Source organism: Arachis ipaensis, chromosome B6 (assembly GCF_059453495.1).
Source record: "Arachis ipaensis isolate K30076 ecotype BB chromosome B6, ASM5945349v1, whole genome shotgun sequence".
Lineage (NCBI taxonomy): Eukaryota > Viridiplantae > Streptophyta > Magnoliopsida > Fabales > Fabaceae > Arachis > Arachis ipaensis.
The window spans coordinates 49,831,941-49,904,029 of NC_142441.1; the positions used below are offsets into that span (position 1 = coordinate 49,831,941).

Sequence of the window (72,089 nt, forward strand, 5' to 3'; positions counted from 1 at the left end):
AAAAATCAAGCTATTCACAATATATATAATAGCCAATAACATAGCACCATTGCAATTCCTCGGAAACGGCACCATTTTGATGAATGAAATTTCTTGACGGTTTAGAATTTATCTAATGGGGTCTCGTTGTAAAGTATAGTTTCCAAACCAATCAATAATCTTTTCATACAAAAATTTTGGGTGTCACAAAGAACAAATCCCATTGAATTAACCGGAGTATTTAGACTCCGAGTCGTCTCACGAGGAATTGCAATGAAGTGAATGATTATTGGCTATGAATGATATTTTGGGGGTTTTTGGGATAAGAGGCATAAAATGTAAATGGCAATGAAAATAAACTAAAAATAAGCTAACAACTAAAAAGGTCTTGGCAAAGGTTGGTGGTCAAGGATCTCTATCCTTATCACTAACCACAACATGAGAATTGGCATGGATAAACCCCATTAAGTCATCCTCTAACTAATAAAGGAAATTCAAATGAGCTATGTCAATCCAAGTCCATGAGTCCTAGTTCTCTACCAAATTAATTAGTGAGATCTAGAATTAATGGCTCCCAATCGTCAATTACTTGGACATTAGTAACTCAAGAGTTCCTAAGTTACCTTCCCAAGCCAAGAGCATAAAATTCTACTCTAAAATCCTTCCAAGCATTTCATCAAACACTTGGAAGGCGAAAAAGGAAAACATAGTAAAATTGCAAGGAAAGTAAATCTATACTACTCAATTGCAAGGAATTAAACAATAACATATCAAATTAACAATAAAAGAAACATCAAATCTCAAATTGCATTAATTGTAAATCAAATCCAACAAGTGTGCATTAACATAAAAGAGAGCATAAAAGTAAAATTAACGTCACAAACTAAGAGAATGAAAGTATAGAAGCAAGAATCCATAAATAAATAAGATGAAAACATGAAATCAAAACTTGATCTAAGAGAGATTAACCTAGGAACCCTAATTCTGGAGAGAGGAGGGAGCTTCTCTCTCTAGAAACTAAACTACATGATGCTAACACTTCAAACAATTGCTCCCCATTTGCTAGGACTTCAATTCTGCATTAAATACACTCAGAAACAAGTTGGATTTGGGCCTGGGCAACTCAGAAATCACCCCCAGCGTTTTGCCTTTAAGTGGGCCATGTGAGAGTATTGGCACGTGCGCGCCATGTGCGCGTGCGCGTCAATTGACAAAATCTTTACCCGCGCGGACGCGGCATGTACGCGTGCGCGTCAATGGGCGAGATCACTTTTGCGCGTGCGCGCCTTGTGCGCGTGCGCGTCCTTTGATGCATTCCCAATCTTTGTTTCTTCATGAGTTCTCCCACTTTGCATGCTTTTCTACTCATTTCTTCCATCCAATACTTGCCTTATAAACCTGAAATCACTCAACAAATACATCAAGGCATCGAATGGAATTAAAATGAATCAAAATTACCAATTTAAGGCCTAACAAGCATGTTTTTATACTTAAGCAAAATTCAAGGGAGAATTACAAAACCATGCTATTTCATTGAATAAATGTGAGAAAAAGTGGTAAAATCCCCCAAAATAAGCACAAGATAAACCACGAAATCGATGGTTATTGATGAGGGGATAATTTATACGCTATTTGGCATTGTTTTTACATAGTTTTTAGTATAATTTAGTTATTTTTTAATATATTTTTATTAGTTTTTAAATGAAAATCACATTTCTGGACTTTACTATGATTTTGTGTGTTTTTCTGTGATTTCAGGTAATTTCTGGCTGAAATTGAGGGACCTGAGCAAAAATCTGATTCAGAGGCTGATGAAAGACTGCAGATGCTGTTGGATTCTGACCTCCCTGCATTCAAAGTTGATTTTCTGGAGCTACAAAAGTCCAAATGGTGTGCTCTCAATTGCGTTGGAAAGTAGACATCCATAGCTTTCCAGAAATATATAATAGTCCATACTTCGCTCGAGTTTAGATGACCCAAACTGGTGTTCAACGCCGGTTCTCTACCCTATTCTGGCGTTAAACGCCAGAAACAGGTTACAAGTTGGAGTTAAACACCCAAAACAGGTTACAACCTGGCGTTTAACTACAACCTGGCGTTTAACTCCAGAAACAGCCTAGGCACGTGTAAAGCTCAAGTCTCAGCCCCAACACACACCAAGTGGGCCTTGGAAGTGGATTTCTGCACTATCTATCTTAGTTTACTCATTTTCTGTAAACCTAGGTTACTATTTTAGTATTTAAACAACTTTTAGAGATTTATTTTGTACCTCATTACATTTTAAATCTGAACTTTGTACTCTTTGACGGCATGAGTCTCTAAACTCCATTGTTGGGGGTAAGGAGCTCTACTGTGTCTCGATGAATTAATGCAATTATTTCTGTTTTCTATTCAAACATGCTTGTTTCTATCTAAGATGTTCATTCGCACTTCAATATGATGGATGTGATGATCCATGACATTCATCACCATTCTCAACCTATGAACGCGTGACTGACAACCACCTCCGTTCTACCTTCGATTGAATGAGTATCCTTTGGATTCCTTAATCAGAATCTTCGTGGTATAAGCTAGAATCCATTGGCAGCATTCTTAAGAATCCAGAAAGTCTAAACTTTGTCTGTGGTATTCCGAGTAGGATTCAGGGATTGAATGACTGTGACGAGCTTCAAACTCACAAGGGTTGGGCATAGTGACAGACGCAAAAGGATCATTGGATCCTATTCCAGCATGAGTGAGAACCGATAGATGATTAGCCGTGCGGTGACAGTACACCTGGACTATTTTCACTGAGAGGACGGATGGTAGCCATTGACAACGGTGATCCACCAACACACAACTTTCCATAGGAGGAACCTTGTGTGCGTGAAGAAGAAGACAGGGGGAAAGCAGAGATTCAGAAGACAAAGCATCTCCAAAACTCCAACATATTCTCCATTACTGCATAACAAGTATTTATTTCATGCTTTTTTATTTTTCGCAATTCAAACTGATAATCATAATTAATCTCCTGACTAAGATTTACAAAATAACCATAGATTGCTTCAAGCCAACAATCTCCGTGGGATCGACCCTTACTCACGTAAGGTATTACTTGGACGACCTAGTGCACTTGCTGGTTAGTTGTGCGGAGTTGTGAAAAGTGTGAATCACAATTTCGTGCACCAAGTTCTTGGCGCCGTTACCGGGGATTGTTCGAGTTTGGACAACTGACGGTTTATTTTGTTGCTTAGATTAGGAAAAAAATTTCTTTTTGATTTAGAGCCTTCTATTATTGTTTTTGGTTGAAATTTTCTTTTTAAAATCCTTATTTTCTCTTTTTAAATTTTTTGAAAATTTTTATAAACTAATAATTGAGTTTTTCTGTTTGAGTTTAGTCTCATATTTTAAGTTTGGTGTCAATTGCATGTTTTTATTTTCTTTTAAATTTTCGAATTTGTGTTCATTGTTCTTTCTTAATCTTCAAGTTGTTCTTGTTTATTTTCCTTGTTTGATCTTTAGTTTTTCTTGTTTTGTGATTTTTCTTGTTTTTTCTGGTGCATTTTCGAATTATTAGTATAAAAAAAATAAATATAAAATAAAAATAAAATATTTTATACATTAAATATAAAACACGTTAAATTTATAGCTGTTATTCAGGAATTTCGTGCACCAAGTTTTTGGCGCCATTACAGGGAAATATAAAACACGTTAAATTTATAGCTCAATTGGCTAGAGCGTTGTGCTTATGTTCTTGGTAATTAGCTATCTTCTTTTTAAAACTTTTTTTAAAAAAAAATAATTTTTCTTTGATTAAATCTTGTGCCAAACTTTAAGTTTGGTGTTCTCTTGTTAAATCTTTCTTTAGTTTTCGAAAATTTTATTTTGATTTTCTAGAAATTTTAAGTTTGGTGTTTTGTTTTTATGTTCTTGAGTCCTTTGAGTCTTTGAATTTCTGTTCTTCGTGTTTTTGTGAATCTTCAAGGTGTTCTTGAGTCTTTCTTGTGTTTTGATCTTAAAATTTTTATGTTTGGTGTTCCTTGGTATTTCTCCTCAAAATTTTCGAAAATAAGGAGCATTAGATCTAAAAAATTTAAGTTCTGTATCTTTTTATTATTTTTCTCTTTCCTCATTGAATTCAAAAACATCTTTTTCCTTTATTTTAATTGATTTTTCGAAAATCACCTTTAAAAATTCAGATTTTTATTTTAAAAATCAAATCTTTTCAAAATTCAAAATCTTTTTCAAAAATCATATCCAAAGTTTGTTCAAATCTTCTCAACTAAGTAATTATTTTCACTTTCAAATTTTTTTTTCTCTAAGTTTTCGAAATTTACATCCTAATTTCTAATTATTTTATTTTATCTTATTATTTTTAATTATCCTAATAATTTGGGTTATTTTACTTAATTAAAAAAAATAAAAATATATTTTTTCTTTGCAATTCATATCAATTCCATTTTATTCATCATGGATCTAAGTGGAAATGAACAGTCCAGAAGGACTTTGGGATCATATGCTAATTCCACTGCTGCTGCATATGGGAGTAGTATCTGTATACCTCCCATCAAAGCAGGCAGTTTTGAGCTAAATCCTCAGCTCATTGTCATGGTGCAGCAAAAATGCCAGTATTCTGGTCTTCCACAGGAAGAACCTACTGAGTTTCTGGCACAATTCTTGCAAATTGCTGACACAGTACGTGACAAAGAGGTAGATCAGGATGTATACAGACTGTTACTGTTTTTGTTTTCTATAAAAGATCAAGCTAAAAGGTGGTTAAATAACCAACCCACAGCAAGCATAAGGACATGAAAACAGTTATCAGACAAATTCCTGAATCAATATTTCCCTCCAAAAAGGATGACACAGTTAAGGCTGGACATCCAAGGCTTTAAACAAGAGGATGATGAATCCCTTTATAATGCCTGGGAGAGATACAGAGGGATGTTAAGGAAATGCCCCTCTGAAATGTTTTCAGAATGGGTGCAATTAGACATCTTTTACTATGGGCTTACAGAAGGAGCTCATATGTCCCTAGAAGCCAAAAAGGAAAACTATACACATGAGGAAAACTATTGAAGAGGCTCAAGAGCTTATTGATATAGTTGCTAGAAATCAGCATCTGTACATAAGTAGTGGGTCCTTCATAAAAGAAGAAGCCAAAGCAGTATCTACTGAGCTTGGTCCTCCAGAACAAGTTGCTGAACTCAATTAACAATTGTGTTTTCTAACAAAACAGCTGGCAGAATTCAAAGAGATGCTACAAGACACTAAAAATGCTAATAAAAACATGGAAGCACAGTTGAATCAGACAAAACAGCAGTTATCAAAGCAGATAACAGACGAGTGCCAAGAAGTTCAATTAAGAAGTGGGAAAACATTAAATACCTCACTTCATAGCAGCAGAAAGCCAAGAAAAGAACAACTGACAGAGGATGAGCAAAATATTATCCAAAATCCCTCTGAGGACAGTAAGAGCCCAGAGAGGAATAACTCTGGCGTTCAAACGCCAGAAAAGGATGCAAAGCTGGCGTTAAACGCCCAACCCACGCACAGTTCTGGCGTTCAAACTCCAGGAACAGGCAAGGAGATGGCGTCAAATGCCCAATGGAAGCTCAGTTCTGGCATTCAAACGCTAGAAACAGGTAGGAAGTTGGCGTCCAACGCCAATCAAGCTTCCAACCCTGGCATTCAAATGCCAGTGAGGGATCAGACACACATAAATGCTGATAACAACCCCTCTAAAAAGGCTTCTCAAACCACTTCTGTAGGAAATAAACCTGCAGCAACCAAGGTTGAGGAATACAAAGCCAAGATGCCTTATAAAAACTCCGCCAAGAGGAGCAGGATAAGCAATTTGCTCGCTTTGCAGACTACCTCAGGACTCTTGAAATAAAGATTCCGTTTGCAGAGGCACTTGAGCAAATACCTTCTTATGCCAAGTTCATGAAAGAGATCTTGAGTCATAAGAAGGATTGGAGAGAAACTGAAAGAGTTCTCCTCACTGAGGAATGTAGTGCAGTCATTCTGAAAAGCTTCCCAGAAAAGCTTAAAGATCCCGGGAGCTTTATGATACCATTCATATTAGAGGGTGATTGCACCAAGATAGCTTTATGTGATCTTGGGGAAAGCATCAACCTAATACATGCATCCACTATCAGAAAGCTTGGTTTAACTGAAGAAGTCAAACCAACCAGGATATGTCTCCAACTTGCTGATGGCTCCATTAAATACCCATCAGGCGTGATTGAAGACATGATTGTCAGGGTTAGGCCATTCGCCTTTCCCACTGACTTTGTAGTGTTGGAAATGGAGGAGCACAAGAGTGCTACTCTCATTCTAAGAAGACCTTTCCTAGCAACTGGACGAACTCTCATTGATGTCCAAAAGGGGGAAGTAACCCTGAGGGTCAATGAGGATGAGTTCAAGTTAAATGCTGTCAAAGCCATACAGCATCCAGACACACCAAAAGACTGCATGAAAGTTGATCTTATTGACTCTTTGGTAGAGGAGATCAACATGGCTGAGAGTCTCGAATCAGAGCTAGAAGACATCTTTAAAGATGCTCAGTGATGAGCGGATATTTTATACGCTTTTTGGGGATAATTTCATATAGTTTAGAGTATGTTTTAGTTAGTTTTTAGTCTATTTCTAGTAGTTTTTAGGAAAAATTCATATTTCTGGACTTTACTATGAGTTGTGTGTTTTTCTGTAATTTCAGGTATTTTTCTGGCTGAAATTGAAGGAGCTGAGCAAAAATCTGATTCAGGCTGAAAAAGGACTGCTAATGCTGTTGGATTCTGAAAAATTTTCTCATCTGTTTTCGAAAAAAAAAATTGTTTTCAAAAATATATTTTTCTTCAGAATTTTTTAAGAATGAATTCCAGTGTTTCATGAAGCATGTGAAGCATGGCTGGCTGTAAAGCCATGTCTAATTCTTTTGGATAGAGCATGTTAGGCTTGTCATGTCTGAATTACACTCATATTTTGATTAAAGCTTGGCTGGCTATTAAGCCATGCCTGACCTTTTGATTAGAGCTACAGAACTCGAAATGGCGCGCTTCCAATTGCGTTGGAAAGTAGACATCCAGGGCTTTCCAGCAATATATAATAGTCCATACTTTGGCCAAGAATTGACGACGTAAACTGGCGTTCAACGCCAGCTTTCTACCCAAATCTGGCGTCCAGCGCCAGAAAAGGATCCAAAACCAGAGTTGAACGCCCAAACTGGCACAAAAACTGGCGTTCAACTCCACAATTGGCCTCTGCACGTGCAACACTTAAGCTCAGCCCAAACACACACCAAGTGGGCCCCGGAAGTGGATTTATACATCAAATACTTACTCATGTAAACCCTAGTAGCTAGTTTATTATAAATAGGACCTCTTACTATTGTATTAGGCATCTTTGGATTACCTTATGATCCTTTGATCACGTTTTAGGGGGCTGGCCATCTCGGCCATGCCTGGACCTTCACTTATGTATTTTTAACGGTAGAGTTTCTACACTCCATAGCTTAAGGTGTGGAGCTCTGCTGTTCCTCAAAGATTAATGCAAAGTACTACTGTTTTCTATTCAATTCTTCTTATTTCGCTTCTAAGATATCCATTCGCACCCAAGAACGTGATGAAGGTGATGATTATGTGTGACGCTCATCATCCTTCTCCCTTATGAACGCGTGCCTGACAAACACTTCCGTTCTACATGAAATAAGCTAGAATGAATATCTCTTAGATCTCCTAACCAGAATCTTCGTGGCGTAAACTAGAATGATGGCGGCATTCAAAAAAAAGGGAAGTAATACAATTTCTTACAATTGTTACTTGGTGCACAAAATTGTTACTCTCTTACAATTTCGCACACATGACCAGCAAGTGCACTGGGTCGTCCAAGTAATACCTTACGTGAGTAAGGGTTGAATCCCACGGAGATTGTTGGTTTGAAGCAATCTATGGTTATCTTGTAAATCTTAGTCAGGAAGTCAATTATGTTTATCAATTGAATTGTGAGTAACCAGTAGAGCATAAATTAAAAGTTACTTGTGGTGCAGTAATGGAGAATATGTTGGAGTTTTGGAAATGCTTTGTCTTCTGAATCTCTGCTTTCCTCTGTCTTCTTGTTCACGCACGCACGTCCCCCTATGGCAAGCTGTGTGTTGGTGGATCACCGTTGTCAATGGCTACCTTCCATCCTTCCAGTGAAAACTACGCTCACGTGCTCTGTCACAGCACGACTAATCACCGGTTGGTTCTCGATCCGGTTGGAATAGGATTTACTATCCTTTTGCATCTGTCACTAACGCCCAGCCTTCAGGAGTTTGAAGCTCGTCACAGTCATTCAATCCTTGAATCCTACTCGGAATACCACAGACAAGGTTTAGACTTTCCGGATTCTCATGAATGCTGCCATCAGTTCTAGCTTATACCACGGAGATTCTGATTAAGGAATCTAAGAGATACTCATTCAATCGTATATAGAACGGAGGTGGTTGTCAGGCACACGTTCATAATTTGAGGAAGGTGATGAGTGTCATAGCTCATCACCTCCATCACAGTTAAGCGCGAATGAACATCTTAGATAGGAACAAGCGTGTTTGAATCGAAAACAGAAATACTTGCATTAATTCATCGAGACATAGCAGAGCTCCTCACCCCCAACAATGGGGTTTAGAGACTCATGCCGTCAGAGAATATAAAGTTTAGATCTGAAATGTCATGAGATACAAAATAAGACTCTAAAAGTTGTTTAAATACTAAACTAGTAGCCTAGGGTTACAAAATATGAGTGGACTATGATGGATGATGCAGAGGTCCACTTCTGGGGCCCACTTGGTGTGTGCTGGGGCTGAGATTTAAGTGAGTCACGTGCAGAGGCCATTTGTGGAGTTGAACGCCAGTTTTTATGCCAGTTTGGGCGTTCAACTCCAGTTTTTGATCCTTTTCTGGCGCTGGACGCCAGAATTGGGCAGAGAACTGGTGTTGAACGCCAGTTTAGGTCGTCTATCCTTGTGAAAAGTATGGACTATTATATATTGATGGAAAGCCCTGGATGTCTACTTTCCAATGCAATTGGAAGCATGCCATTTCGAGTTCTGTAGCTCCAGAAAATCCAATTTGAGTGCAGGGAGGTCAGAATCCAACAGCATTAGCAGTCCTTTTTCAGCCTGAATCAGATTTTTGCTCAGCTCCTTCAATTTCAGCCAGAAAAATACCTGAAATTACAGAAAAACACACAACTCATAGTAAAGTCCAGAAATATGAATTTTTCCTAAAAACTACTAGAAATAGACTAAAAACTAACTAAAACATACTCTAAACTATATGAAATTATCCCCAAAAAGCGTATAAAATATCCGCTCATCACAACACCAAACTTAAACTGTTGCTTGTCCTCAAGCAACTAGACAAATAAAATAGAAGACTAATAGGTTGAGAAGCAATAATATCTCAGAGTTGTTGATTGAAGCTCAGATCCTAATTAGATGAGCGGGACTAGTAGCTTTTTGCTTCTGAACAGTTTTGGCATCTCACTTTATCCATTGAAGCTCAGAGTGATTGGCATCTATATGAACTCAGAATTCAGATAGTGTTATTGATTCTCTTAGTTCAGTGTGATGATTCTTGAACACAGCTTCTCTATGAGTCTTGGCCGTGGCCCTAAGCACTTTGTTTTCCAGTATTACTACCGGATACATAAATGCCACAGACACATAACTGGGTGAACCTTTTCAGATTGTGACTCAGCTTTGCTAAAGTCCCCAATTAGAGGTGTCCAGAGTTCTTAAGCACACTCTTCTTTTTGCTTTGGACCTTGACTTTAACCGCTCAGTCTCAAGTTTTCACTTGACACCTGCACGCCACAAGCACATGGTTAGGGACAGCTTGGTTTAGCCGCTTAGACCAGGATTTTAGTCCTTTAGGCCCTCCTATCCACTGATGCTCAAAGCCTTGGGATCCCTTTTATTTGCCCTTGCCTTTTGGTTTTAAGAGCTTTTGGCTTTTTCTGCTTGCTTCTCTTTTTTTTTTTTCTGCAAGCTTTGTTCTTTGCTGCTTTTTCTTGCTTCAAGAATCATTTTTATGATTTTCAGATTATCAATAACATGTCTCATGTTCATCATTCTTTCAAGAGCCAACATATTTAACAGTCTTAAACAACAAATTCAAAAGACATATGCACTGTTCAAGCATTCATTCAGAAGACAGAAAGTATTGCCACCACATTTAACCAATTAGAATTTCTTTTATTAAACTCGAAATTTTATTGCTTCTTATTCAAAAGATCTACTATTTTATTCATGTTTAATGATGATGAGAAAAATAAACTACAGCTTAATTGGAGATAAAATCAAATAGATACTAATTACTATTATATGACTTCTAAGGTAAACTTTTTATAAGGACACTGTCACAGAGTTAAGGCAGAAATTGGAAATTAACAACCTTTATTCTGGGGTATGGGGGTTCCTCTGATCCTTGGGAGGCTTGGTATTACAGAAGACTTTTGGCGCTTCAGTTCCCTTAAGTCACGTCCCTGCTCCTCTTGTTCTTTAAACATCTGGGTCAGCATTTGACTGTGTTCCTTCTGTTGTTTTATTATTTGCTCCATAGCTTCCTGTATCTTGGTGACAGACGTCTCAAGATATTCCCAATATTCCGCTTGAGGAATCTCTGGGAGGAATTCCTGTGCTCTCTTCTTGATAAGATCCTCCTGTGCTTGTTGTCTCTCCATTGATGCTTTGGTGATTGACTTTTCAATTAGGATATATTCAGTTATTTCCATCTTGACTCCAGCGTCCTTGCAGAGCAGAGAAATCACGCTTGGATAAGCCAACCTGGCCTCTTTTGAATTTTTGTTAGCAATCTTATAGAGCTCAGTTGAAATCAGCTGATGAACCTCCACTTCTTTTCCCATCATGATGCAATGAATCATCACTGCTCTTTTAACTGTGACTTCAGAACGGTTGCTAGTGGACAACAGAGAACGCCCAATGAAGTCCAGCCATCCTCTGGCAACTGGTTTGAGATCCTCTCTCTTGAGTTGATTTGGGACGCCCTTTGTGTTGGTGGTCCACCTGGCTCCAGGGATACATATGTCCTTTAGAATCTTATCCAGGCCAATGTCTACTCTCATCATCCTCCTGTTGAAGGAGTCTGGATCATCCTTTAGCTGAGGTAGCTTTAATATCTCTCTGATCTTGTCAGGGGTGGTATGAACAATCTTTCCCCTGACCATGGTCCGAAATTCGTAGCAGGCTGTTCCAGATAATCTTTGCTTGTCAGTCTGCCACATATTAGCATAGAACTCCTGGACCATGTTCCTTCCTACTTTCGTTTCAGGATTAGCTAAGACTTCCCAGTTCCTGGTTCGAATTTGCTCCTGGATCTCCAGATATTCATCTTCTTTCAGATCGAATCTCACTTCCGGGATCACTGATCTCAGACCCATTACTTTAAGATAATGGTCTGAATGTTCTTTAGATAAGAACTTCCCTTGATTCCAAAGTGATTTTGGAACGCTCTCTTTCTTGCCTCTTGGAGTGGGTTGTTTTCCTTTGAGAGCCATAATCTTAGTAGTGATCTCGGATAAACACACCAAACTTAGAGGTTTGCTTGTCCTCAAGCAAAAGAAAAGAAAGGAGAGGGATAGAAGGAGATTGAGTAGCACTTGTTGATGAAGGAGGGGGGAGGCCGAACCCAATTTAAAGGGGTGGGGGGGTGGATTTTCGAAAAATTGGAAGAGATAAGATAAAAAGATTGAGTTGAAGAAGATAAGATAGAAGATATAGTTTGATTTTGAAAAGATAGGATAGATTTTTGAAAAAGATAATATGAAAAAGATATTGAAAAGATTTTAGAGTGAAAAAGATAAGATAGAAGATATAGTTTGATTTTGAAAAGATGGGATAGATTTTTGAAAAAGATAAATCTGGGTTTTTGAAAAAGATAATATGAAAAAGATATTGAAAAGATTTTAGAGTGAAAAAGATAGATTTGTTTTTGGAAAAGATTTGAAAAGAGTTGGATTGATTTTGCAAAGAGGGTGTGTGCTTATGAATTAAGATACATTTGATATTTTGAGGGTAGGATTTTTAGAAATCAGGGTTCTTGACATGTTTATGTAAATAAAATCATGTATTTAATCATAAAATTTTAAATTAAAATGGAAATACGTGTGGGATAACTGGATTTGGCTCCTCCCTGTCCTCCTGGCGTTTGAACGCCCAAACACTGCCTGTTTTGGATTCCGTTTTCAATTTTTCTATTTCTTTTGTGACTCCACATGATCATGAACCTAAGAAAACATGAAAAACAATAAAAATAAGAATTAGATAAACATTGGGTTGCCTCCCAACAAGCGCTTCTTTAATGTCAATAGCTTGACAGTGGGCTCTCATGGAGCCTCACAGATGTGCAGAGCTTTGTTGAAACTCTCCAACACCAAACTTAGAGTTTGGATATGGGAGTTCAACACCAAACTTAGAGTTTGGTTGTGGCCTCCCAACACCAAACTTAGAGTTTGACTGTGGGGGCTCTGGTTGGCTCTGCTTTGAGAGAAGCTTTTCAAGCTTCCTCTCTATGGTTGCAGAGGGAGATCCTTGAGTTTTAAACACAAGGGAGTTCTCATTCCATTGAAGAACTATTTCACCTCTGTCAACATCAATCACAGCTCTTGCTGTGGCCAGAAAAGGTCTTCCTAGGATGATGGATTCATCCTCTTCCTTTCCAGTATCCAGGACTATGAAATCAGCAGGGATGTAAAGGCCCTCAACCTTTACTAATACATCCTCTACTTGTCCATAAGCCTGTTTTCTTGAGCTGTCTGCCATCTCTAGTGAGATTTTAGCAGCTTGCACCCCATAGATTCCCAGTTTCTCTATTACAGAGAGGGGCATGAGGTTTATACCTGAACCAAGGTCACACAGAGCTTTAAAGATCATGGTGCCTATGGTACAAGGTATTATGAACTTTTCAGGATCCTGTCTCTTCTGAGGCAATGTCAGTTGATCCAGATCACTTAGTTCATTGATGAACAAGGGAGGTTCAACTTCCCAAGCATCAATGCCAAATAATTTGGCATTCAGCTTCATGATTGCACCAAGAAACTTGGCAGTTTGCTCTTCAGTAACATCCTCATTCTCTTCAGAAGAGGAATACTCATCAGAGCTCATGAAGGGTATAAGGAGGTTTAATGGAATCTTTATGGCCTCTAGATGAGCCTCAGAGTCCTTTGGTTCCTCAGAGGGAAGCTCCTTATTGATCACTGGACGTCCTAGGAGGTCTTCCTCCTTGGGATTCACGTCCTCTCCTCTCCTCAGAGGTTCGGCCATGGCGCTTATGTCAATGGCCTTGCACTCTCCTTTTGGGTTCTCTTCTGTATTGCTTGGGAGAGTACTAGGAGGGATTTCAGTGATCCTTTTACTCAGCTGGCCCACTTGTGCTTCCAGATATCTAATGGAAGACCTTGTTTCATTCATGAAACTTACAGTGGCCTTAGATAGATCAGAGACTAGATTTGCTAAATTAGAAGCATTTTGTTCAGAGTTCTCTGTCTGTTGCTGAGTTGATGATGGAAAAGGTTTGCTATTGCTAAACCTGTTTCTTCCACCATTATTAAAGCCTTGTTGGGGCTTTTGATCCTTCCATGAGAAATTTGGATGATTTCTCCATGTTGAGTTATAGGTGTTTCCATAAGGTTCACCTAAGTAATTCACCGCTGCTATTGCAGGGTTCTCAGGATCATAGGCTTCTTCTTCATATTGACTCTGAGTCAATATTTTGTTTTGAGAAATCATATTGACTTGCTGAGTCAATATTTTGTTCTGAGCCAATATGGCATTCAGAGTATCAACCTCAAGAACTCCGTTCTTCATAGGCGTCCCATTACTCACAGGATTCCTTTCAGAAGTGTACATGAACTGGTTATTAGCAACCATGTCAATGAGTTCTTGAGCTTCTGCAGGCGTTTTCTTTAGGTGAATGGATCCACCTGCAGAGGTGTCCAATGACATCTTTGATGGCTCAGATAAACCATCATAGAATATATCCAGGATGGTCCATTCTGAAAGCATGTCAGAAGGACACTTTTTGGTCAACTGTTTGTATCTTTCCCAAGCTTCATAGAGGGATTCACCTTCTTTCTGTCTGAAGGTTTGAACATCAGCTCTAAGCTTGCTCAGCTTTTGAGGAGGAAAGTACTTGGCTAAGAAAGCCGTGACCAGCTTATCCCAAGAGTTCAGGCTGTCTTTGGGTTGAGAATCCAACCATAATCTAGCTCTGTCTCTTATAGCAAAAGGGAAAAGCATGAGCCTGTAGACTTCAGGATCTACTCCATTAGTCTTAACAGTATCACATATCTGCAAGAATTCAGTTAAGAACTGAAAAGGATCTTCAGATGGAAGTCCATGAAACTTGTAGTTCTGCTGCATCAGAGAAACTAATTGAGGTTTCAGCTCAAAGTTGTTTGCTCCAATGGCAGGAATGGAGATGCTTCTTCCATGTAAATTGGAATTAGGTGCAGTAAAGTCACCAAGCATCTTCCTTACATTATTATTATTTTCGGCTGCCATCTCCTCTGCCTGTTCGAAAATTTCTGAAAGGTTATCTCTAGATTGTTGTATTTTAGCTTCTCTTAATTTTCTCTTCAGAGTCCTTTCAGGTTCTGGATCTGCTTCCACAAGAATGTTCTTATCCTTGCTCCTGCTCATATGACAAACAAGAAGGCACAGAAAAATAATAATAATAATAGAGATCCTTTATACCACAGTATAGAGATCCCTGTGTGAGTAGAAGAAGAGAAGAAAAGAAAATCTGAACTCAGAGAGAGAGGGGGTTCGGATTTTTGGTGAGTTGAAGGAAAGATGTTAGTATATCAATAAACAAATAGAAGAAGATGAGAGGGGGAAGTGAATTTTCGAAAACAATTTTTGAAAATGAGTTAGTGATTTTCGAAAATAGTTTTTGAAAAAGGTTAGTATTTTTTTTCGAATTTTTTTTTTAAATAAAAAATAAAAATAATTAGTCAATAAAAAAGAAATTTTTGAAAAAGAGGGAAGATATTTTCGAAAATTAGAGAGAGAGAGTTAGTTAGGTAGTTTTGAAAAAGTTAAGAAACAAACAAAAAGTTAGTTAGTTAGTTGAAACAAATTTTGAAAAGATAAGAAGTTAGGAAGTTAGAAAAGATATTTTGAAATCAATTTTTTGAAGAAGCTCAAGAGCTCATTGATACAGTTGCCAGGAATCAGCATCTGTATCTAAGCAGCAACCCTTCCATGAATGAAGAGGTTAAAACAGTAACTGCTGAATTCAGTACTGTAAAACAAGCTGCTGAATTCAATCAGCAATTAGATTTTCTAACAAAACAGCTAGCTGAATTCAAAGACAGGTTACAGGAGACAAGGATAGCTAATATACATATGGACGAACAGTTTAAGCAAACAAAGCAGCAGCTATCAAAGCAAATAGCAGAAGAATGCCAAGCAGTTCAATTAAGAAGTGGGAAAACATTAAATACCCCACCTCAAGGCATCAAAAATTCAAGAAATGAGCGACCCACCAAAGATTCCCCTGAGGACAGTAAGAGCCCAGGGAAAAATACTTCTGGCACTAAAACGCCAGAAAATGGGTGGAAGGCTGGCGCTGAACGCCCAGACCATGCCCAAAACTGGCGTTCAGCGCCAGAAACAAGGCAGGATTGGCGTTCAACGCCAGAAATGGGCAAGAATCTGGCGTTGAACGCCCAAAGGGGGCATAATCCAGCGTTGAACGCCCAAAACGGGCACATTTCTGGCGTTCAGGCGCCAGGAACAGACAGTGAGTTGGCGTCTAACGTCACTCCAGCTTCTGACTCTGGTACTCAATTGCCAGTGAGGGATCAGACACACACAAGTGCTGATAACAACCCCTCTAAAAAGACTTCTTTAACCACTAAGGTTGAGGAATATAAAGCCAAGATACCTTATCCTCAAAAACTCCGGAAAGAGGAGCAGGATAAGCAATTTGCTCGCTTTGCAGATTATCTAAGGACTCTTGAAATAAAGATTCCTTTTGCAGAGGCACTTGAGCAAATACCTTCTTCTGCCAAGTTCATGAAAGAGATCTTGAGTCATAAAAAGGAGTGGAGAGAAACAGAAAGAGTTCTCCTCACTGAAGAATGCAGTGCAGTCATTCTGAAAAGCTTTCCTGAAAAGCTTAAAGACCCTGGGAGTTTTCTGATACCATGCATATTGGAAGGTGATTGCACCAAGACAGCCTTGTGCGATCTTGGGTCAAGCATCAACCTAATACCTGCATCCACTATCAGGAAGCTTGGCTTAACTGAAGAAGTTAAACCAACCCGGATATGTCTCCAACTTGCTGATGGTTCCACTAAATACCCATCAGGCGTGATTGAGGACATGATTGTCAGAGTTGGGCCATTCGCCTTTCCCACTGACTTTGTTGTGCTGGAAATGGAGGAGCACAAGAGTGCCACTCTCATTCTAGGAAGACCCTTAGCAACTGGACGATCCCTCATTGACGTCCAACAGGGGGAAATAACCCTGAGAGTCAACGATGACGAGTTCAAGTTGAACGCTGTCAAAGCCATGCAGCATCCAGACACATCAACAGACTGCATGAAAGTTGACCTTATTGACTCTTTGGTAGAAGAGATCAACATGGCTGAGAGTCTCGAATCAGAGTTGGAAGACATCTTTAAAGATGTTCAGCCTGATTTGGAGGATTCAGGGGACATGAAAGAGCCTCTGAACTTTCTTCTGAAAGAGGAAAAACCTCCTAAACCAGAGCTCAAGCCACTGCCACCATCCTTGAAATATGCATTTCTAGGAGAAGGTGACACCTTTCCAGTGATCATAAGCTCTGCTTTAAATTCACAGGAAGAGGAAGCACTTATTCAAGTGCTAAGGACACACAAGACAGCTCTTGGGTGGTCCATAGGTGACCTTAAGGGCATAAGCCCAGCTAGATGCATGCACAAATCCTACTGGAGGATAATGCCAAACCAGTGGTTCAACCACAGAGGCGGCTAAATCCAGCCATGAAGGAAGTGGTGCAGAAAGAGGTCACCAAATTACTAGAGGCTGGGATTATTTATCCCATTTCTGATAGCCCCTGGGTGAGCCCTGTTCAAGTCGTCCCAAAAAAGGGAGGCATGACAGTGATTCATAATGAAAAAAATTAACTGGTTCCTACAAGAACAGTTACAGGGTGGCGCATGTGTATTGACTACAGAAGACTCAATACAGCCACCAGAAAGGATCATTTTCCTTTACCATTCATAGACCAGATGCTAGAGAGACTAGCAGGTCATGATTATTACTGCTATTTGGATGGCTATTCAGGCTATAACCAGATTGCGGTAGATCCCCAGGATCAAGAGAAAACAGCATTCACATGTCCATCCGGAGTGTTTTCTTATAGAAGGATGCCATTTGGGCTATGTAATGCACCTGCAACCTTCCAGAGATGCATGCTCTCTATTTTCTCTGACATGGTGGAAAAATTTCTGGAAGTCTTCATGGATGACTTCTCAGTATATGGAGACTCATTCAGCTCCTGTCTTGATCACCTGAAACTTGTTTTGAAAAGATGCCAAGAAACCAACCTAGTTTTAAACTGGGAAAAGTGTCACTTCATGGTGACTGAAGGAATTGTTCTTAGGCATAAAATCTCAAACAAGGGAATAGAGGTGGATCAAGCAAAAATAGAGGTAATTGAAAAATTACCACCACCTGCCAATGTTAAGGCAATCAGAAGCTTTCTGGGGCATGCAGGATTCTATAGGAGGTTTATAAAGGATTTTTCAAAAATCGCAAAACCTCTAAGCAATCTGCTAGCTGCTGACACGCCATTTGTGTTTGACACAGAGTGCCTGCAGGCGTTTGAAACGCTGAAAGCTAAGCTGGTCACAGCACCAGTCATTTCTGCACCAGACTGGACATTACCATTTGAGCTAATGTGTGATGCCAGTGATCATGCCATTGGTGCAGTATTGGGACAGAGGCATGACAAGCTTCTGCATGTCATTTATTATGCCAGTCGCATTTTAAATGATGCCCAGAAAAATTACACAACCACAGAAAAGGAATTACTTGCAGTGGTTTACGCCATTGACAAGTTCAGATCCTACTTAGTAGGATCAAAGGTGATTGTGTACACTGACCATGCTGCTCTTAAGTATCTACTCACAAAGCAGGATTCAAAACCCAGGCTCATCAGATGGGTATTGCTTCTGCAAGAGTTTGATATAGAAATAAGAGACTGAAAAGGGACAGAGAACCAAGTAGCTGATCATCTGTCCCGGATAGAGCCAGTGGAAGGGACGTCCCTCCCCTTCCTTGAGATCTCTGAGACGTTCCCTGATGAGCATCTATTTGCCATTCAGGAAGCACCATGGTTTGCCGATATTGCAAACTATAAAGCTGCAAGGTTCATACCCAAGGAGTACAATAGAATACAAAAAAAGAAACTAATTACTGATGCAAAGTACTACTTGTGGGATGAGCCCTATCTCTTTAAGAGATGTGCAGACGGAATTATCCGTAGGTGTGTCCCCAGAGAGGAAGCACAGAGAATCCTATGGCATTGCCATGGATCTCAATATGGAGGCCATTTCGGAGGTGAGCGAACAGCCACCAAGGTCCTCCAATGTGGCTTCTATTGGCCCACACTCTATAAAGATTCCCGAGAGTTTGTACATAATTGTGACAGTTGCCAAAGAGCTGGTAATCTGCCTCATGGTTACGCCATGCCTCAACAAGGAATCTTGGAAATAGAGTTGTTTGATGTATGGGGAATTGACTTCATGGGACCTTTCCCACCATCATACTCAAACACTTATATTCTGGTGGCAGTTGACTATGTATCAAAATGGGTTGAGGCTATTGCCACACCCACCAATGATACTAAAACAGTGCTGAAGTTCCTCTAGAAACATATCTTTAGCAGGTTTGGTGTCCCTAGAGTGTTAATCAGTGATGGGGGCACTCACTTCTGCAATAAACAGCTTAACTCTGCCATGGTTCGGTATGGAATTCGCCATAAAGTGGCCACTCCATACCATCCACAAACCAACGGGCAAGCTGAAGTCTCTAACAGAGAATTAAAGAGAATCCTGGAACGGACAGTAAATACCCGTAGAAAGGATTGGGCAAGGAGCTTGGATGATGCTCTGTGGGCTTACAGAACAGCATTCAAGACCCCTATAGGGACCTCTCCATACTAACTCGTGTATGGTAAGGCATGCCACTTGCCCGTGGAACTGGAACATAAGGCCTACTGGGCAACCAGATTCCTAAACTTAGATGCCAAATTAGCAGGAGAAAAACGATTGCTCCAGCTAAATGAGCTAGAGGAATTCAAATTCACAGCTTTTGAAAATGCCAAGCTTTATAAAGAAAAATCAAAAAAATGGCATGACAGAAAGCTGTCATCTAGAATCTTTGAACCAGGACAGAAGGTCCTGTTATTTAACTCTAGACTCAGGCTATTCCCCGGGAAACTGAAATCCCGGTGGAGGGGACCATACGTGATTACAAGTGTGTCACCATATGGTTACGTGGAGCTTCAAGATATTGATTCTGATAAGAAGTTCATTGTCAATGGACAAAGAATCAAGCATTATCTTGAAGGCAACATTGAGCAAGAATGCTGAAGGCTGAAGCTAGATTAAAAGCTCAGCAAGGTCCAGCTAAAGACAATAAAGAAGCGCTTTCTGGGAGGCAACCCAGCCATGGGGCATTAATCCTCTAAGCATTTTGCCCTATTTTTCTTTTTTTTTTATTTGTTTATATAAAGTTTACTGACACTAAGGTAAAGGATCAATTGCATAAGTTTACAGGGTTACAGAAGGAATTTGCACACAAAACAGAGATTGGAAGCTCAATGGCAAGAAAACGCCAGTAAAGGGGCATTTTGGGCGTTCAGCGCCCAAAATGGGCATCCACTGGGCGCTGAACGCCAGTAATGGCAGCATTTGGGCGTTCAACGCTAGAAATGGCCACCCACTGGGCGTTGAATGCCAGGAATGGCAGCAACTGGGCGCTGAACGCCCAAGAGATCAGCATTTGGGCGCTGAACGCCCAAAACAGGCAGTGTTTGGGCGTTCAAACGCCAGGAGGACAGGGAGGAGCCAAATCCAGTTATCCCACACGTATTTCCATTTTAATTTAAAATTTTATGATTAAATACATGATTTTATTTACATAAACATGTCAAGAACCCTGATTTCTAAAAATCCTACCCTCAAAATATCAAATGTATCTTAATTCATAAGCACACACCCTCTTTGCAAAATCAATCCAACTCTTTTCAAATCTTTTCCAAAAACAAATCTATCTTTTTCACTCTAAAATCTTTTCAATATCTTTTTCATATTATCTTTTTCAAAAACCCAGATTTATCTTTTTCAAAAATCTATCCCGTCTTTTCAAAATCAAACTATATCTTCTATCTTATCTTTTTCACTCTAAAATCTTTTCAATATCTTTTTCATATTATCTTTTTCAAAAACCCAGATTTATCTTTTTCAAAAATCTATCCTATCTTTTCAAAATCAAACTATATCTTCTATCTTATCTTCTTCAACTCAATCTTTTTATCTTATCTCTTCCAATTTTTCGAAAATCCACCCCCACCCCTTTAAATTGGGTTTGGCCTCCCCCCTCCTTCATCAACAAGTGCTACTCAATCTCCTTCTATCCCTCTCCTTTCTTTTCTTTTGCTTGAGGACAAGCAAACCTCTAAGTTTGGTGTGTTTATCCGAGATCACTACTAAGATTATGGCTCTCAAAGGAAAACAATCCACTCCAAGAGGCAAGAAAGAGAGCGTTCCAAAATCACTTTGGAATCAAGGGAAGTTCTTATCTAAAGAACATTCAGACCATTATCTAAAAGTAATGGGTCTGAGATCAGTGATCCCGGAAGTGAGATTCGATCTGAAAGAAGATGAATATCCGGAGATCCAGGAGCAAATTCGAACCAGGAACTGGGAAGTCTTAGCTAATCCTGAAACGAAAGTAGGAAGGAACATGGTCCAGGAGTTCTATGCTAATATGTGGCAGACTGACAAGCAAAGATTATCTGGAACAGCCTGCTACGAATTTCGGACCATGGTCAGGGGAAAGATTGTTCATACCACCCCTGACAAGATCAGAGAGATATTAAAGCTACCTCAGCTAAAGGATGATCCAGACTCCTTCAACAGGAGGATGATGAGAGTAGACATTGGCCTGGATAAGATTCTAGAGGACATATGTATCCCTGGAGCCTGGTGGACCACCAACACAAAGGGTGTCCCAAATCAACTCAAGAGAGAGGATCTCAAACCAGTTGCCAGAGGATGGCTGGACTTCATTGGGCGTTCTCTGTTGCCCACTAGCAACCGTTCTAAAGTCACAGTTAAAAGAGCAGTGATGATTCATTGCATCATGATGGGAAAAGAAGTGGAGGTTCATCAGCTGATTTCAACTGAGCTCTATAAGATTGCTAACAAAAATTCAAAAGAGGCCAGGTTGGCTTATCCAAGCGTGATTTCTCTGCTCTGCAAGGACGCTGGAGTCAAGATGGGAATAACTGAATATATCCTAATTGAAAAGTCAATCACCAAAGCATCAATGGAGAGACAACAAGCACAGGAGGATCTTATCAAGAAGAGAGCACAGGAATTCCTCCAGAGATTCCTCAAGCAGAATATTGGGAATATCTTGAGACGTCTGTCACCAAGATACAGGAAGCTATGGAGCAAATAATAAAACAACAGAAGGAACACAGTCAAATGCTGACCCAGATGTTTAAAGAACAAGAGGAGCAGGGACGTGACTTAAGGGAACTGAAGCGCCAAAAGTCTTCTGTAATACCAAGCCTCCCAAGGATCAGAGGAACCCCCATACCCCCAGAATAAAGGTTGTTAATTTCCAATTTCTGCCTTAACTCTGTGACAGTGTCCTTATAAAAAGTTTACCTTAGAAGTCATATAATAGTAATTAGTATCTATTTGATTTTATCTCCAATTAAACTGTATTTTATTTTTCTCATCATCATTAAACATGAATAAAATAGTAGATCTTTTGAATAAGAAGCAATAAAATTTCGAGTTTAATAAAAGAAATTCTAATTGGTTAAATGTGGTGGCAATGCTTTCTGTCTTCTGAATGAATGCTTGAACAGTGCATATGTCTTTTGAATTTGTTGTTTAAGACTGTTAAATATGTTGGCTCTTGAAAGAATGATGAACATGAGACATGTTATTGATAATCTGAAAATCATAAAAATGATTCTTGAAGCAAGAAAAAGCAGCAAAGAACAAAGCTTGCAGAAAAAAAAAAAAAAAAAAAAAAAGAGAGAAGCAAGCAGAAAAAGCCAAAAGCTCTTAAAACCAAAAGGCAAGGGCAAATAAAAAGGATCCCAAGGCTTTGAGCATCAGTGGATAGGAGGGCCTAAAGGACTAAAATCCTGGTCTAAGCGGCTAAACCAAGCTGTCCCTAACCATGTGCTTGTGGCGTGCAGGTGTCAAGTGAAAACTTGAGACTGAGCGGTTAAAGTCAAGGTCCAAAGCAAAAAGAAAAGTGTGCTTAAGAACTCTGGACACCTCTAATTGGGGACTTTAGCAAAGCTGAGTCACAATCTGAAAAGGTTCACCCAGTTATGTGTCTGTGGCATTTATGTATCCGGTAGTAATACTGGAAAACAAAGTGCTTAGGGCCACGGCCAAGACTCATAAAGAAGCTGTGTTCAAGAATCATCACACTGAACTAAGAGAATCAATAACACTATCTGAATTCTGAGTTCCTATAGATGCCAATCACTCTGAGCTTCAATGGATAAAGTGAGATGCCAAAACTGTTCAGAAGCAAAAAGCTACTAGTCCCGCTCATCTAATTAGGATCTGAGCTTCAATCAACAACTCTGAGATATTATTGCTTCTCAACCTATTAGTCTTCTATTTTATTTGTCTAGTTGCTTGAGGACAAGCAACAGTTTAAGTTTGGTGTTGTGATGAGCGGATATTTTATACGCTTTTTGGGGATAATTTCATATAGTTTAGAGTATGTTTTAGTTAGTTTTTAGTCTATTTTTAGTAGTTTTTAGGAAAAATTCATATTTCTGGACTTTACTATGAGTTGTGTGTTTTTCCGTAATTTCAAGTATTTTTCTGGCTGAAATTGAAGGAGCTGAGCAAAAATCTGATTCAGGCTGAAAAAGGACTGCTAATGCTGTTGGATTCTGACCTCCCTGCACTCAAATTGGATTTTCTGGAGCTACAGAACTCGAAATGGCATGCTTCCAATTGCATTGGAAAGTAGACATCCAGGGCATTCCAGAAATATATAATAGTCCATACTTTGCACAAGGATAGAGGACGTAAACTGGCGTTCAACGCCAGTTCTCTGCCCAATTCTGGCGTCCAGCGCCAGAAAAGGATCAAAAACTGGAGTTGAACGCCCAAACTGGCATAAAAACTGGCGTTCAACTCCACAAATGGCCTCTGCACGTGACTCACTTAAATCTCAGCCCCAGCACACACCAAGTGGGCACCAGAAGTGGACCTCTGCATCATCCATCATAGTCCACTCATATTTTGTAACCCTAGGCTACTAGTTTAGTATTTAAACAACTTTTAGAGACTTATTTTGTATCTCATGACATTTCAGATCTAAACTTTATATTCTCTGACGGCATGAGTCTCTAAACCCCATTGTTGGGGGTGAGGAGCTCTTCTGTGTCTCGATGAATTAATGCAAGTATTTCTGTTTTCCATTCAAACACGCTTGTTCCTATCTAAGATGTTCATTCGCGCTTAACTGTGATGGAGGTGATGAGCTGTGACACTCATCACCTTCCTCAAATCATGAACGTGTGCCTGACAACCACCTCCATTCTATATACGATTGAATGAGTATCTCTTAGATTCCTTAATCAGAATCTCCGTGGTATAAGCTAGAACTGATGGCAGCATTCATGAGAATCCGGAAAGTCTAAACCTTGTCTGTGGTATTCCGAGTAGGATTCAAGGATTGAATGACTGTGACGAGCTTCAAACTCCTGAAGGCTGGGCGTTAGTGACAGATGCAAAAGGATAATAAATCCTATTCCAACCGGATCGAGAACCAACCGGTGATTAGCCGTGCTGTGACAGAGCACGTGAGCGTAGTTTTCACTGGAAGGATGGAAGGTAGCCATTGACAACGGTGATCCACCAACACACAGCTTGCCATAGGGGGACGTGCGTGCGTGAACAAGAAGACAGAGGAAAGCAGAGATTCAGAAGACAAAGCATCTCCAAAACTCCAACATATTCTCCATTACTGCACCACAAGTAACTTTTAATTTATGCTCTACTGGTTACTCACAATTCAATTGATAAACATAATTGACTTCCTGACTAAGATTTACAAGATAACCATAGATTGCTTCAAACCAACAATCTCCGTGGGATTCGACCCTTACTCACGTAAGGTATTACTTGGACGACCCAGTGCACTTGCTGGTCATGTGTGCGAAATTGTAAGAGAGTAACAATTTTGTGCACCACTCAGCCTGATTTGGAGGATTCAGAGGAGATAAAAGAGCCTCTGGAAATTCCTCAGGAAGAGGCAAAACCTTCGAAACCCGAGCTCAAACCATTACTACCATCCCTGAAATATGCATTTCTGGGAGAAGGTGACACTTTTTCGGTGATCATAAGCTCTACTTTAAATCCACAGGAAGAGGAAGCACTACTCCAAGTGCTAAGGACACACAAGACAGCTCTTGGGTGGTCCATAAGTGATCTTAAGGGCATCATCCCAGCAAGATGCATGCATAAGATCCTATTGGAGGACGATGCTAAACCAGTGGTTCAACCACAGAGGCGGCTAAATCCAGCCATGAAGGAGGTGGTGCAGAAAGAAGTCACCAAGTTACTGGAGGCTGGGATTATTTATCCTATTTCTGATAGCCCCTGGGTGAGCCCTGTCCAAGTTGTCCCCAAAAAGGGAGGCATGACAGTGGTTCATAATAAAAAAATGAACTGGTTCCTACAAGAATAGTTACAGGGTGGCGCATGTGTATTGACTACAGAAGGCTCAATACAGCCACCAGAAAGGATCATTTTCCTTTACCATTCATAGACCAGATGCTAGAAAGACTAGCAGGTCATGATTATTACTGCTTTTTGGATGGCTATTCAGGCTACAACCAAATTGCGATAGATCCCCAAGATCAAGAGAAAACAGCATTCACATGCCCATCTGGAGTATTTGCCTACAGAAGGATGCCATTTGGGCTGTGTAATGCACCTGCAACCTTTCAGAGATGCATGCTCTCTATTTTCTCTGATATGGTGGAAAAGTTTTGGAAGTCTTCATGGATGACTTCTCAGTATATGGAGACTCCTTCAGCTCCTGTCTTGATCACCTGACACTGATTCTGAAAAGATGCCAAGAAACTAACCTGATTTTAAACTGGGAAAAAAGTCACTTTATGGTGACTGAAGGGATTGTCCTTGGGCACAAGATTTCGAACAAGGGAATAGAGGTGGATCGAGCTAAGGTAGAGGTAATTGAAAAATTACCACCACCTGCCAATGTTAAGGCAATCAGAAGCTTTTTGGGGCATGCAGGATTCTATAGGAGGTTTATAAAGGATTTTTCAAAAATTGCAAAATTTCTGAGCAACCTACTAGCTACTGACATGCCATTTGTGTTTGACATAGAGTGCCTACATGCATTTGAAACCCTAAAAGCTAAGCTAGTCACAGCACCAGTTATTTCTGCACCAGACTGGACATTACCATTTGAACTAATGTGTGATGCCAGTGATCATGCCATTGGTGCAGTACTGGGAAAGCGGCATAACAAGCTTCTGCATGTCATTTATTATGCTAGCCGTGTTTTAAATAATGCCCAGAAAAATTACACAACCACAGAAAAATAATTACTTGCAGTTGTTTATGCCATTGACAAGTTCAGATCATACTTAGTAGGATCAAAAGTGATTGTGTACACTGACCATGCTGCTCTTAAATATCTACTCACAAAGCAGGATTCAAAACACAGGCTCATAAGATGGGTGTTGCTTCTGCAAGAGTTTGATATAGAAATAAGAGACAGAAAAGGGACAGAGAACCAAGAGACTGATCATCTGTCCCGGATAGAGCCAGTAGAAGGGACGTCCTTTCCCTCTATTGAGATCTCTGAAACCTTTCCGGATAAGCAACTATTTGCCATTCAGGAAACACCATGGTTTGCAGACATTGCTAACTATAAAGCTGTAAGATTCATACCCAAGGAGTACAGCAGGCAACAAAAGAAAAAATTAATTACTGATGCAAAGTACTACTTGTGGGATGAACCCTATCTCTTTAAGAGATGTGCAGACGAAATAATCCATAGGTGTGTGCCTAGAGAAGAAGCACAGAAGATCTTATGGCATTGCCATGGGTCACAATATGGAGGCCATTTCGGAGGTGAGCGAACAGCCACCAAGGTCCTCCAATGTGGCTTCTACTGGCCTACCCTCTATAGAGATTCCCGAGAGTTTGTACATAACTGTGACAGTTGCCAGAGGGCTGGTAATCTGCCTCATGGTTACGCCATGCCTTAACAGGGAATCTTGGAGATTGAGTTATTTGATGTATGGGGTATTGACTTCATGGAGCCTTTCCCACCATCATACTCAAACACATATATTCTGGTGGCAGTAGAATATGTATCAAAATAGGTAGAGGCAATTGCAACACCCACTAATGATACTAAGACAGTGCTGAAGTTCCTCCAGAAACATATCTTCAGCAGGTTTGGTGTCCCTAGAGCACTAATCAGTGATGGGGCACTCACTTCTGCAATAAATAGCTCTACTCTGCTATGGTCCGATATGGAATTAGCCACAAGGTGGCAACTCCATATCATCCACAGACAAATGGGCAAGCTGAAGTCTCTAATAGAGAACTAAAAAGAATCCTGGAACGGACTGTAAGTACTCGTAGAAAGGATTGGGCAAGAAGCTTGGATGATGCTCTGTGGGCTTATAGAATAGCATTCAAGACTCCTATAGAGACCTCTCCATACCAGCTTGTGTATGGTAAGGCCTGTCATCTGCCCATGGAACCGGAGCATAAGGCCTACTGGGCAACCAGATTCCTAAACTTTGATGCCAAATTAGCTGGAGAAAAAAGATTGCTCCAGCTGAATGAGCTAGAGGAATTCAGACTCACTGCTTTCGAAAATGCCAAGCTTTACAAAGATGTTCTGAGGGTTACCTGAAACTGTAGGTCGATCTCGGATGAGATCTTCTGTACTGGTCGGAGTTGACGTGTCCAGTTGGCGGATGGCGGCCGGAGCGGGTGCGTCCGACTTGTTGGACTGATAGCTCTACTGATCCTCTGTCACCGAAGGGTGGGGGTACCTGCAAGGGACTCCGATGCTTAAGTTAGCAAGGGTATTAAGCAGGTTTTTAGTAGAATCAGAGTATGAGTTATACCTGGGTGCTCGAGTGTATTTATAATGATGTGGGCTGACCTTTCTGATAAGATAAGTTAGTTATCTTATCTTATCTTATCTTATTTTGGGTGAAGTCAGCTTATCTTCAAGGGAACCGCCTTTATCTCTATAGGCTTGGACTGCCTTTGGATTTGGGTCGTGTTCCTCTATTTGGGCCGTTTATTGGGCTTTTCTGTCGATTTGGCCGACCTCTTTGAGAAGAGGTCGGGTAGCCTGACCTGAAGAGGTCGGTCGCTTTGTCGCCAATCATCCCAGGTCGGATAGCTCGACCCAGGATATGAACAGTGCCCCTGCTTGAGCTCGGTCTTTTTGTTGAGGTCGAGTCCTTGACTTCGGTCCTTCTCTAGTGAAGCCGAACTCAAGCATTTTGTCGATTCCTTTCTTTGTAGAGCCTTTTTGAATGTGGAATGTTTTTCTTTAAAAGCACGCGCTTTTATATCGGTGCTTTGGGAACGAGGGAGGGTTTAATACCCTCATTAACTGGCTTCAAATGCCCCCTTTCCCTTGGTTTTTATTTTGAACTTTGCCAATAGAAACGGTTTCTCTTCTTCGTTCCTTTTCGTAACTTCTCCCTTTACTCTCTCGTTTTCTGTTTTTCCCTAGAGTTTCACAGTTTCTTCCTGTGACGCCTGCTCTACTACCGCTTTTTGTGGAAAAGGAGTGATTCTGGATTTCTCCCTCCATTTTTTTCCGGCGAATTATTTTCGTTCGAGGGGTGGCTCTGTCGCTTCTTGCTCTTCAGCTTTCTTTCGAGGTTTCCTTCTATTTTCCAGGTTCGATTTTTCCTCCTCTATCATTTTTTATGTCTGAGTTTGATTTTTCTTGGAGAAAGTTTGGATCTTTCTGCTTTTACTGCGCCTGATTGTTGCGTGATCTGGAGTTTCTTCATCTTTTGTATGAATTTTTTTGTCTTTCTTGTTGCTTGATGCTTTTAGGGCTTTTGCATGTTATCACCGTTTCTGCTTGTGCTTTCGATGATGGTTTTTGTTTGATTCTGGAGAAAAGGCTGTGTCTTTGATGATTCTCTGCTTGGCATGTTTGGTGTTGTCGAAGCTTTTTGTAAAAAGATAGTGGCTTTGATGACTTTTTGTACTTTTTTGTGTTTTTACTTCCTTTTTTCAAAATGTTTGTCTACTTGAAATCTTCTTTTCTTGTTTGGGAGATGCCGGGATGTAAGCTGTAGATTTTTCCTGAAACCTTGCTTTGCCACTGCCTCAAAAGGATGCCCCAGGACTTTGGTTTGAGTCTTGGGGGGTTTTCCTTTTCTGTCTGTATCATATTAGTTAAGTTGCTTTGCCCTTCCTCTGAGATATTTTTTAGTGATCCAATCTTATTTTCTTTTTGTAGGATTAGTTGGCCTCATGTCTTCTTGTAATAACGTTGTAGAGATGTCTTCCAAAGTTCCCGAGGGGATGTCTGATTGGCTGGACTCCCTTGTCCTAATGTGTGTCTCTTTTGTGGATGCTGAATTTTGTGTAGAGCTGAGGAAACGTCATAGGATTTGTGGTAACAGTGCTCGGGAGAGGGATTATGAGCTTGTAGCTCCTGACTCTGATGAGAGGGCTTGTTTTCCTACTTCGGTCAAGGGGGAGCGTCCCTTCTTCTATGTCTATGAATATTTCTTCAGCCAGTTGAATGTTACTTTTCCTTTTACTGCTTTCGAGACCGACTTGTTGTGGTCATGTAACATTGCTCCATCCCAGATTCATCCGAATTCCTGGGGTTTTATCAAGATATTTTAACTGCTTTGCCAAGAGTTAGGTATAACACCTTCTCAAACTCTTTTCCTCTATCTTTTTGTATCTGCCAAGCCTGGAGGTTCCTCCAAAAAGAAAGCTTCCTGGGTTTCGTTCAGGTCGGCCCAGGGGCATAAAGTTTTTGCCATGTATGATGAGTCTTTTAAAGATTTTAAGAATTATTTCTTCCGAGTCCGTGCTGTTGAGGGGGTCCGCCCCTTTTTTCTTAATGTGAATGACGAGCCTGCTTTCCCTCTAGAGTGGCAAAAGAATGTGAGAGTGTCTCACTATACACGGGAGATACTTGATGAGGTTGAGCGGGCCTTTGTAGTTGTTCTTGAAGATTTGTGGGGGGAACCACCCCATCTAGATACAAAAAGATTTTTGAGTGATCCATCTTTGGTTCGAACTGCTTTGGGTACTGTCTGACTTGTTTCTTAGTTTTTCTTCTCCTATGTTGTAACTCGTCATTATGGTTGATTCTGTATTTTTAGAGATGTCGAAAAACAATGATTCCATGAAGGCCTACAAGAAGGCAAAGAAGGCTGCTTGGTACGCGGAATCGTGATTACACTTTAATTATGTAAAATTTATTGCTCTTTCTTTCCCTGGAAATGGCGCCAAAAACATGATGCCAAGACCATGGTTCACAACTCCGTGTAACTGACCAGCAACTGCACTGGGTCGTCCAAGTAATACCTTACGTGAGTAAGGGTCGAATCCCACGGAGATTGTTGGTATGAAGCAAGCTATGGTCACCTTGCAAATCTTAGTCAGGCAGATATAAATTGATAATGGTGTTTTCGAATAATAATTAATAGAATAGGGATAGAGGTACTTATGTAAATCATTGGTAGGAATTTCAGATAAGCGAATGGAGATGCTTTTCGTTCCTCTGAACCTCTGCTTTCCTGCTATCTTCATCCAATCAGTCTTACTCCTTTCCATGGCTGGCTTTATGCAAGGGCATCACCGTTGTTAGTGGCTACATCCCCTCCTCTCAGTGAAAAATATGCTCACATGCTCTGTCACAACACGGCTAATCATCTGTCGGTTCTCGATCATGCTGGAATAGGATTCACCCTCCTTTTGCGTCTGTCACTAACGCCCAGCACTCGCGAGTTTGAAGCTCGTCACAGTCATTCAATCATTGAATCCTACTCGGAATACCACAGACAAGGTTTAGACTTTCCGGATTCTCTTGAATGCCGCCATCATTCTAGCTTACGCCACGAAGATTCCGGTTAAGAGATCTAAGAGATATTCATTCTAGCTTATTTCATGTAGAACGGAAGTGTTTGTCAGGCACGTGTTCATAGGGGAGAATGGTGATGAGCGTCACACATAATCATCACCTTCATCACGTTCTTGGGTGCGAATGGATATCTTAAAAGCGAAATAAGATGAATTGAATAGAAAACAGAAGTACTTTGCATTAATTTTTGAGGAACAGCAGAGCTCCACACCTTAATCTATGGAGTATAGAAACTCTACTGTTAAAAATACATAAGTGAAAGGTCCAGGCATGGCCGAATGGCCAGCCCCTCTGATCTAAGAACCAGGCATCCAAAGATGATCAAAAGATTCAAAGATGGTTCCAAAGATTAGTAAAATGTCCTATTTATAATAAACTAGCTACTAGGGTTTACATGAGTAAGTAATTGATGCATAAATCCACTTCCGGGGCCCACTTGGTGTGTGCTTGGGCTGGACTTGAGTGTTGCACGTGTAGAGGTCCTTCTTGGAGTTGAACGCCAGTTTTTGTGCCAGTTTGGGCGTTCAACTCTGGTTTTGGCTCCTTTTCTGGCGCTGGGCGCCAGATTTGGGCAGAAAGCTGGCGTTGAACGCCAGTTTACGTCGTCTATTCTTGGCCAAAGTATAGACTATTATATATTGCTGGAAAGCCCTGGATGTCTACTTTCCAACGCAATTAGAAGCGCGCCATTTCAAGTTCTGTAGCTCCAGAAAATCCACTTTGAGTGCAGGGAGGTCAGAATCCAACAGCATCAGCAGTCCTTCTTCAACCTCTGAATCTGATTTCTGCTCAAGTCCCTCAATTTCAGCCAGAAAATACCTGAAATCACAGAAAAACACACAAACTCATAGTAAAGTCCAGAAATGTGAATTTAACATAAAAACTAATGAAAACATCCCTAAAACTAACTAGATCCTACTAAAAACATACTAAAAACAATGCCAAAAAGCGTATAAATTATCCGCTCATCACAACACCAAACTTAAATTGTTGCTTGTCCCCAAGCAACTGAAAATCATATAGGATAAAAAGAAGAGAATATACTATAAATTCCAAACTATCAATAAAACATAGCTTCAATCATATGAGCGGGACTTATAGCTTTTTGCCTCTTGAATAGTTTTGGCATCTTACTTTATCCATTGAGGTTCAGAATGATTGGTATCTATAGGAACTCAGAGTTCAGATAGTGTTATTGATTCTCCTAATTCAGTATGATGATTCTTGAACACAGCTTTTTTATGAGTCTTGGCCGTGGCCCTAAGCACTTTGTTTTCCAGTATTACCACCGGATACATAAATGCCACAGACACATAATTGGGTGAACCTTTTCAGATTGTGACTCAGCTTTGCTAAAGTCCCCAATTAGAGGTGTCCAGGGTTCTTAAGCACACTCTTTTTTTGCTTTGGACCTTGACTTTAACCGCTCAGTCTCAAGTTTTCACTTAACACCTACACGCCACAAGCACATGGTTAGGGATAGCCTGGTTTAGTCGCTTAGACCAGGATTTTATTCCTTTAGGCCCTCCTATCCACTGATGCTCAAAGCCTTGGGATCCTTTTTATTTCCCTTGCCTTTTGGTTTTAAGGGTTATTGGCTTTTTCTGCTTGCTTTTTCTTTCTCTTTCTATTTTTTTTATTTTTTTCGCCTTTTTTTTTTCTGCAAGCTTTGTTCTTTGCTGCTTTTTCTTGCTTCAAGAATCATTTTTATGATTTTTCAGATTATCAAATAACATGTCTCCTAGTCATCATTCTTTCAAGAGCCAACATATTTAACATTCTTAAACAACAACTTCAAAAGACATATGCACTGTTCAAGCATACATTCAGAAAACAAGAAGCATTGTCACCACATCAATATAATTAAGCTAAGTTCAAGGATAAATTTGAAACTCATGTACTTCTTGTTCTTTTGAATTAAAACATTTTTCATTTAAGAGAGGTGATGGATTCATAGGACATTTATAACTTTAAGACACAGTTACTAACTACTAATGATCATGTAATGAAGACACAAACATAGATAAGCACATAACATAGAAACGAAAAACAGAAGAAACAAGAACAAGGAATGAATCCACCTTAGTGATGGTGGCGTTTCCTTCTTGAGGAACCAATGATGTCCTTGAGCTCTTCTATGTCTCTTCCTTGTCTTTGTTGCTCCTCCCTCATTGCTTTTTGATCTTCTCTTATTTCATGAAGCATGATGGAGTGCTCTTGATGTTCCACCCTTAGTTGTCCCATATTGGAACTCAATTCTCCTAGGGAGGTGTTGATTTGCTCCCAATAGTTTTGTGGAGGAAAGTGCATTTGAGGCATTTTCGGGATCTCATGGTGATGAGCTTCATACGCCTCTTGAGCTCCATGAGTGGGCTCTCTTGCTTGCTCCATCTTTTTCTTAGTGATGGGCTTGTCCTTTTTGATGAGGATATCTCCCTCTATGTCAATCCCAGCCGAATTGCATAGGTGGCAAATGAGGTGAGGAAAGGCTAACCTTGCCATGGTGGAGGACTTGTCAGCCACCTTGTAGAGTTCTTGAGGTATAATCTCATGAACTTCCACCTCTTCTCCAATTATGATGCTATGGATCATGATGGCCCGGTCTATAGTAACTTCAGACCAGTTGCTAGTGGGAATGATTGAGCATTGAATGAACTCCAACCATCCTCTAGCTATAGGCTTGAGGTCCAATCTTATTAGTTGAACCGGCTTGCCTTTGGAGTCAATCTTCCATTGAGCTCCTTCTACACATATGTCCATAAGGACTTGGTCCAACCTTTGATCAAAGTTGACTCTCCTTGTGTAGGGGCGTGCGTTCTCTTCCATGTTTGGCAAGTTGAACGCCAACCTCACATTTTCCAGACTAAAATCTAAGTATTTCCCCCGAACCATTGTAACATAGTTCTTTGGATCCGGGTTCTTACTTTGATCATGGTTCTTGGTGATCCATGCATTGGCATAGAACTCTTGAACCATTAGGATGCCGACTTGTTGGATGGGATTTGTTAGAACTTCCCAACCTCTTCTTTGAATTTCATGTCGGATCTCCGGATACTCATTTCTTTTGAGTTTGAAAGGGACCTCAGGGATCACCTTCTTCTTGGCCACAACATCATAGAAGTGGTCTTGATGGGCTTTGGAGATGAACCTTTCCATCTCCCATGACTCGGATGTGGAAGCTTTTGTCTTCCCTTTCCCCTTTCTAGAGGATTCTCCGGTCTTAGGTGCCATCAATGGTAATAGAAAAACAAAAAGCTTATGCTTTTACCACACCAAACTTAGAATTTTGCTCGCCCTCGAGCAATAAACACTACAAGAAAAACACCCATTCAGGTACACTTGAAAAGTGTAGCCAAAAGTGAAAAAAAATGATGCCTTAGGCTACGGCTACGCTTTTTGGTCTACGGCTACGCTTTTTGGGGTGATTCCTATTCGGCCGTTGCCTATTCTCAAAGGCTACGCTTTTCTGCACCAAGGGCTACGCTTTTGGCATTTGGGAATAGGCTACGCTTTTCAAGTGATGTTGTCCAGGATCAAAGGCTATGCTTTTCAGCTTTCATTTTTCCAGAATAGGCTACGCTTTTCAACACTACTGCATCACTTGTAAAGCGTAGCGACATTGTATACCATAGCTACTTTTTATAAGCGTAGCCTTAGATCCCTCTTTTTTTTTTGTATACTATAGCTACTGTATATAAGTGTAGCCTTAGGTCCCTCATTGTTTTTTTTTTTATTTTCTATATATATATTCTAATAATTTTTTTTCTAAAACCTAATATTTAGTAATATGATTATATAATCCTATTTTTTTTAATTAAATTAGTCAAAAATTATAAAATAAAAATAAATACATAATAATACCATACAATATTCTTTAAATAATAAAAATTATCTTTTAACAAAATATATTTATAATGAACTAAAAATATTGGGATGATCATAAATGAGTATTCATACATCTCACACTAAATTAAACATACCCATATCAAAATATACATTAGACCACTTAGAATTTACTACTAATAAACTATAAAAAACCAAAATATTGTATCCTACATAAGTATCTTCTAATAAAAATTATTAACCTTCTGATAGAAGAGAAAAAAATCTTGTTCTTTAAATATCTTGTTCAACGGAAGATCGTATTTGGGAGATTTCTGGTTCTTCATCTGCCTCAAATCCCACATACCTGGGAATTCCATTTCATCGTCTTTGGAAATGATATTTTAGAAATAGTAGCAGGCAAATCTTCAGACAGAACCTAACAAGAGTATAATTAATAATCAGCAATGACATTTTCTTACAAAGTGTAATAAAGTAATAAACACAAATAAATCATAGATGAATACATGAGCCAATGGTCTGAACATATCCTTGTGTATATCTCAAGGGAATTATAGCCTGAAATTTTCCTTTTTTGAGTTTTTTAGTCCTCGCTCATTCTATGAATAATGATACTTCTTTATAAACCTTATACAAATCTAATGCTCCCCCTAACATCAAGTCTTTTATTTAAACTGCAGTACACAATTGTATTAACACTTAACAATAAAGACAAGTTCCCTAATAAACTACACAAGATTATTTCCCCTCACATATGTGTAATGTCTAGTGCTTACTCAGAAATTGTATGACACTTGTTCTTCCCTTGTTCTGATGCATTTCCTTATGTAAATGAGGAAACACATTTTTTGGTATTTTATGTTGTGTGTCCTGGCTCTGTGGTCCGGATCTTAAGGGTTGAATTTCTTGGGCATTTTGCTTCAATTTGTTTGAAAAGTTCAGTTGACTCTAAATCATTTTGAAATTATTTTGTTAAATATGTGTTACTATATGGAATTATATATGTGGTCTAGAATCAAAGCTACCTGTAGGTTTAAGGAAAAAGCCACATAAATATTTGATATATTATATTAACCATGGAACTTGCATCCTCGGAAAAAAAAAACATTAAACAAACATAGACGGCAAGATTTTTTAAGGATAATGAATAGAAAAACCTCTAAAGAATATCTTGAAAGCTTCACACGAGCATAAACATATTCTGTTTTTCCTGCAATGTCAAGAAGCAAAAGTAGCATATTAGCAGGAAAACTGACTGGAAATTTAAATTGGGAGAGAAAGCATAATCTAATAGCATAAAGTTTCCTTTCCATAAAAGCAGCAAATGATGATGCATCAAGCCAATTAATTTTTCTGCATTATGAACTAGTGGCTATGCAAATGTATCGTCACGAAACCACTTATCACAAAGCGTGAATTACCATAAGTCTATTTTTTGCCTTGTGCTGAAATTCTATCCCGTTTTTTGGAAGAATGGGGGCAACAAGAATCAAACAAGAATCTAAAAATATTTATAAAATATATTACCCAACTACACCCAGGTCTGCATGTTACAACTAAAAAAAGAAACCAAAACAAAACAAAACAGCATAAATTCTCACCAGAAGTGTTATTGGTAAAGAGCACATTTACAGATTGCTGAAGTTCCACCCACCTGGCTAAAACCATCGAGGGATCCTTCTTGTTTAGATGGGCATCCCCTAATCTTATGTTAGACTGCAGAATCTTACTCAACAAAACAGTATGAGCATGCTCTGATACCTACAAACACAATTGCCCAAGTCCAAGTCAATAAGGTGAATGTAGAATAAAAAAGATAGTCAAGTATTCACAAAACAATGAAAGGACTAAAAAGGAGTAGTTATACTTTGAATGCCAGCAATTTACAAGCTTTATCCCATTAAATGAGATTAGCTAAATTGAAAGGGTAAGTGTGTTCTTGTGATAAACCAAGAAAGAAACTGGATTTGCATTTCATCCTTATATCCTCCCTTCACATTACCTTTACATCCTGCTGGCTTGCTTTCCTAAGAATGGCCCGCGTGAGTCATGATAGAATTTTCTAACAAAAATCCTTCATTTTCCAATTTATATATATCTGCTAACAATTTCATAAGTACATTTTTCCTACATTTATATCCCACAACAATTTCAAATTCAGAGTACTTCCCTAAACCTATACCTTGCATTGACAAACTTTGGAAATATTCCACACTCCATAGTAGAAGCAAGAACATGGAGTACAAACAAAGAAGATAGAGAAATAGTACAACTCGTTAACAGTCTTTATTTATTATTCACACTTACCATATCACCTCCTTTAGTGGGAGGGCAGAATTTGATTGGTGGAACAAAAATATTCTCAAGAAAGAACATTGAGTGACCTGCTTTCTTTCCATATCCCTGACCTTGAATATCATTAATATAGGAACAGAGTCGAACCTCATTTTTTCACAGAAGTTCTAACGTCATTTTAACCTGTAATTTGAATAGAATTAATATATGATTCTAAATTTTCCAACAGCATGTGAAACTTTTCAGTGTCCGGCTGACACTTTACATTGAGGTTAATTCAATATTTGGAAGAAACTAACTTGATATAGAAAGGACCAGAAAATCGATTTTGCTCAGCAAGCTTGTAAGACAACTTGTACCTTTTTGAATCACTTTTCTTGGTCCCAGTAGAGTTGATATCCTCTTCATATGTTGTATCCCTGTCATCGGTTATAGTCTCACTTGCCAAACCTGCTGGTACTTAGTTTCCAATGAGAGAATAACACTAATAACAACTACAAACCCTAACAAAGCAAGATGCAAAATAATAAAGCAAAATGCAAAATAAAAAAGCAAACTCTAACATAGTAAGAAGCAGAAATTACACAAGATTGTAAAACCCCAAATATCAGAACAACAAATCCTAAAAAAAAATTACAAAACCAGATAAACCAGGCTGCAAAAAAAATTGGAAGTTGCTACTGTTTCTCTATTAATGGTGGCATGAGAATGTCAAGATAAACCAGGCTGCAAAACAAGGAAAGAAGAGAAAATAGACAAGATGTATATTAAATCACAGTGCACAAACCCTAAAATACTACACATCTTCATCAACAACAGCATGCATGTTATCAAATTACAGTTCACAAACCCATATTTCACAGATTAAAACTCCCAAATTAAAACCCCTAAAATCGGAACCCTAAGTCTCTGAAATTTCAGAACCAAATAGAAATCAATACATACCTATTCAATGACGTGAGCACGGAGAAGACGATGATGAGAAGCACGGAGATGACGATGGTGAGAGCGGCGCAGCGACGATGGTAAGGGCAGCGCAGCGACGATCAGTGCAAGATGGCGAAGAGGAGCGACGGTCAGTAGTGCAGCAATGTGGACAGTGGTGAGTGCGGGTGAGTGGTGAGTGGGGGGCGATGACGGTCAATGGCGAGACTGAGAGGGTTTCTTCTTGTAGTGAGAGGGTCAGTGGCGAGAGCGAGAGTGAGAGGGTCAATGCCGAGAGCGAAGAGAGTGAGTGGGGGGCAACGATGGTGAGCAGGGCTTTCAGGAAAAAGTGAGACTGATGGTGAGCAGGGCAACGATGGTGAGCAGGGCAACGATGGCCAGGGCTTCTACTTCGCGATGAAGGTGATGAGTGAGCTTTCAGGAAAAAGTGAGACTGAGGGTTTACGAAAGGGGATGAAGGTGATTGAGTGACATTTGGAGGGAATTGAATCACAAAAATTTTACTAAGTGTGATGAGTTTGCTTTAAGGAAAAAGAGGAAAAAATTTCACTAAGTGTCAAATTTTTTACTCTAGATACATTAGGCATCGCTTTTAAAATGCACCCAAAATTTAACAAATAGGCTACCCTCTAAAAGCGTCCTCTTTGATATGAAAAGTGAACCTATAGATATTAACCTATGGCTACGCTTTATAAGTGATTTCTATAATACCTAAGGCTACACTTTTTAAATGATGCTGCAATTGTGTATTCTTTTCTCTTATAAAAAGGCAACACGGAGAAAAGCGTAGCCTATTCATAGAATAGGCTACGCTTTTCAAATGTAGTTTAAAAAAAGTGTGGCTGAATGGGTATTTTTCTTGTAGTGAAAAGAAAGAATAGATGAAGAAGAAGAAGAAATAGAGGAGAGGGAGAAGGAGATGTGGTTTCGGCCAAGGGGAGTGTGGAGGGATGTGTTGTGTGAATTTGATGAAGAATGGAGGTCTTTATATAGGGAAGGGAGAGGGGAAGGTTTCGGCCATATGGGTGGGTTTGGGTGGGGAATTGGTTTTGAATTTTTGAAGGTAGGTGGAGTTTATAAGGTAGGTTTATGGGGAAGAGTGGATGGATGTGAGTGGTGAAGAGGTGATGGGGAAGAGAGTTTGAGGTGATTGGTGAAGGGTTTTTGGGGAAGAGTGTTTATGGGATTGTGTGAAAGAAAGTGGTGAGAAAAAGTGAATGGAGGTAGGTGGGGATCCTGTGGGGTCCACAGATCCTGAGGTGTTCAAGGATTTACATCCCTGCACCCATTAGGCATGTAAAAATGCCTTTGCACCCAACTCTGGGCGTTCAGCGCCAGGTTGGTGGCCATTTTGGGCGTTCAACGCCCATTTGTGTGCCAATTCTGGCGTTGAACGCCAGAACCATGCCTGTTCTGGCATTCAGCACCCAGAAGCTGCCCATTTTGGGCGTTAAGCGCCAGAACCATGCTCTGTTCTGGCGCTGAACGCCAGACAGATGCTCCTCCAAGGTGTGATTTTTCTTCTGCTGTTTTTGATTCCGTTTTCAATTTTTATATTTATTTTGTGACTCCACATGATCATGAACCTACAAAGACATATAACTAAGGAAAATATAGTTAGATAAATAAAAATTGGGTTGCCTCCCAACAAGCGCTTCTTTAATGTCAATAGCTTGACAGTGAGCTCTCATGGAGCCTCACAGATGTGCAGAGCTTTATTGAGACTCTCCAACACCAAACTTAGAGTTTGGATATGGGAGTTCAACACCAAACTTAGAGTTTGGTTGTGGCCTCCCAACACCAAACTTAGAGTTTGACTGTGGGGGCTCTGGTTGACTCTGCTTTGAGAGAAGCTTTTTCTGCTTCCTCTCCATGGTTGCAGAGGGAGATCCTTGAGTTTTAAACACAAGGGAGTTCTCATTCCATTGAAGGACTATTTCACCTCTGTCAACATCAATCACAGCTCTTGCTGTGGCCAGGAAAGGTCTTCCTAGGATGATGGATTCATCCTCTTCCTTTCCAGTATCCAGGACTATGAAATCAGCAGGGATGTGAAGGCCTTCAACCTTTACTAACACGTCCTCTACTTGTCCATAAGCCTGTTTTATTGAACTGTCTGCCATCTCTAATGAGATTTTAGCTGCTTGCACCCCATAGATTCCCAGTTTCTCTATTACAGAGAGGGGCATGAGGTTTATTCCTGAACCAAGGTCACATAGAGCCTTAAAGATCATGGTGCCTATGGTACAGGGTATTATGAACTTTTGAGGATCCTGTCTCTTCTGAGGCAATGTCAGTTGATCCAGATCACTTAGTTCATTGATGAACAAGGGAGGTTCAACTTCCCAAGTATCAATGCCAAATAATTTGGCATTCAGTTTCATGATTGCACCAAGAAACTTGGCAGTTTGCTCTTCAGTAACATCCTCATTCTCTTCAGAAGAGGAATACTCATCAGAGCTCATGAAGGATATAAGGAGGTTCAATGGAATCTCTATGGTCTCTAGATGAGCCTCAGAGTCCTTTGGTTCCTCAGAGGGAAGCTCCTTATTGATCACTGGACGTCCCAGGAGGTCTTCCTCCTTGGGATTCACGTCCTCCTCTCCCTCATTGGGTTCGGCCATTTCGCTTATGTTAATGGCCTTACACTCTCCTTTTGGATTCTCTTCTGTATTGCTTGGGAGAGTACTGGGAGGGATTTCAGTGATCTTTTTACTCAGCTGGCCCACTTGTGCTTCCAAATTTCTAATGGAAGACCTTGTTTCATTCATGAAGCTCATAGTGGCCTTGGATAGATCAGAGACTAGATTTGCTAAATTAGAAGCATTTTGTTCAGAGTTCTCTGTCTGTTGCTGAGTGGATGATGGAAAAGATTTATTATTGTTAAACCTATTTCTTCCACCATTATTAAAGCCTTGTTGAGGCTTTTGATCCTTCCATGAGAAATTTGGATGATTTCTCCATGATGAGTTATAGGTGTTTCCATAAGGTTCACCTAAGTAATTCACCTCTGCTATTGCAGGGTTCTCAGGATCATAAGCTTCTTCTTCATAAGAAGCCTCTTGAGTACTGTTGGATGCAGTTTGCATTCCATTCAGACTCTGAGAGATCATATTGACCCGCTGAGTCAATATTTTGTTCTGAGCCAATATGGCATTCAGAGTATCAACTTCAAGAACTCCCTTCTTCATAGGCGTCCCATTACTCACAAGATTCCTTTCAGAAGTGTACATGAACTGGTTATTAGCAACCATGTCAATGAGTTCTTGAGCTTCTGCAAGCGTTTTCTTTAGGTGAATGGATCCACCTGCAGAAGTGTCCAGTGACATCTTTGATAGCTCAGATAAACCATCATAGAATATATCCAGGATGGTCCATTCTGAAAGCATGTCAGAAGGACACTTTTTGGTCAACTGTTTGTATCTTTCCCAAGCTTCATAGAGGGATTCACCTTCTTTCTGTCTGAAGGTTTGAACATCAGCTCTAAGCTTGCTCAGCTTTTGAGGAGGAAAGTACTTGGCTAAGAAAGCCGTGACCAGCTTATCCCAAGAGTTCAGGCTGTCTTTGGGTTGAGAATCCAACCATAATCTAGCTCTGTCTCTTACAGCAAAAGGGAAAAGCATGAGCCTGTAGACTTCAGGATCTTCTCCATTAGTCTTAACAGTATCACATATCTGCAAGAATTCAGTTAAGAACTGAAAAGGATCTTCAGATGGAAGTCCATGAAACTTGCAGTTCTGCTGCATCAGAGAAACTAATTGAGGTTTCAGCTCAAAGTTGTTTGCTCCAATGGCAGGAATGGAGATGCTTCTTCCATGTAAATTGGAATTAGGTGCAGTAAAGTCACCAAGCATCTTCCTTACATTATTATTATTTTCGGCTGCCATCTCCTCTTCCTGTTCGAAAATTTCTGAAAGGTTATCTCTGGATTGTTGTATTTTAGCTTCTCTTAGTTTCCTTTTCAGAGTCCTTTCAGGTTCTGGATCTGCTTCCACAAGAATGTTCTTATCCTTGCTCTTGCTCATATGACAAAGAAGAGGGCACAGAAAAATAATAATAATAATAGAGATCCTTTATACCACAGTATAGGGATCCCTGTGTGAGTAGAAGAAGAGGGGGAGACAAATAATGTAATGTAATGGAAGAAACACAACTGTGAGGATGGTTGAGATATGATGTGAGATTTTAGTAAATGAATGAATAAATAGAATAAGATGGGAGAGGAAGAATTTTCGAAAAATATTTTTGAAAAAGAGTTAGTGATTTTCGAAAATGGTTTTTGAAAAATGTTAGTATTTTTTCGAAAATTTGTTAAGATCAAAAATAAAAATAAGAATAATTAGTTAATTAAAAAGAAATTTTTGAAAAAGAGGGAAGATATTTTCGAAAATTAGAGAGAGAGAGTTAGTTAGGTGATTTTGAAAAAGTTAAGAAACAAACAAAAAGTTAGTTAGTTAGTTGAAACAAATTTTGAAAAGATAAGAAGTTAGGAAGTTAGAAAAGATAATTTGAAATCAAATTTTTGAAAAAGGTAAGATAAGAAGATATTTTTGAAAAGATATGATAGAAATTAGTTTTTGAAAAAGATTTGATTTTTAAAATCTCAATTAATGACTTGATTCATAAGAAATCACAAGATATGATTCTAGAACTTAAAGTTTGAATCTTTCTTAACAAGCAAGTAACAAACTTCAAATTTTTGAATCAAAACATTAATTGATTATGTTATTTTCGAAAATTATGATATAAAAATAAGGAAAAGATTTTTGAAAAATATTTTTGGAATTTTTGAAAATAACTAAGAATTTTGAAAAAGATTTGATTTTTGAAAAAGATTTTGAAAAAGATAAGATTTTCAAATTGAAAATTTGATTTGACTCATAAGAAACAACTTGATTTTAAAAATTTTTGAAAAAGTCAATCCAAATTTTCGAATTTGATGAGAGAAAATGGGAAAGATATTTTTTTGATTTTTGAAATTTTTATGATGAGAGAGAAAAACACTAAAAAGATGCAATGCATGAAATTTTTAGATCAAAACATGTGATGCATGCAAGAATGCTATGAATGTCAAGATGAACACCAAGAACACTATGAATGTCAAGATGAACATCATAGACACAATTTTGAAAAATTTTTAATGCAAAGAAAACATGCAAGACACCAAACTTAGAATTCTTTAATGCTTAGACACTAAGAATTCAAGAATGCATATGATAAACATGAAAAGACACAAAACAAAAAATCATCAAGATCAAACAAGAAGACTTACCAAGAACAACTTGAAGATCATGAAGAACACTATGAATGCATGAATTTTCGAAAAAAATGCTAGATGCATATGCAATTGACACCAAACTTATAACATGACTCAAGACTCAAACAAGAAACACAAAAATATTTTTGCTTTTTATGATTTTCTAATTTTTTTGGATTTTTTTCGAAAATTATATGAAAAAGAAAAAATAAGGATTCCAAAATTTTTAACATGAATTCCAGGAATCTTGCATTCTTAATCTAAAGCTTCAGTCCAGGAATTAGACATGGCTCACTAGCCAGCCAAGCTTTCAATGAAAGCTCCGGTCCAAAACACTAGACATGGCCAATGGCCAGCCAAGCTTCAGCATGTAATTCAGACATGACACGCCTGACATACTCATTCCCAAAGGAATTAGACATGGCTTTACAGCCAGCCAGGCTTCAACATGCTTCATGAAACACTAGAATTCATTCTTAAAAATTTTGAATAAAATTTTTGAAAACATTTTTATTTTTTTTCGAAAACAGATGAGAAAATTTTAGAAATATTTTTGAAAAATTTTTTTTTTGAAAATAAAATAAAAAGAAAATTACCTAATCTAAGCAACAAGATGAACCGTCAGTTGTCCAAACTCGAACAATCCCCGGCAACGGCGCCAAAAACATGGTGCACGAAATTGTGATGTCCAGGCTCAAACAATCCCCGGCAACGGTGCCAAAAACTTGGTACGCGGAATCGTGATTGCACTTTAATTATGTAAAATTCATTGCTCTTTCTTTCCCTGGAAATGGCGCCAAAAACATGATGCCAAGACCATGGTTCACAACTCCGTGTAACTGACCAGCAAGTGCACTGGGTCGTCCAAGTAATACCTTACGTGAGTAAGGGTCGAATCCCACGGAGATTGTTGGTATGAAGCAAGCTATGGTCACCTTGCAAATCTCAGTCAGGCAGATATAAATTGATAATGGTATTTTCGAATAATAATTAATAGAATAGGGATAGAGGTACTTATGTAAATCATTGGTAGGAATTTCAGATAAGCGAATGGAGATGCTTTTCGTTCCTCTGAACCTCTGCTTTCCTGCTATCTTCATCCAATCAGTCTTACTCTTTTCCATGGCTGGCTTTATGCAAGGGAATCACCGTTGTCAGTGGCTACATCCCCTCCTCTTAGTGAAAAATATGCTCACATGCTCTGTCACAGCACGGCTAATCATCTGTCGGTTCTCGATCATGCTGGAATAGGATTCACCCTCCTTTTGCGTCTGTCACTAACGCCCAGCACTCGCGAGTTTGGAGCTCGTCACAGTCATTCAATCATTGAATCCTACTCGGAATACCACAGACAAGGTTTAGACTTTCCAGATTCTCTTGAATGCCGCCATCATTCTAGCTTACGCCACGAAGATTCCGGTTAAGAGATCTAAGAGATATTCATTCTAGCTTATTTCATGTAGAACGGAAGTGTTTGTCAAGCACGTGTTCATAGGGGAGAATGGTGATGAGCGTCACACATAATCATCACCTTCATCACGTTCTTGGGTGCGAATGGATATCTTAAAAGCGAAATAAGATGAATTGAATATAAAACAGAAGTACTTTGAATTAATCTTTGAGGAACAGCAGAGCTCCACACCTTAATCTATGGAGTGTAGAAACTCTACTGTTAAAAATACATAAGTGAAAGGTCCAGGCATGGCCGAATGGCCAGCCCCTCTGATCTAAGAACCAGGCATCCAAAGATGATCAAAATATTCAAAGATGGTTCCAAAGATTAGTAAAATGTCCTATTTATAATAAACTAGCTACTAGGGTTTACATGAGTAAGTAATTGATGCATAAATCCACTTCCGGGGCCCACTTGGTGTGTGCTTGGGCTGGGCTTGAGTGTTGCACGTGTAGAGGTCCTTCTTGGAGTTGAACGCCAGTTTTTGTGCCAGTTTGGGCGTTCAACTCTGGTTTTATAGTAAAGTCCAGAAATGTGAATTTAACATAAAAACTAATGAAAATATCCCTAAAAGTAACTAGATCCTACTAAAAACATACTAAAAACAATGCCAAAAAGCGTATAAATTATCCGCTCATCACTGCTGCTGCTCAAAACATCTCGGCCAAGGCGGCCGGAGAGGGATCTTCTCAAGTTCCAGTGAAGCCGCTCGTGCCGAGTTCTCCTGTGCCAAGGAAGGTGATCCCCACTCCTCGAGTTTGTCTGACTGATCCTCCACAGATTTCTGCCACTACTTCTGGTGCTCCTCCCAACAAGAAACAAAAAACAATTGAGGACTTTAATCTTGACGCCCCTGATTTTAATGCAATCGAGTTCGTAGATCAGCAAATCAGTCCCTACGGTGCCCTCCCCATGGATGATGTATCAATCCTTCGCCATCTGGATTTTATGACCCAAAACAGTGTTAAAATGGCATATATGGGGGCTGCTCTGTACCGAACTGCTCAGAATCTTCTTCTCCATGCCACCAAAGAATTTATGGAGGAGGCTAAATAGGAGTTCGACTGGATGAAGGGCCTGAAGGAAGAGCTTGAGGTAAAGGTAGCCAAGTTGGAGAAGGATCTGGAGAACGAAAAGGCGAGTTCCCTTGCTCTGGCGGCTTCTGTGCGGTTGGCTGAGGACACGACATTGAGGCATAAGGACAGTTACGTTACATCTTATCGGGAGGTGGTGCGTCTGAGGGAGGAGTTGGAGAATGCCCGAGCTGATTATTCCGAGCTCCAAGGTCACCTCGTCGGCAGCGTGAATGCTGCCTATGATAATTTAAAAGAGCAAGTTCAAGTTCTTGCTCCTGAAGTTGACCTTATTCTCTTTAGCTTGGACAATGTTGTGAGGGATGGTAAGATTGTCCCCGACGACCAAGATGATGATGATTTTGATCCACCCCCTGCCAAGGTGTCCGCTTCTACAGTTCCTCCGGTTGAGGTTGGTCATTCTGTTTCTGATCCGGACTGTCAGATCTTGAACTGGGATGATGGTACCGTGGATGCTGTTCCTCTCCAGGCTCGCCCTCCTTTACCCCAGACTGATGCTGTTAAAAAGTCTTCAAATCTTTAGCTGAGTTTTCTTTGGATATTTGCGTAGTTGTCCCGGCTTGTGGGATTTAAAACTCTTTATTTTGTATAGTTGAATACTTTGCTGACTGCTGGTACTCCCTTTGGTTGCTTGTTTAGCAACTTTTGTTTTTTAAAAAACAAGTAGCTTTCAAGCTTTTGGGCTTGACCCTGAAGCTTTATAATATTGTATTCTATGGCATGCTTGTTTACACTTGTCTTGGCACCTTTCTGGGTTTTTAAAATACTGCAGTCTTGCTGCTCGGCCTCTTTGAACTGCTTTGTACTTGGAGGTCGTAGATGCGTGGATCCAATTCGTATTTATCCATAACAGATTTCTTTACGTCGTCCTTTTCCAAGTTATTTTTGTAGTCCTCTTTTTTGGACCTTTGTCAGGTCTCTTTCAGGGACTACTTATATAACTTGTTTGTAGGAGGTCGACTTCTTCATGTTGTCCTCTTCCAAGTTATTTTTGTAATCCTCTTTCTTGGACCTTTGTCAGGTCTCTTTCAGGGACTACTTATATAACTTGTTTGTAGGAGGTCAACTTCTTCATGTTGTCCTCTTCCAAGTTATTTTTGTAATCCCCTTTCTTGGACCTTTGTTGGGTCTCTTTCAGGGATTACTTATATAACTTGTTTGTAGGAGGTCAACTTCTTCATGTCGTCCTCTTCTAATTTATTTTTGTAATCCTCTTTCTTGGACCTTTGTCAGGTCTCTTTCAGGGATTACTTTTATAACTTGTCTGTTGTAGGAGACCGACTTCTTTATGTCGATCTCTTCTAAGTTATTTTGTAATCCTCTTTCTTGGACCAGACTTATTTTTGTAGGAGACCGACTTTGTTAGGTCGATCTCTTCTAAGTTATTTTGTAATCCTCTTTCTTGGACCTTCGTCAGGTCTCTTTCAGGGTTTACTTTTATAACTTATTTTTGTAGGAGACCGATTTCGTTAGGTCGATCTCTTCTAAGTTATTTTGTAATCCTCTTTCTTGGACCTTCGTCAGGTCTCTTTCAGGGATTACTTATATAACTTATTTTTGTAGGAGACCGACTTCGTTAGGTCGATCTCTTCTAAGTTATTTTGTAATCCTCTTTCTTGGACCTTTGTCAGGTCTCTTTCAGGGATTACTTATATAACTTATTTTTTGTAGGAGACCCACTTCGTTAGGTCGATCTCTTCTAAGTTATAGCAATTTCTCTTTTATAGGGTTGGCCAGACCTCTTTCCAGGGATTTGCTGATAACTTGGGTTGACTCGGTCCGACTTCTTAACGTCGGCCAGTCTTTAAGTTATTATTTAGCAATCCATAAGACCTCGTCAGGTTCTTTTTCCGAATCACTTTCGATAACTTCTTGCATTATTCTGTGTTCATCTTTGCCGATTTGTAGAAGGTGGTTTCTATCTTTGTTTGTTCGACCTTTAGATGAATCGCATTTTCATCTCTATTGGTCTTTATCGTGATCGTGCAGTGAATCTGTTTTTCACTTTCTGCCGATCTGTTGCTTTATAATCGGACGATGAATGCTTCAGATTAATGCGTCTTGAGAATTTGTAGAATATCTAAAAATATATTTTATTTAAAAGCAAGTGAAAATATATACAAGCGGGAGTTTTTCATCCCTTTAAATTGGATAATTTCTGAATCTCGACATGGTGCCTCATTAAAAAACCTTTTTAGGAAAAAGAGTGCATCCGAGATCTTTTACCTTCTCTAGCTGTAGTACCTTCTTAGGTTGCAGGCGTGCCATGATCTAGGAAGCTTTCGTCTATCGAGTTCGGACAGTCTGTAGTAGCCCTTTCCAAGTACTTCTATTACTCGGTAGGGTCCTTTCCAGTTTGCTGCCAGCTTTCCTTCTCCGGGTCGAGTTGTTCCAATGTCATTTCGGATTAGGACGAGATCATTCTCAGCGAAACCTCTTGGCACTACCCTTTGATTATATCTCGAAGCCATTCATCGCTTTAGCGCTTCTTCCCTGATCCGGGCACTTTCTTGGATTTCCGGAAGTAGGTCGAGCTCTTCTCTTTAAAGTTGAGAATTGACTTCTTCATTGTAGTGGACTACTCTAGGCGACCCTTCTCGACCTCTACTGGGATCATTGCCTGCACTCCGTATGCTAGTCGAAATGGTGATTCGTTTGTGGTGGAATGTGGCGTTGTTCGATACGCCCATAGGACTTGTGGAAGTTCTTCGGCCGAAGCTCCCTTTGCAGCTTGCAGTCTCCATTTCAACCCAGCCAATAAGACTTTGTTGGTAGCTTTGCCCTGTCCATTGGCTTGAGGATGTTCGACGGAGGTGAACTGGTGTTTTATGTTCAGATCGGCTACTAACATTCTGAAGCCTGCATCTGTGAATTGGGTGCCATTGTCCGTGGTAACGGAATATGGAACCCCGAACCTTGTGACAATGTTCCTATATAGGAATTTCCGACTTCTTTGAGCAGTAGCGTTGGCTAGGGGCTCTGCCTCGATCCACTTTGTGAAATAGTCTACCCCTACTATAAGGAATTTGACTTGTCCTGATCCCTGGAGGAAAGGTCCGAGGAGATCAAGTCCCCATTTTGCAAATGGCCAAGGTGAGGTTACGCTGATGAGCTCTTCTGGCAGGGCGATGTGAAAGTTGGCATGTTTTTGGCATGGTGGGCATGTCCTTACAAACTCTGTAGCTTCTTTTTGTAGAGTTGGCCAGTAAAATCCCGCCCGAATTACCTTTTTAGTGAGAGCTTGTGCCCCGAGATGATTACCACAAATGCCACTGTGTACTTCCTCTAAAACTTCCCTTGTGTTGGAGGTCGGCACACATTTTAGTAGTGGTATTGAAATCCCTCTTTTATATAGGGTGTTGTTTTATGATGGTGTAGTACTGAGCCTCCCGTTTTAACCTCTTTGCATCCTTCTCATTTGTGGGGAGTGTTTCTGTTTTGAGGTAATTAATTATGGGGGTCATCCATCCTTGATCCTGACTTGTTATGGCTAGGACTTTTTCCTCTTCTAAGATTGATGGATTCTGCAGCATTTCCTGGATGAGGCTTCTATTGTTGTCCCCTGGTTTGGTGCTGGCTAGTTTTGAGAGTGCATCAGCTCGGGCATTTTGTTCGCGGGGTATGTGGCAGATCTTATATTCCCCGAGTTGTTCGAGCTGTTCCTTGGTTTTATCCAAATACTTTTTCATGGTGGGATCTTTGGCTTGGTAGCTCCCTGTTATTTGTGAGGTGACTGCTTGTGAATCACTGAAGATGTTGAGTTTTTGAGCTCCCACCTCCTTAGCCAGCTTCAAACCAACTAGTAACGCTTCATATTCCGCTTGGTTGTTTGAGGCCGGGAACCCAAATTTGAGGGATAGCTCAACTTGGGTTTATTGGTTGCTTTCTATTATCACACCTGCGCCGCTTCCAGTCTTATTTGAAGACCCGTCCACGTAGAGATTCAATTTTGTAGGGGTTTCTAGGGTATCTGTGAATTCTGCGATGAAGTCGGCCAAGTATTGTGATTTGATGGCGGTCCGAACTTTATATTGGAGGTCGAACTCTGATAACTCGACTGCCCATTGTAAAATTCTGCCTGCTAGATCTATTTTCTGCAGTATCCCTTTTATGGACTGGTCAGTCCGAACCTTAATGGTGTCAGCCAAGAAGTATGGGCGAAGTCGTCGAGATGTCAGTATGAGAGTGTAGGCGAACTTTTCTATTTTTTGGTAGTTCAGCTCGGATCCCTGCAGCGCTTTACTAATGAAGTATACAGGTTGTTGCCCTTTGTCATTCTCTCGAACCAGCGCTGAGGCTACTGCTTGACTTCCTACTGCAAGGTATAATACGAGTGGTTCTTCCTCTCGTGGTCGAGTTAGGATAGGTGGTCGTCCCAGAAAATTTTTGAAATCCTGGAAGGCTTGCTCGCATTCCATTGTCCATTCGAACTTCTTTCCTTTCCTTAAAGTGGCATAGAAGGGGAGGGATCTTATCGCTAATCCCGCTAAGAATCTGGATAAGGCTGCTAATCTCCCGTTGAGTTGTTGTACCTCTCTGACACAAGTCAAGCTCTTCATGTTGAGTATGGCCTGGCATTTTCCGAGTTTGCTTCAATTCCTCTTTGTGTGAGCATGAAACCTAAGAATTTGCCCGCTTCTACTGCAAAGGTGCATTTTGCGGGATTGAGTCGTATGTCATGCTTCCTTATAGTGTTGAACACCTGAGCCAGGTCGGTCAGTAATGTCTCTTCGCTTTGTGTCTTTATTAACATGTCATCCACGTAGACTTCCATGATTTTTCCGATATGATCTGAAAAGACTTTATTCATTAGCCTTTGATACGTAGCTCCTGCATTCTTGAGACCGAAAGGCATCACTATGTAGCAGTAATTTGCTTTTGGTGTTGAAAACGAGGTCTTTGCTTGATCTGGTGGATACATGGGGATTTGGTTGTATCCGTAATATGCATCCATAAACGAGAGGTATCTATATCTGGATGAAGCATCTACCAGAGCGTCGATACTTGGGAGTGGGTAAGGATCTTTTGGGCAGGCTTTGTTGAGATCGGTGTAGTCGGTGCACATTCGCCATTTCCCATTTGATTTTTTCACTAAGACGGCGTTAGCTAGCCATAGTGGGTACTTGACTTCTCTTATGAATCCTGCCTCCAGTAGTGCTTGTACCTGTTCTTCCACAGCTTGGGATCGTTCTGGCCCAAGTTTTCTTCGTCTCTACTGTACCGGCCGAGATCCTGGATAGACCGCCAACTTGTGACTCATTAGCTTGGGGTCTATGCCTGGCATGTCTGCATCTTTCCATGCGAAGAGATCGACATTATCTCATAAGAACTGTACTAGTAATTCTTTTGCGTTTTCTTTCAGGATCGTGCCAATATTAGTTGTTTTGTCCGAGGTGTCTCCGATCTGAACTTTCTCTACCTCTCCTTCGGGCTGTGGACGGAGTTATTCTCGTCTCTGAACTCCACCAAGCTTAATTGTATGGAACTCTTCTCGTCTGCCTCTAAGTTTTAGACTTTCGTTATAACAGCGGCGTGCCATCTTTTGATCTGCTTTTATTGTAGCTATCCCTTCTGTAGTTGGGAATTTCATGCATAGATGCGGAGTTGAGACAATTGCGCCGAGTTGATTTAGTGTTGTCCGACATATTAGGGCATTGTAGGCTGAACTCACGCCGACCACGATGTAGTCTATCTTGAGTGTTCTGGATTGGTTCCCTTTTCCGAAGGTTGTATGTAGTGACAGGTATCCCAGTGGTTGTACTGGGGTATCGCCCAGTCCGAACATGCTATTCGGGTATGCTCTAAGCTCCTTTTCTTCTAAGCCGAGCTTGTCGAAGGCAATTTTGAATAAGATGTCGGTGGAGCTCCCTTGGTCTATTAATGTGCGGTGGAGATTGGCGTTCTCCAGCATGATGGTGATGACCATGGGATCGTCGTGTCCTGAGATGACACCTGATGCGTCTTCTTTGGTGAATGTGATTGCAGGGATGTCGGGTGCTTCCTCCTTCCCTTCGACATGATATACTTCTTTGAGATATCTTTCGCGGGATGACTTGGAGATTCCTCCTCCTGTAAATCCTCCGTGTATCATGTGGACATGTCTTTCTGGCGTACGAGGTGATCACTCAGCTCGTCCGACATCTTCATCCCTTCGTCTTTTTCTTTGCTCATCATCTCGGGTGGCCAGGTACCGATTTAGTTTTCCTTATCTTACTAATTTTTCTATGATGCTTTTTAAATCGAAACATTCATTGGTGGAATGTCCTCAGACCCTATGATATTCACAGTATTCGTTCCGATTTCCTCCTCCTCTTTTGCCTTTGAGTGGTCGAGCTGGGGGTATCTTTTCTGTGTTACAGACTTCTTTGTAAATATCCACCAGGGACACTCGAAGAGGGGTGTAATTATGATACTTTTTTATTTTTTCCCTGGTTCGATCTTCCTTCTTCTTGGATTCTTTATCTTTATCTCGGTAGGTGAAACCAGATTTCGAGGCCTCCCCAAGTCGGGAATTTTCTTCCATGTTGATGTACTTCTGTGCCCGCTCTTGCACCTCATCCAGAGATGTGGGGTATTTATTTGATATAGATTTGCTGAAAGGTCCCTCTCGTAAGCCGTTGATAAGGCCCATGACGGCAGCCTCTGTTGGCAAGCTTTGTATATCCAGGCATGTTTTGTTGAATCTTTCCATGTAGCTGTGAAGACTTTCCCGATCTCCTTGCCTGATTCCTAGTAGACTGGGGGTGTGCTTGGCCTTGTCTTTTTGGATGGAGAATCTGGCCAAGAACTTTTTAGCTAGGTCGTCAAAGCTTGAGATAGACTTAGGAGGTAAGTTGTTGAACCATCTAATTGCTGTCTTCGTGAGAGTCATTGGAAAAGCATTGCAGCGAACGGCGTCTGAGGCGTCAGTGAGGTACATTCTGCTTCTGAAGTTGCTGAGGTGATGGTTGGGATCTGTAGTGCCATCATACAATGTCATATCCGGAAGTTTGAAGTCTTTAGGGATTTTAGTCTTCATGATTTCCCTAGTGAATGGATCTTGATCCTTGCGAGAGTTATCCTCAGGGGTGGTCCGGGTAGCCTTTGCTTTGAGATCGGCTTCAAATTGTAGGAGTTTATCTTCCAATTCTCGACGTCTTCTTACCTCTCTTTGTAGATCCTTGCTGACTACTTGCTGGTACTGGCTTTCTTTTTTGAGTTGCTTTAGGCGATCTTGAAGTGCTTCTATTACTCCCGGATGTGATGAGTTTTTGTCTCCGTTAGATTCCGGAGTGTCTTTTGGTGTGGCACCCGTGTTTTTGTATGGCGTTCTGTCCTCTAAATCTGAGTTGTGGTCGTTATACTGTTCGTCCGCCATGATGATGGGATGACTTTCAGGTTCCCCGACAACAGCGCCAATGTTCCGATGGTTACCTGAAACTGTAGGTCGATCTCGGATGAGATCTTCTGTACTGGTCGGAGTTGACGTATCCGGCTGGCGGATGGCGGCCGGAGCGGGTGTGTCGGACTTGTTGGACTGATAGCGCTGCTGATCCTCTGTCACCGAAGGGTGGGGGGTACCTGCAAGGGACTCTGATGCTTAAGTTAGCAAGGGTATTAAGCAGGTTTTTAGTAGAATCAGAGTATGAGTTATACCTGGGTGCTCCAGTGTATTTATAATGGTGTGGGCTGACCTTTCTGATAAGATAAGTTAGTTATCTTATCTTATCTTATCTTATTTTGGGTGAAGTCAGCTTATCTTCAAGGGAACCGCTTTTTTCTCTATAGGCTTGGACTGCCTTTGGATTTGGGTCGTGTTCCTCTATTTGGGTCCTTTATTGGGCTTTCCTATCGATTTGGCTGACCTCTTTGAGAAGAGGTCGGGTAGCCTGACCTGAAGAGGTCGGTCGCTTTGTCGCCAATCATCCCAGGTCGGATAGCTCGACCTAGGATATGAACAAAAGAGAAAGCAAAAAGGTGGCATGACAGAAAGCTGTCATCTAGAGTCTTTGAACCAGGACAGAAGGTTCTGCTATTTAACTCTAGGCTCAGGCTATTCCCCGAGAAACTGAAATCCCCGTGGAGGGGACCATATGTGATTACAAGTGTGTCACCATATGGCTATGTGGAGCTTCAAGACATTGATTCTAATAAAAAGTTCATTGTTAATAGATAGAGAATCAAGCATTATCTTGAAGGCAATGTTGAGCAAGAGTGCTCAAGACTGAGGCTAGATTAAAAGCTCAGCAAGGTCCAGCTAAAGACAATAAAGAACCACTTATTGGGAGGCAACCCAATGTTATTTAACTATATCTATTTAGTTTCCATTGCTATTTTATGTTTTCTGTAGGTTGATGATCATGTGAAGTCACAAAAACTACTGAAAAATCAAAAACAGAACGAAAAACAGCATTAAAAATAGCTCACCAAGGAGGAAGAGCTTACTGGCGTTTAAACGCCAGTAAGAGGCAACAAGCTGGCGTTTAACGCCAGAAAGAAGCATCAAGCTGGCGTTAAACGCCAGAAACAAGCACCAGACTAGCGTTTAACGCCAGAACAGAGCATGGAATTGGCGTTAAACGCCAGAAACAAGCAGCAAGCTGGCGTTTAACGCCAGACATGCATTCTAAGGGCGTTTTGTACGCCTAAATGGAGCAGGGATGCTAAGTCCTTGACCCCTCTGGATCTGTGGACCCCACAGGATCCCCACTGATGAGCGGATAATTTATACGCTTTTTGACATTGTTTTTAGTATGTTTTTAGTAGGATCTAGTTACTTTTAGGGATGTTTTCATTAGTTTTTATGTTAAATTCACATTTCTGGACTTTACTATGAGTTTGTGTGTTTTTCTGTGATTTCAGGTATTTTCTGGCTGAAATTGAGGGACTTGAGCAAAAATCAGATTCAGAGGTTGAAGAAGGACTGCTGATGCTGTTGGATTCTGAGCTCCCTGCACTCAAAGTGGATTTTCTGGAGCTACAGAACTCAAAATGGCGCGCTTCCAATTGCGTTGGAAAGTAGACATCCAGGGCTTTCCAGCAATATATAATAGTCCATACTTTGGCCAAGAATAAACGACGTAAACTGGCGTTCAACGCCAGCTTTCTACCCAAATCTGGCGTCCAGCGCCAGAAAAGGAGCCAAAACCAGAGTTGAACGCCCAAACTGGCACAAAAGCTGGCGTTCAACTCCAAGAAGGACCTCTACACGTGCAACACTCAAGCTCAGCCCAAACACACACTAAGTGGGCCCAGGAAGTGGATTTATGCATCAATTACTTACTCATGTAAACCCTAGTAGCTAGTTTATTATAAATAGGACCTTTTACTATTGTATTAGGTATCTTTGGTCTCAGTTTTAATCCATTGTTCATCTTAGGAGACTATTGATCACGTTTTAGGGGGCTGGCCATCTCAGCCATGCCTGGACCTTCACTTATGTATTTTTAACGGTAGAGTTTCTACACTCCATAGATTAAAGTGTGGAGCTCTGCTGTTCCTCAAAGATTAATGCAAAGTACTACTGTTTTCTATTCAATTCATCTTATTTCGCTTCTAAGATATCCATTCGCACCCAAGAACGTGATGAAGGTGATGATTATGTGTGACGCTCATCACCATTCTCCCCTATGAACACGTGCCTGACAAACACCTCCGTTCTACATGAAATAAGCTAGAATGAATATCTCTTAGATCTCCTAACCAGAATCTTCGTGGCGTAAGCTAGAATGATGGCGGCATTCAAGAGAATCCGGAAGGTCTAAACCTTGTCTGTGGTATTCCGAGTAGGATTCAATGAATGAATGACTGTGACGAGCTCCAAACTCGCGATTGCAGGGCGTTAGTGACAGACGCAAAAGGATAGTAAATCCTATTCCAGCATGATCGAGAACCGACAGATGAATAGCCGTGCCGTGACAGGGGGCGTGAGCATATTATTCACTGAGAGGATAAGATGAAGCCATTGACAAGGGTGATGCCTCCAGACGATTAGCCGTGCCGTCACAGGGCATTGGATCATTTTCCCGAGAGATGACCGAAAGTAGCCATTGACAGTGGTGATGTATCACATAAAGCCAGCCATGGAAAGGAGTAAGACTGATTGGATGAAGATAGCAGGAAAGCAGAGGTTCAGAGGAACGAAAAGCATCTCCATTCGCTTATCTGAAATTCCTACCAATGATTTACATAAGTACCTCTATCCCTATTCTATTATTTATTATTCGAAAACACCATTATCAATTTATATCTGCCTGACTGAGATTTACAAGGTGACCATAGCTTGCTTCATACCAACAATCTCCGTGGGATTCGACCCTTACTCACGTAAGGTATTACTTGGACGACTCAGTGCACTTGCTGGTTAGTTGTATCGAAGTTGTGAACCGTGGTATTGGCACCATGTTCTTGGCGCCATTGCCAAGGAAAGAAAGAGCCATGAATTTTACATAATCAAAGTGTAATCACGATTGCGCGTACCAAGTTGCTCACGTTGCCAGGGATTGTTTGAGCCTGGACATCACAATTTCGTGCACCACCCACCTTCCTCACCATCCAAATTCAAACCATTTCCCTCCCAAACCCACCCATTCACACACCTCCATCTCATCCATCTTCTCCACTTCTTTCTTCTTTTGCTCGAGGACGAGCAAACCTTTTAAGTTTGGTGTGGTAAAAGCATTGCTTTTTTTTTTCCATAACCATTTATGGCACCTAAGGCCGGAGAAACCTCTAGAAGGAGGAAAGGGAAGGCAAAAGCTTCCACCTCCGAGCCATGGGAGATGGAGAGATTCATCTCAAGGGTTCATAATTCAGTGGTAGAGCAATTGACTGCAGATCAAAGAGCTATGAGGGAAGAGCAACAAAGGCAAGGAAGAGACATAGAGGAACTCAAGAACACCATTGGTTCTTCAAGAGGAAGAAGACGCCACCCTCACTAAGGTGGACTCGTTCCTTAATCTCCTTGTTCTTATTTTCCTATTTTTCGGTTTTTGAGCCTTATGTTTTATTTATGTTTGTGTCTTTACTATATGATCATTAGTTTTTAAGTATCCATGTCTCAAGGCTATAAATGTCCTATGAATCCATCACCTTTATTAAATGAAAAATGTTTTAATTACAAAAGAACAAGAAGTACATGGTTTCGAATTCATCTTTGAAATTAGTTTAATTATTTTGATATGGTGACAATACTTCTTGTTTTCTGAATGAATGCTTGAACAGTGCATATGTCTTTTGATACTGTTGTTTATGAATGTTAAATATGTTGGCTCTTAAAAGAATGATGAAAAGGAGAAATGCTATTGATAATTTAAAAAATCATAAAATTGATACTTGAAGCAAGAAAAAGCAGTGAATATTAAAGCTTGCGAAAAAAAAGAAAAGAAAAATGGCAAAAAAAAAGAGAAAGAAAAAGAAAAAGCAAGGAGAAAAAGCCAAGAGCTCTTTAAACCAAAAGGCAAGAGCAAAAAGCCAATAGCCTTTAAAACCAAAAGGCAACGGTAAAAAGGATCCAAGACTTTGAGCATCAGTGGATAGGAGGGCCTAAAGGAATAAAATCCTGGCCTAAGCGGCTAAACCAAGCTGCCCCTAACCATGTGCTTGTGGCGTGAAGGTGTCAAGTGAAAACTTGAGACTGAGCAGTTAAAGTCAAGGTCCAAAGCAAAAAAGAGTGTGCTTAAGAACCCTGGACACCTCTAATTGGGGACTTTAGCAAAGCTGAGTCACAATCTGAAAAGGTTCACCCAGTTATGTGTCTGTGGCATGTATGTATCCGGTGGTAATACTGGAAAACAGAGTGCTTAGGACCACGGCCAAGACTCATAAATTAGCTGTGTTCAAGAATCAACATACTGAACTAGGAGAATCAATAACACTATCTAAAATCTAAGTTCCTATAGATGCCAATCATTCTGAACTTCAATGGATAAAGTGAGATGCCAAAACTATTCAAGAGGCAAAAAGTTACTAGTCCCGCTCATCTGATTGGAGCTAAGTTTCATTGATATTTTGGAATTTATAGTATATTCTCTTCTTTTTATCCTATTTGATTTTCAGTTGCTTGGGGACAAGCAACAATTTAAGTTTGGTGTTGTGATGAGCGGACAATTTATACGCTTTTTGGCATTGTTTTTACATAGTTTTTAGTATAATTTAGTTAGTTTTTAATATATTTTTATTAGTTTTTAAATGAAAATCACATTTCTGGACTTTACTATGAGTTTTTGTATTTTTCTATGATTTCAGGTCATTTCTTGCTGAAATTGAGGGACCTGAGCAAAAATCTGATTCAGAGGCTGATGAAGGACTGCAGATGCTGTTGGATTCTGACCTTGCTGCACTCAAAGTGGATTTGTTTGAGCTACAGGAGCTCCAATGGCACGCTCTTAATTGCTTTGGAAAGTAGACATCCATGGCTTTCCAGCAATATATAATATTCCATACTTTGCCTGAGTTTAGATGACGTAAACTGGCGTTCAACGCCAATTCTCTGCCCTATTCTGGCGTTAAACGCCAGAAACAGGTTACAAGTTGGACTTAAATGCCCAAAACAGGTTACAACCTGGCGTTTAACTCCAAAAACAGCCTAGGCACATGTAAAGCTCAAGTCTCAGCCCCAGCACACACCAAGTGGGCTCCGGAAGTGGATTTCTGCACTATCTATCTTAGTTTACTCATTTTCTGTAAACCTAGGTTACTAGTTTAGTATTTAAACAACTTTTAGAGATTTATTTTGTACCTCATTACATTTTAAATCTGAACTTTGTACTCTTTGACGGCATGAGTCTCTAAACTCCATTGTTGGGGGTGAGGAGCTCTATTGTGTCTCGATGAATTAATGCAATTATTTATGTTTTCTATTCAAACATGCTTGTTTCTATCTAAGATGTTCATTCGCACTTCAATATGATGGATGTGATGATCCGTGACATTTATCACCATCCTCAACCTATGAACGCGTGACTGACAACCACCTCTGTTCTACCTTCGATTGAATGAGTATCCCTTGGATTCCTTAATCAGAATCTTCGTGGTATAAGCTAGAATCCATTGGCAGCATTCTTGAGAATCCGGAAAGTCTAAACTTTGTCTGTGGTATTCCGAGTAGGATTCAGGGATTGAATGACTGTGATGAGCTTCAAACTCACAAGGGTTGGGCGTAGTGACAGACGCAAAAGGATCAATGGATCCTATTCCAGCATGAGTGAGAACCGACAAATGATTAGCCGTGCGGTGACAGCGCACCTGGACCATTTTCACTGAGAGGACGGATGGTAGCCATTGACAATGGTGATCCACCAACACACAGCTTGCCATAGGAGGAACCTTGCGTGCGTGAAAAATAAGACAGGGGGAAAGCAGAGATTCAGAAGACAAAGCATCTCCAAAACTCTAACATATTCTCCATTACTGCATAACAAGTACTTATTTCATGCTTTTTTATTTTTTGCAATTCAAACTGATAATCATAATTAATCTCCTAACTAAGATTTACAAGATAACCATAGATTGCTTCAAGCCAACAATCTCCGTGGGATCGACCCTTACTCACGTAAGGTATTACTTGGACGACCCAGTGCACTTGCTAGTTAGTTGTGCGGAGTTGTGAAAAGTGTGAATCACAATTTCGTGCACCAGTTATCAATCCTATCATTGCCATAACCACAACTATGGTAACTATCATGAGTCAATCTCGCCTAGTCAACCCCAACCATCGAGGAGTAAGTCAAGCAAGCATAATTGACCTTAATCGATAAGTCCTAACCAACTTATCAAACTAGTTGATAAAAGGCTAGCGTCAATGGAAACAAGAGTCAACTAACTACCCAAGAATTACCACTAAATGTCGAACATTATGACTCTAGTATCCTAGGAGCTCAAACCACAAGCCAAGGTGGGAAAATCTACTCAAAATCTAGAGTTGGCATTTTCACAAACACCTTGTGTGAATAAAAGTGAAACATGAAAAATTGCAAAGTAAATTGGAAAACTATAACTAACTATCAACAAAACCAAACATAAACAAGCAATCAAACATAAAGGGGGCATGAAATGTAGAATTCATCAATCAAAACTTCAAGAAATACAAAATTGCAATATAAACAAAGTAACTTGAACCAAAAGGAAGTGAGAGTAAAAGTGCTTGAATTAAAGAGGAAATTGAGAGGTCTTACAATTGAAGAAGTAAAATCAAAGATCAAAGCTTACTATAAAATGATACAATGGAAATGAAAATTAAAACCTTAAGAGAGCTTTCTACTCTACACTACTCCTACTCCTAATACTATGAAAAACTATATAAAACTATGCTCCAATGTGCCCCCTTTGATAAGTGATGAAATTTCCTTCATATAGCACTCCAAAACAGCATCCCAGCTATCCAAAATGGGCCAAGAGGCCTCAGAAATCGCAAAGCAAGTGCATCATTAATGAAATCACGTGTTGGGACCTGTGCGAACGTACAGACATGTGCGTCCGCACACGCGAATGGAAATTCTCCTGTGCGTACGCACAGGTACTCGTGCGCACGCACACGTCGCTGTGTGTGCTTTCTTTGTTTTCTTCATGTTTTCTCCCTTGTACATGGTTTCTTCCACTTTTGGCCATCCATTCTTGCCTTCATGGCCTTAAATCACTCAAAAACCATATCACGGCATCGAATGACATGAAAGTGGAATTAAAATTCACTAATCTAGGCATTAAAATGCATGTTTTCACCTTTAGAATCAAATTAGGGATCCAACACAAAAGTATGCTATTTGGGTGCTTAAGTGTGAGTTCATATGCTAGAATCCATTCAAATCAAGGCAAAAATACATCGGAAAATATAGACTCATCAATTCCCCTACACTTAAACAATAGCATGTCCTCATACTAAACTAACAAGGAGAATGATCAAAGGGGTAATCAACTTATTAAATGCAACTATCTACATGCATGCAACTATCTATATGTATATATATCTATCTATCTATAATGTACTATCGATTTGGTGAAAGCAGCAATCAAATTCCAAGCAAGTGTATGGATATATAGGGCTAGGCAAAGAAATAACTCAATGCAATCAAAAATCTAAACAATTGATCTACTCATCACAGATTAGGCAACTTGCAAGAATACATGATAAGAATCATGGAGACATAGAGTTGAGCAATTGAACCCTCATTAGGCGTGTATACACTCTAGGCACTCGGTGTTTAAGGGTTTAATCACTCAAGTCTCCTCTAATCATGTTTTCAAGGATTCGCCTTTCATTTAACAATCAACAAATAATTGATGCATGAATGCAATTATCATGAGGACTTATTAAGGTTGTAATGGGGTTAGAGTAAAGGTGGGATGAATATGGCTAAGTGGACTAAATGCAATTGAATCATTGATTAGTTTAAGTTCCCAACTCAACCTTTATCATCCATGTCAACACAAAATGCAAACCTAACCTTCCATCACTTATTCATTATCACCCATGTATGCTTTTCTCACAAGAACATCACATATGCAATTCTTTATTCATTTGGTCATTTCTCTCTCTTTTTTTTTTTGAAATGAGGATTGCATACGGTTTAATTAGATCATACACAAATGTTCCCATTTTCCAAAGTTTTCAATGAATACCCAAATTAAACATTTTCTTTTGCCACCAAAGTTTCTCAAAAGATTCCCCCACACTTAAACAAAACACACTTCTTCAATCTAAGCTAATCAAGGATACAATCCAAGGTGAATCATGGTTTGCCGCTTTAAGGTTGTGATGTACTAATAATCAAGAACAATGGGGTAAATTCAGCTCAAAGGGGTTAACAATGGTAAATGCAAAGGGTGGGCTCTATGGGAAAGGTATGCAATTCAAAACATCAATCACTGGAAATAAAGAATCAAACAAAACCAAGATTACAATCATAGAAGAGATATATCACACAAGAACAAAAATTAGTGGTTAAAATGTGTAACCACTCAATATAGCTCAAAACTCACAAGGTGGTTGTTCTTTACTCTTCTATGTTCCATGAGGAAATCATTCAAGCAAGTTTGAAAAAACAGTTTTCCAATCAATTCAATAGAAAGCCTAAAATTCTTGGAAAGTTCTTGTTGTTTTTCACCAAAATTGATTCTTATATATATGTACGTTGTGATGGATGCAAAATTTTTCAAAATTTTCTAGTTCTTTCCCTAATTTTCAATTTTGCAAAAAAATTAACATGAACAATTAGGACCAAGATAAACTAGGCATAAGCTATTCACATCATCCAATCACAATCTAACTCTATACTATATACCATGCAATATAAAATGCGATATGTATATATATATATACCAAAAGAATGAAAGTGCAATACTAGATATAACCAGAAACATCTAATATATATACCAAAGTTAAAAGTGCATAAGTCAAAGTACTAAAAGTATCCACGAAAAGCATAATAAAAACTAAAAATAAACTAAAATGACAAGTGTTCAGAAGAGAATATTTATACCAAATAATAGTGGAACCTCCCCCACACTTAGATGATGCACTGTCCTCCGTGCCAAAATAATGAATTGGGGGAAGTCAACTGTAAGAAGGTGATGGATGATGATGATGATGGTGATATACAATTAGCTCTCGGGATGTCACTGGGGCGGTCTCAGCTCTCGGCTGCTCAACTGTCGGGTTAGGTATCTCAACTGCCATCTCTACTATAGGTGCGGGTCCAGCTACCTGCTCCTCGACTCTGGGCTCCTTAGCTGTGGGCTCCTCAACCATATAGGCCGTAAGCTCCTCAACCCTAGGCTTCTCAGCTGTGTGAACGACTACCTCCTCAACTGCGGGCTCTATCGGTCTCGGCTCTGGTTGCTCCTGTTGCTCGACAGCCTGGCCAGCTTCAGCTGCTGGCTCCTCTGATGCAGGCTCCTCGGCCTCTGGCTCTAGTGTATCTGGAGGAGGTGGCCCAGGGTCTCGACCCTCAAACTTTGCCACTATCCACTGGAAGCGGCAAGCGTTGCGGCGCTCATAGCGGTGCACGGCCTGAAGGATATCCCGACACAACTCATATAGTGTCTGAGGTCGGGATGTGTGTATGGGTGCTGTAGGAGGTGCTGATGGCTCTACTGCTGCTGTAGGAGGCTCAGTGGTTTTCCTCTTCTTCTGAGGCGGCCCGTCATAATCTCTGTAGGGCCGGAATGGCTGCTTACTGATGTAGACAGACGTCCGGTCTCTTGGCCGTCTCTCTACACCAGATAGAGCTGCTAATCTGGTAATCAATGATGGAAAGGGAATATTAAATTTCAGCTGTTGGTTCACCTTTATCATCGACTCTCTGATAAGGGGAAGAACAGAGATCCTCTTCTCCTTCAGAATAGCCCATAGTAACACTGCCACCCAAATTCTGATGTGCGTGTCATGCGTGCTAGGAAGGATGTAATCAGCAATGATCCGCTGCCAGATCCTTGCCTCTGGGTTAAGATCGTTGCACGCAATGCTCAACGGGACTGCATTGTCTCCTTTACTGTACTCCCATCTAGCCTCAGGCTGACCTATCTTCTCTAGGACCACATCCAAAGAAATCTTGCCCAGTGACACGTCCTTCATCAATTGAGTAAGAGCATCGCGTGCTGGAGAAATATGCGGGATATCTAAGAGGGCCTTTAAAGCAGTGTCAGAGGTGTCCAAAGTGACACCTCTGAGAAAAACGGTTTGGACATCTCTCTTTAGGAAATTTGCGTAAAATTCTTTGACCTGGTGTTCATTTACCTCCACCGGGTTGAATTTTACGAATTCCCAATGATAGAAATTAAGTCTGTTAAGGATCATATTCGCATATTTCTCAGGCAGGCTTAGCTTCTTCTCATAATGAAAGGCACACTTTTCTAATTTCTTGTACTATTCTTGGGCCTCAGCGTTTATAAAGGTGTCTGGTTGGTCACTTGGAGGTATAGGAGGAGGAGGACAAGCCAAAGGATTGGCTTTCTCCTTTTTTTTGCGGCCCATCCTGAAAAAAAGTAAAATAGAGAACAACTCAGGAGAAGCAGATAAAATCACAGAAGGGAGAAGGTTATAATCAAATAGTTCAAATAAAAGCCATCAGAGTAAACAAGTACTCAATAAAGGGAAAACATGTAATAAGCAACCCAAATGTCCAAAAGAAAATGATTTCCAAAGATCAAGCAACCTAAGTTTCATATGCATGAATGAACAAACAATGGAAGCATATATGTGTCTTAGGTGTGTTATGTATGTGAATTGAATGGAAAGAAACTGATTGTCGCCATTGTGCCTTAAAGGTTGAAAAATTTCGTAAAAATTGGGACAATGGGTACAAATCAGATTTAGAGTGAAAGCCTATGCATATTCATGCTTAAAAGATAAAAAGTGACCACATATACACAATCTCTTGTCCAAAGCAGTGCTTGATTGAAAACCAAGGTTGTATTGCTCAAAAAATATAAAGGAACAAGTGGCTATGTATATGGCTTTGATGTTAAAAGCACATGGATAGGCAGTTAGTCAATTCACCGAACAAACATTATATGTACTGTTGCGAAAAGCGCCAAACAGAATTGAAGATTGATAATATTCAAGCTAGTTTGGGTTTAAAACAAAATGGTTCGGCAGTCAGCATATAATGCAGGGAATCAGCATGCTATACAGTTTAAAGTACCAAATAGGAGGATCAAGGATGGGAATTCCAATCCCATTTGGTTTTAGGACATAATCAACAAAGAAGTGCATGATGGCATGTTAATTATCAAAGGATGATATGCTCAGCAAAATTTGACATCAAACACGATAATCACAAAGGCCAAGTGAAGCTCAGATTGATGTTTTCAGCGGGGGCACAGAATATACTAAGCAAATCATCTCAGACCGCAAATAGAATAAAAGATGTGCACAATCAGTAATGAACAATGTCAAATGGAAGAAAATCCAAAATTTATGTTGATCAGACATAGAGATTGAATCAAAAATCCCAATTAGGCATTATATCAAGCATGTTATGTGCAGAAGTTAGCAAGCAACATTCACAGTTCAAGAATGGTAGCAGTCAAAGTTCAGTAACATTACAATCCAGTCATAGCAACATTCAGAGTTCAGTTAAGAAAAACATCAAACAGTCCAGAAAGCAATCCAGGATACTCAGGCAGCATCAACCTCCATATTCAAACCAGAAAACTAGAAATCATCTAACCTAAAACCACCTAAGAACTATAATAGAATTAAAGAGCAGCATTAAAAAGAAGCAGTAAAGAAAATACAGTAGAAAAGAAATGGAACAGAGGGGAAAACAGGGCAGGGATAGGGATGAAAGGAAACCTGCGCTACTGAAGAGAGAAGAAGGCGAAAGGAAGTGAGGGCGAAGTAGGGAGGGCCGTAGCGGCACAAGGGTCCGCCGCTGCTGGGTGCTGCTTGCCAGAACGGAAGGATACGCGGCTAGGGCTGGCTCGGTGACTGCGAAGAGGAGAAGAAGGAAATGTAGAATAGAGAGAAGAGGGAAAAGAAAGAGAGAAATGGAGGGGTGAGCGACGGCGGTGTGGTGGTTCACCGGCGGTGGGTGGTCGCTGGGATGGAGGGAGGTGGTGGCGTGAAGAGGAGGGGTGGGTGGTAGTGTTCAGAGGGAGTAGAGAGAAGAAGAGGTTGGGGTATGAGTGAAATGAAATGCGACACTCCCTCCCTTTTTCGAATTAACATTCGAAAAATGAACTGTGCGGACTCACACAAGGAGAATGAGGGAGGTATGCGCGCGCACAGAAGCGTGCGGCCGCTGCGGTTAAAAGGTGAAACGCAGCCTGTGCGGACAGACAATAGTTGTGCGCATGCACAAAAGAAGAAAAAAGGTTAGGATGCGATTGCACAAGAGATGCTAATGCTGCGAACAGGGGGTTTTTTTAAGCTGTCTGGGCGCACAAAGAATGTGCGCTCGCACTTCTCCCTTTTTTATAGTAAAGATGGGCTGAGTGAAGTGTGCGGACGCACACATGGTGTGCGGTCGCACAGAGGGAAAAGAGGGTTGGTGTGCAGACGCACGAGAGATGCGATCGCCACGACCATAGGAAGTGTTTAGGGTTGTACAAACGCATAGATTCGTGCAGACGCACAGGGACGAGGAAATAGGGGAGCTGTGCGGATGCACAGGGCTGTGCGAATGCACAGGTCTCTGTTTCTGCAACAAAAATTATGCCTCTAAGGCATCAATCTTGACATCCAAAATAGGTTTTCAAGTCCCAAAACATTACAAAACTCCCAAAAACACATTATTTTACTAGAATTACTTGGCAAACATCAAAATAAATTGAACTAATCAAGCAATATAGCCAATTATTCATGCAACAAAAGGTAAAAGAGAGAAAGTTAGAAAGATATTACCATGGTGGGGTGTCTCCCACCTAGCACTTTGGTTTATAGTCCTAAGTTGGACCTGTTGAGGAGATCCTTGTCAGGGTGGCTTATGCTTCCACTCCTCCTTGAATCTCCAACCAAGTTTGCTATTGATTTGACCTCTGGAGTCCCAAATGAATTGCATCAAACTCACGAGAGAATTCAAGCTAGCAACTAGGATCCAACTTTGTTGACTCTTGAAATTTATGCCCGGATCCCATATTTGAGTTCCTCTATCACTATTGACATACTTGTGCACTCCATAAAATCCGCTAAATTGACTCTTGCACCAAAATTGAGCTCCAAATGCTACATTGGCTCCATGGATGAACTTTCCATTCCCTTTCCAATTAACATTCTTCTCTTCACCATCCACTACTCCAAGAAGGTTCCGAAGTTGACCATCCGTTTCGAAAATGGCATATTGATGTGGGGCTAGAAAACTTGTCGGAGAAGTCTTCACCCACTCGAATTGCTCTAGAACACATGATTTCACCTCTTGGCAACTAAAATCTTCCTCAACCTCCTTTGAATCTTCTTCGTCATCACTCAAATAAAAAATTGGAGGTTGTGTGAAGTCCACATCAACATCTCCTTCCAAATCAATCAAAGGATGCTTATGAAGGTCATTAAAGGAATTACCCAAGTTGGACAAAAAATATTGAATGATGGAATCCTCTTGATCAATTCCTATCAATCCCTCATTTATCTCCTTTTGCACTTGATGTTGTGCCTTGACATCTCCTTCTTGACTTTGCAATTCTTCTTTCACTCCATACTTTTCACTTGGTTCCACACATTCATCCACCAAATTCTCTTGCTTGTGGCATGAACGCAATGAAGCTAAATAAGCCAAAGCTTGTGCTAAGGTAGACATGACTTGCTCTTGCTTCTTTCAGAACTCTTGTTGTTCTTGAATGAGCATGAAAAGTACTTCTTGTGTGGCTTGATCCATGTATGAAGATGAAGATTGAAGTGATGAAGGTTGAAAATCAAACTCATGAGGGTAAGGGTTTTGGTTTTGTATGTAGTGAGTTGATGGTGTGTAAGGTTGGTGACTATAAAGGTAAGTGTTTAGGCTCCATTGGGGTGCATTATGGTGATAGTGTGAAAAAGTCATGAAGAAAATATAAATAAGAACCTACTAGCAAAAACAAACAAACAACCAAAAAGTGTTATTTACACTATTAACATATTCACATTAACCAAAATAAATAACACCGATTTCTTATTCCCCGGCAACAGCGCCAAATTTGATGATGAGACAAATGCACGAGTTTGGATTTTCACACTAAAAGTAGAATTTGTCCGTTGCAAGTATAGTCCAAACCCAAAAATTGAACATCAATCAAATAATAAGTTCAATACAAAGTAACCGAGATCAAGAGTAAATCAACCTCAAGTCGTTCTCTCTAGGAATGCAAACAGGGCGCTATTAACTTTTGGTTGTAAAGAAGGCAAAAAAGGGGGATTGTAATGAAAGAATGAAAGATTAAAAGAACTAAGCAACAAAAGAACCAAGAGATGCTCAAAATTGTAATTATTGCAAGCAACAAGGAAATAAGATCAAAACTAGTGAAAATGCTATAAACGCAATAAAAGAACCTTGACTTGGGAATGAGTATCCAAGGAATCTTATCATTGCCATAACCACAACTATGGTAACTATCATGAGTCAATCTCACCTAGTCAACCCCAACCATCGAGGAGTAAGTCAAGTAAACATAATGGACCTAAATCTATAAGTCCTAACCAACTTATCAAACTATTTGATAAAAGGCTAGCGTCAATGGAAACAATAGTCAACTAACTACCCAAGAATTACCACTAAATGTCAGACATTATGACTCTAGTATCCTAGGAGCTCAAACCACAAGCCAAGGTGGGAAAATCTACTCAAAATCTGGAGTTGACATTTTCACAAACACCTTGTGTGCATAAAAGTGAAATATGAAAAATTGCAAAGTAAATTGGAAAACTATAACCAACTATCAACAAAACCAAACATAAACAAGCAATCAAACATAAAGGGGGCATGAAATGTAGAATTCATCAATCAAAACTTCAAGAAACACAAAATTGTAATATAAACAAAGTAACTTGAACCAAAAGGAAGTGAGAGTAAAAGTGCTTGAATTAAAGAGGAAATTGAGAGTACTTACAATTCAAGAAGTAAAATCAAAGATCAAAACTTGCTATAAAATGCTACAATGGAAATAGAAATTAAAACTGATGACTTGCATCATCTACCCTTTCTTCTTGCATAAAAAGGACCATAAAAGAGCATAATCTCATAAGATCATTGCAATGTATGCATTAATTGATGAACATTATAGTACACTACTTTAAAATGAGTTTGTGCTGAATTTCAGGTGAAAAAGACATCAAAAAGGGGAAGAAAACAACAAAACAAGCTGGGCGTGTGAAATTGGCGTGCCACTTGGGGCAAACGCCACAAAATTGCATTGGCGTGGCACGCCAGAAGCTGGGCGTGGCACGCCAGTACTAAAGTCCAGAGAAGATCTCTCAAGCATTTACATGGGCGTGGCACGCCAGAAGCTGGGCGTGGCATGCCAGTACAACTTTTCAGAAAGCAACCATGAAGGCCACTAAAGGGATCTGGCACACCAGGCTGTGCGTGGCACGCCAAACCCACCAATTGAGCCATGGGCGTGCCACTTGGTTTCGAAGGCATGGCACGCCAGCTTTAAAAACCAATTGAGGGTGCCACTTGAGGAGCCAGGCGTGGCACACCAAGCTAGGAGGGCCACAAATGAATGGGTGTGCCACTTGAGCAGTGTGGCGTGGCATGCTAGTACAAAATTCCAGAGAAGAGGTTGGAGGCTAAAAAGGCTGGGCATGCCACTTGAGATCGAAGGCGAGGCACGCCAAGCTTCTACCCTCACTTAGGCGTGCCACTTGAGCGTCTGGGCATGGCACGCCAAGGTACAAAGAAGGCCAAAGTAAAGGCTGGGCGTGCCACTTGGTATCAAAGGCATGGCACGCCAGCTCAAGATTTTCACCTGGGCGTGCCACTTGAATGCTGGGCGTGGCACGCCAGCTTCTGGGACCAAGGCAAATGATGGGCGTGGCATGCTGGTACAACTTTCCAGAGAGGGAGACAAAAGGCCAACCATATGGGCGTGCCACTTAGTGTCGAAGGCGTGGCACGCCAGCTACCAACCTCCAACCAGGCGTGCCACTTGAGTCTCAGGCATGGCACGCCATCATCACCAATCAAGCAAAAGAAGACCTGGGCGTGCCACTTGAGTTTTGGGCGTGGCACGCCAAGCAAAGGAGCCAAGCACAACAAAGGCGTGGCACGCCAGACCCTGCGCGTGCCACGCTAGTTCAACTTTCCAGAGAGATAGATCAAGCACACAACAAGCGCGTGGCATGCCAGACCCTGGGCGTGCCACGACAGTTCAACTTTCCAGAAGCAAAAGCGAAGAGGAAAAGGCCTGGACGTGCCACTTGGGCTCGAAGGCGTGGCACGCGAGGCTATCCAAAGCTTTAAAAAGGCCTGGGCGTGCCACTTGGTCTCAAAGGCGTGGCACGCCAGGCTACCCAAGGCTTTAAAGAACCCTGGGCGTGCCACTTGAGCTCGAAGGCGTGACATGCCAGGGTGGTCAATGAAGGGAAGTGTGCCACTTGAGGTTTAGGCGGGCACGCCAAGGCAGAATCAGAGCAAGGCGTGGCACGGCACTGAAGCGCCAACCACACGCCAGCTATGAGATCACGTTTATTGAGTTTCTTTTCCCTCCAAAATGTAATTTTCTTTTCACTTTTGTATTTTCTTTAATTGCTAGTGCTAGGAGTAGTATATATACCCCCTGAAAGTACTGAAAAAAAGGGGGGTTAAGCAATTGAGCTATTAGTTGAAGCATAGTTAGATTCACTTTTCCATCACTTTACTTTTCTATTGAGCTATGAGTAGCTAAATTCCCTCTCATTGAGAGAGGTTGCTCTGTTGTACTTGATGGATTAATGATAGTGAATTTCTTCTTCTCTTCATCTTCTCTTTGATTTGCTAGAAGGAATTTCGTTCTTCATGCTAGTGTTCAATCACCTTGGAAAAGGGGTTGAATACAAAATGGGTTTCATGGGAACCTTGGAAAAGGAAACATGAAATCATGCTAGAAATCCCTTCTCACACTTGAGTAGGGTCTGGGTTTTGGTGTTTGGATATGGTGACATAAAATCCTCCCTCTACTTGGACCTATGATGATGTGTGGTATAATCAGGGACCAAGTATATCTCTCTTCATGAGCAATTAGTCCAAGGAATTGGCTATTGATCAAGATCTGAGAGATTAAGTCACCAAGGGATTGGGGCTCAATCAATCATGATTGCCAAGAGGTCAATGAGTTGTATGATTGAAGAGGATATGAGCTGGATTTAATCCAAAGAGACAACATCTACTGATCTCAATGAATTCCCCTATTCTTATCTTCCACTTTCTTTATAGCCTTCTTTTACATTCTACAATTCCCCATTCCCATTTACAATTAAGTCATTTAAGTTTCTGCTCTTTACTTTCTTGCCATTTCCAATTTTGCTATTTACTGCTTTCATTTACTTGTGAGTCATTTATATTTCTGCACATTTACAATTCTGCAATCACAATCTATTTTGCTTAGCTTGACTAATTCACCAATTGATTAAAATTTCTCAAATCTACCAATTCCGTGGATACGATCGCACTCCATTGTGGGTTATTACTTGACGATAATTTTGGTGCGCTTGCCAAAAGAACAGATTCACCATTTTTATATGGGGAGTGAATTCGACTCATCAAGTTTTATGGTGCCGTTGCCGGGGATTGGTTTGAATTTGACAATGATTGAATTGATTGGAGAGCTAGATTAAGCATTTTTATTACCTTGTTATTTCTGTTTTCAGCTCTTTATTTTTCTGTCCACTCTGTTTCGTTGTTTTTACTTTGATTATTGTAGCTATTCATTGTTCATATTTCCATTCTTCTAACTGTTTGATTAATTGCATCAACCAAGTTAACCACTAATCTGGACTAGAGTGATTATTTCACTAGTTCTCTACTTGCTGTTTGTTGAATGTATGACAGGTAGAAGGGGAGGAACTTCATCCTCTTTTGATAGTGAACCTGAGAGGATTTTCCTTAGATTAAGGAGGGAACCAAGAGGCAAAGGCATAATTGGAGAGGAACTAGTGGAGGAAGATCTGAGAACCACCATGGATAACGAAGTGTAAGACAATATTGGAGGAGATGCTGGAAATCAAGTTGGGCAAGAGAGGAGAGTCTTAGGCTCCTATATCAACCCAAATCCAGGAAATCGTGGCAGCAGCATCCTCAAACCAACAATCCATGCTAACAATTTTGAGTTGAAACCTCAACTCATCACACTTGTCCAGAATAACTATTCATATGGATGAGGATCTCAGGAGGACCTAAACCAACATCTCACTACATTCTTGAGGAACTGTGACACTATAAAGTCGAATGGCGTGCACCCTGACACCTACAAACTACTTTTGTTCCCTTTCTCACTCAGAGATAAGGCAGCAAAGTGGTTGGAAGCATTTTCCAAGGAGAGCTTAACCACATGGGATGATGTTGTAAACAAATTTCTAGCAAGATTTTAACCTCCTCAGAGAGTCAACAGGCTAAGAGCTGAGGTGCAAACTTTCAGACAGCAAGATGGTGAAACACTCTATGAGACCTGGGAGAGGTTCAAAGATTTGACAAGGGAAATACCCACCGGATATGTTCGATGAGTGGGTGTAACTACACATCTTCTATGAAGGGCTGACATATGAGTCCAAGCAAGTAGTGGATCATTCTTCTGGAGGCTCACTTAACAAGAAGAAGACCATTGAAGAAGCTATAGATGTCATAGAAACTGTTGCTGAGAATGAGTACTTCTATGCTTCAGACAGAACTCAAAAGAGAAGAGTAATGGAGCTCAATTCAATGGATGCCCTGCTGGCCCAAAACAAACTGATCACTGCACAACTAGCAGCTTTGACCAAGAAGATAGAGAGTAATCAAGTCTCAGCCATTCAAGCCCAAGCCCCTCAACAAGAAGGAGATGCACCAGAAGTTGACTGTGAATGAGAGCAAGCCAACTATGTGAATAATTCCAAACCACCATATGATCGAAATTCCAAGACATACAATACAGGTTGGAAGAACCACCCAAATTTTAGGTGGGGGAACCAACAAAGCCACAATCAAGATCATACCAAGCCATACCAAGCCAATTAATACCATAATCACAACCATCAATCAAGTAATAACAGACCCTACCATAATGTACAAAACACATCATATCATTCTACCCAACAAATGCACAACAACCACCATCAAGACACATCAACCTCAACCATGCAACCATGTGAGATCAAGAGAAACTTTGAGAGAGTAGAGGCTGTAATAGCACAATTGTCATCACAACTGACAGGAGCTA

At 40.3% G+C, this 72,089-nt stretch overlaps 1 protein-coding gene and 2 non-coding genes across 3 annotated transcripts; 2 read left to right on the top strand and 1 right to left on the bottom strand.

The window, feature by feature from the left end:
• The first annotated feature begins 14,020 nt into the window (after window positions 1-14,020).
• LOC148555503 (small nucleolar RNA R71) lies at window positions 14,021-14,128 on the top strand. Its single transcript, XR_015887302.1, has one exon. It is a non-coding gene; the product is annotated as a small nucleolar RNA R71 (small nucleolar RNA).
• Window positions 14,129-34,598: 20,470 nt separating this feature from the next.
• LOC107648757 (DNA-directed RNA polymerase I subunit 1-like) lies at window positions 34,599-36,643 on the bottom strand. The gene is made up of 4 exons (XM_016352583.3): window positions 36,575-36,643; window positions 35,869-36,028; window positions 35,425-35,477; window positions 34,599-34,685 (listed from the first exon to the last, which is right to left on the bottom strand). Exons 1-4 carry the CDS (start codon window positions 36,641-36,643, stop codon window positions 34,599-34,601), a joined length of 369 nt encoding a protein of 122 aa, XP_016208069.1.
• Window positions 36,644-40,890: 4,247 nt separating this feature from the next.
• Window positions 40,891-40,998, top strand: LOC148555504 (small nucleolar RNA R71). The gene has a single exon (XR_015887303.1). It is a non-coding gene; the product is annotated as a small nucleolar RNA R71 (small nucleolar RNA).
• Window positions 40,999-72,089: the final 31,091 nt, after the last annotated feature.

Excerpts from the sequence above, each read along its gene's own strand:
- LOC107648757 (XM_016352583.3), bottom strand. The coding sequence starts at position 36,643 with ATGTTCTTTCTTGAGAATATTTTTGTTCCACCAATCAAATTCTGCCCT. Across the intron at positions 36,029-36,574 it reads CCACTAAAGGAGGTGATATG|GTATCAGAGCATGCTCATAC; the intron begins GTAAGTGTGAAT and ends TTGTGTTTGTAG. Across the intron at positions 35,478-35,868 it reads CTTTACCAATAACACTTCTG|GAAAAACAGAATATGTTTAT; the intron begins GTGAGAATTTAT and ends TTGACATTGCAG.